The sequence below is a fragment of the Cynocephalus volans genome, chromosome 17, assembly GCF_027409185.1.
Source record: "Cynocephalus volans isolate mCynVol1 chromosome 17, mCynVol1.pri, whole genome shotgun sequence".
Lineage (NCBI taxonomy): Eukaryota > Metazoa > Chordata > Mammalia > Dermoptera > Cynocephalidae > Cynocephalus > Cynocephalus volans.
In genome coordinates, this window is record NC_084476.1 from 32,869,679 (window position 1) to 32,941,767 (window position 72,089).

General features: G+C 34.9%; 1 protein-coding gene across 1 annotated transcript; it reads right to left on the minus strand.

The window, feature by feature from the left end:
• Positions 1-1,719: 1,719 nt before the first annotated feature.
• Positions 1,720-37,829, minus strand: CYLC2 (cylicin 2). The gene is made up of 9 exons (XM_063081676.1): positions 37,745-37,829; positions 26,787-26,854; positions 13,369-13,526; positions 6,515-6,555; positions 5,157-5,278; positions 2,751-3,339; positions 2,330-2,606; positions 2,228-2,261; positions 1,720-1,791 (listed from the first exon to the last, which is right to left on the minus strand). The coding sequence occupies exons 1-9, from the start codon at positions 37,827-37,829 to the stop codon at positions 1,720-1,722; spliced, it is 1,446 nt and encodes a 481-aa protein (XP_062937746.1).
• Positions 37,830-72,089: the final 34,260 nt, after the last annotated feature.

Sequence of the window (72,089 nt, forward strand, 5' to 3'; positions counted from 1 at the left end):
AAATATAGTATTCAGCAGCATAAGAATGGTATATAAAGAAAAATAATATAGACAAAGCAAAAGTAGCCATAGGATAAAAAGACACTGATATCTAATTGTACTGTACGGAGGTTCTTGGACCTTGGTGCATTTCAATAGAATGTAAAGATAGAAGTTCAATTGTTTTATCATTATACACTAAATTTGAATTCAAAACCTGGCTTGGATCACCTGGGGGAAAAAAATCATCTTAAGAGACTTTTTTTTAAAACGAAAAAGAATGTTTTAAAATGTTTCCTAAATCCTCAGAGAGATTCTAACATTTTCAGAAATGTTTAAAAATCTGAACATAGAATTTGACTTTATGTAGAGGGAGAATGAGGAGGTTACTAGAAGGGGTAGAGGAGAACAGAAGGACAAAATTTGACTCTTTTTGCAGTTACAGCTGATCCAGGTTAGCAAAGCAGGATCTCAAGGCAGACCAGGAGTTAAAGTAGCCATTGATCCTTAGTAATTGCGGCAGGAGGAATGGGAGTCAATGCTTAATGACCAGGCAAAACAATGATGTCTTACTGTTCCAAGGAAGCTAGCTCTTGAGAGCATGTGGAATAGGAATCTCCTTTTTTAAGTTCCTTCTTCAAGAAGAAACTTTTTCTTGTATCCAGAGCTTATGTTAGGAAGAATAAAACGAAGAGAAAATCACTTAAGTTCAACAATGTTGAGTTTATATGAGAGAGAAGGTTTCAAATTGTATGAGAATGAGTTACCACTAAAGGGGAGTTTATGAGTGTTGCATTTCGTTTAATATTACTTTTTATTTTCCCTCATAATAAATAGGACTTTTGGATGACAAGAGTTTAATCTAACTATATAAAGTCAATTATTTTCACATCTAAATAATATTATGTAGATATTCTTACTCTGGTGAACTCTGCTAAATTTTGGTTTAGTTTTGTGTACATATTTAGCTCTTTCATATGCCTCATTTAAATTTGTCCTTGTTGGTAATTTAAACAATTTTGACTATCAACCTTCTTTAAATGGGGAGAAGTTGACCACTATTTTCTGTTAAAAATCTTTTGATAATTAATTGCTAAAATTATCGTATAACTTATTGTAATCTCCTCTTCCTCACAGGAAATAATGTTACGTCCCTTAATATTTTTATGGACACTTTTTAAAGCTGCATTTATTTGATGGTCTTGCATGTTCTTCATGTATTTTTTATCATTAGAAAGTCTAAACTTAATAAAATTTTAATAAAAACCTAAAGACAAATTCCAGAGATATTATAAGAATAGTATCAATTCAAACCTTTAGATTCATTCGAGTATTTTTTCAAATTTATTTACTGAAATTGACAAATAAAAGTGTATGCATTTATTATGTGCAACATGACGTTTTGAAGTATATATACAGTGTGGAATGGTTAAGTCTAGCTAATTAACATGCATATCTCACATAGTTATAATTTTTTTGTGGTGAGGACACTTATAGACTCTCAGCATTTTTCAGAAATAAAATATATCATTATTAACTATATTCACCAAGCTTTACAACAGATTTGTTGAACATATTTCTTCTACTTATTGTAATTTTGTTCAATTACTTTCAGTTCAGTTTGGCTTCAAATAAAACAAAAGTAACTTACCAAGTGTATTTTTCTTGGCTTGGAAGTGGAAGATTTAATAACCGTAAACATGGCTGTGGTTGTTTAAACTTCAGGAATGTGGTGTACGTTCACAAGGAAGTAGTGATATCTTCTTTTCTCTGCTTTTCTCTTCTTTTTTTTCTATTTTTCTTTTTTTTTTTTTTTTGAGGAAAGCTATCTTTAATTTGTATTTACTTGCAAGCAGACTTTCTGAAAGTTGTTAGACTTCTTTTTATGAACACTATAGTCCTTTATTTAAATCTATAGATTGTAGCTTAAGATTTTTTTGAATATACATACAACCTTTACCTCCTTTCATTTTTTTTAAAGCCTTCATCGAACTTTTGTTTTTGTATCCAAAATTCAGTGGCATTATCTTCTACAACCTTATCTGAATATTCTTCTTTTACAGCTTTCTAGGGATCTTTCATTGAATCTTTCATAACCTCAAATTTAGCATAAGTATCCTCCAAGTTCTTCACTGAATCGTCTATCAACTCTTCTATAATAACTTTCTTATATTTTTATGAATCTTTCCCAAATCTTTCATTTGTAGTTTTGATTTTTTTAAAAAATTGTTTGATTAATTCTTTGAACCCTTTTCTTTCCTCCTAGATTAAGGTTCAGACTACTAAAATTGTTTTGTGAAATATGCTTTTCAATTATTCTCTCAGTTGAATTATTATCTCCAAGGACTACTTTCCCTTCTTTGCGTCCTTCTTTGCAGCCTTTTTGTCATCTTTCTTTGATTCAGCAGATGATGTGTCAGTATCTTTCTTGGCATCTTTCTTGGCATCTTTCTTAGCATCTTTCTTGGCATCTTTCTTGGCATCTTTTTTGGTATCGTCCTTTGGTTCACTTTCCGTACCACTGGGCTTCTTTTCAGCTTTGTCTTTTTTACTCTCCTTCTTCTTTGCATCTTTCTTGCTGTCCTTTGATTCATCACCTTTCTTTGCGTCCTTATCCTTCTTTCCATCTCCTTTTTCATGTTCTGAGACTTCAGTTGCGTCTTTGCCCTTCTTTGTATCTTTTTTACCCTTTTTGTCATCTTTCTTTGACTCTGGCTTTTCACCTTCAGATCCGGTAGGTGAATCCTTGCCCTTTTTTGTATCTTTTTTACCTTTTTTGTCATCTTTCTTCAGACCTGGTTTTTCATCTTCAGATTCTGTAGGTGAATCCTTGCCCTTTTTTGTATCTTTTTTACCTTTTTTGTCATCTTTCTTCGGACCTGGTTTTTCATCTTCAGATTCTGCAGGTGCATCCTTGCCCTTCTTTGTATCTTTTTTACTCTTTTTATCATCTTTCTTTGAACCTGATTTTTCATCTTCAGATTCTGTACCTGAATCCTTGCCCGTCTTTGACCCTTTTTTGTCTTTTTTTGAATCTGTTTTTCCAGTGTCTTTTTCATCTTTAGTTCCTTTACTTACATCTTTTTCTTTCTTTGAATCTTTCTTAACCTTTTTCACTTCGTCTTCTGAATCTGATGTGTCCTTTACTTTCTTGTCTTCTTTACCTTTCTTGCCTGTTTCTGGAGATAAAGGTTTCTTTAAACCTGCTTCTTTAGAATCCTTTACGGTGGAGAGAGTTGGCTGTCTTGGGGGCTGCCTCCTGGCAGCTAAATAAACAGATGGTCTCTCAGAAATTCTCATTAAAGAACGATGCATCCATAATGGCTGGGTATGACCTCTTAATTTTTCACCATCAATTTTCTGAAATATTGGTTATAATAATGATGAAAACTTGTGGTGAGTTACACAGTTTTTACTAACAGATACCAAATATATATTAAATTCGACTATAAAAAAGATTTTAGATTTTGATAATAAGTGGATCAATTATAGATTTTATACTTTGTTCTGCTTTTTAAATTTATCTTCTTTTACACTAATGAATAAGCATGTCTCACTTGGGACCTACTTTCAATTTAGGGGATCTTCATAACTTTCTCAAGATTTTGTGTTAAAATTGGTAGAAGCCCCTATTAATTCATGCCCTATCAGAACCTCTCTTCATAATCTAGAGAGGTTTTATGTGCCTTATTTTTTTTTTTAAACTGTGCGTTCTTGAGAATTTATTGGGATAACTTGTCTATCCTCCATTTCTAGACTAACTGAGAAACTATTTACTCTTTAATATCTAATACAGGTTGAGTATCCTTTATCCAAAATTCATAGAAGCAAAAGTGTTTCAAATTTCAGACTTTCTTGGAATTTGCAATATTTGCATATAGACAATGAGACATCTTGAGGATAGGACCCAAGTCTAAATACAAAATTTATTTATGTTTTATGTACACCTTGTACACATACTCTGTGGGTAACATTTTACAATATTTTACATAATTTTGTGTATGAATAAAGTTTGTATACATTAAACTATCTGAAAACACAAAAGGCCAGGTGTAAAATTTTCCATTTGTGGCATAATGCTGCTGCTCAAAGACTTTTGAAGTAAGTATGGAGCCTGTTAGAGTTTCGATTTTCGGGTTAGGAATGCTCAAACTGTAGTTTCCGGTTCAGGCACATTTTAGTCTCTATTATCACTTTCAAGGTCTCTGAAAGTTAGAATACTGTCATTAATGGTAAAAGCCTGAAACTTTTCTTTTTCAGCAGGATATAACTTTAGTATCATCAGATAGGTAACTGAAATAATAAAATCTGTAACATTCAGTGCATGTTAATTTGAGAGCAAAGATATATTGTATTTTTAACACCTAACCAAATATTTGCCAAAACTAAGTGGCAAAAATAGTTAATTTTGATAAAAATGTTAACCAAGAAAAAGGGAAAATAGATTCAGTAACAAATAAAAAAGAAGGAGAAAAAAGAACACTGATCACTACTAATGGGATACACTTCCTAAAACAAACAGGAGTTGATGATACATTTATTTTGTGAAAGCTTTTCTTTGGACACTTTCTGATCCCATGGTGACTCCATAAACATTGGGATATATTTATCTTCCAATGCTCAGAATCCTGACTGTGTTACAGGAGCTGAGGAAATATTAAAACTTCATCAATGTATAATGTAACTCCATTATTCTAATGAGGGGGGTTTCACTTTCTATAATATAATGGGGTAACTGAACAAATAGTGAATATAAACTAAGAGGGGCAATTTTATATAATGGAATGCAAATAAAATATATCTACTTTCTCCAAGTAATAGAATTGGAATCATCTTTAACTGTCCTGTCTAATGTGGTATTTAACAGCTGCATGTGAATTTACTTTAACTAAGTTTAATTTAAATGTAAAATTTAATTCCTCAGTTGTACTAGTCTCATTTCAAGTGTTCAATACCACATTGGACTGCAAATATATAAAATATGTTCATCATCTCAGAAATCTTGTTGGTCAGCTGTGATTTATAACATGTATAATGATACATGATTTTACAGGCTTATTAGTAATAAGTTATTGCTTATTATTAATAATTATAATTACCTCATAACTGTAATTACTTACTGTCATTAACACATGACTACTAATTACTAATAAATATATAATCTTTTAAATACTTACAGGAAGTGTATTGTCTCTTAGTTGGGAAGGTCTTGATCTCCTTCTTTTTCCTGGCCGCTGTGGTTTGGGAAATGCCAGGGCAAAGTGTTGCTGATTCCATGATTTTTTGCTTAATTCACTAACTAAAATATAAAAGGTAAATCATACACTTTGGAGTAAATAGTTAGAATTTTATCAGAGCAGCAACAACAGTAAGTGTGATACATCTTATGGAAACAAAAATTCAAATTATGGCTTCATTGCTTTGGTAATATTTAATTTTTTATCAATATGAGAAAATAATAGATTTTTCTATTTTGACCAGTTTTTCAGATAACTATATAAAGTAGTCATTGTGAGTGAAGCTAATACAGTCTATAATATAAATGGAAAGAAAGAGTTTTACTGCTTCCTTTTATATATAAGTATGAATATATATTATATAACATTATATATGTATATACAGATATATGTGTGTATATATATATATATTTATCTCTTACAACCTAGGTTTTTGCTTTATGCTGTGCTGGTTCAAATATAATTCTATTGAGAACAGAACATATGCTAACTACTTCTGCAGTCTTCAAAGTACTTAGCTTGGCTGACATGCACTGTTCAGTAAATAAATGATTTGATCTAAGGGTTAAGGCTTAAGATCCCCTTAGTTAGTAATCATTTTCCAAGCTACATGAATAAGAGGCAACCATAGTTAATGAAGAAACTTGACAAATAAAAATGTACAGAGTAATGAGGAGGGTGAAATTACCTAGAGATTGTAATAGAAATGATTAAGTTTATTTAAATTACCAGTGAAAGATATCACTGTATGTAAATATTTTCATGTTACTGTGTGTAAGAGAAAATAGACTGATTCTGTGACTCTACGAAAACGATATCAGAATCAATAGAAAAAATATACAAATAAAAAACATACTTAAGTTCAATGTATGAGGGGAAACCACGCTATCTTGTAAGTCTTTTAACATCAGATAAATTTGCCTTGTCTGGTAATAAAATATTTTTTCCAATTATAGGCCAAAACAATCTATCAGGAATGTAGTAGAAGAGATTTCTGACATAGGTGTTGTTTTTTATCCAATTTTTACATTGCTTTTCTTTAAACTGCAAGATTATCTCGTTATATGATTTCTAACATGTAAACATATCCAACATTATGCTGCTGAACATATTTGCTTAATCACTTTAAACTTAAAACAAAACAAAGCACATTTAGAAAGTGTTTACTGAGCTCATGAGAAGATTTCTTAAGAAAAAAATGTTGATTATTACTTTTATTTCATGGTAGTTTTTGCTTCATCACTTGCTTCTGCATATAATCATGCATGTTTTACAATAAATATTAAACTCTTTCTTACCTGGAATGTAATTATCATATGTCCCAAAATTTATTTTTTGGCTATTAAAATAAAAAAAAAGGTTTTAATTAATTAATGCAAAATCACTCTATTTAATGATCACTAATATACATAAGCACTTGCCATCAACAACTAGAGAAATATTTTGTATCCTAAGATTTCCATTATCATGTAAGATTACTTTATCCCCAGGATATTAAAGGTGAACAAATGTGGTCAGACTCCAGCAGAACTAAACCATGGTGGAGCTATATATTTAATATATGGTACAGTAGAACCATTGTTGACAATATGTGTGTGTGTAAATAGATTCAACTCATCAACTTGCTGTATCTGAAATATATACTTTTTTTAAAGTCACAAAGCCATGTTTCAGTTATTTTTCTCTACCTCATGCTCCAAATTCTTTTGCAATTAAATTTGAGCCAAAGTATCACTTTGCGAACACTATATTTAAGTAAAAGTGGATTTTCAAAATATTCTTAGAACTGAAGCAAATCTAAGTCATTAAATAATATGTGTGTGTGTGTGTGTGTGTGTGTGTGTGTGTGTGTGTGTGTGTGTGTGTGTGTTCCAGTGCATACTATTAGTATTGTATGGAATTTTATTGTTTTTGTTCTCTATGGAAATCTGAAAAAATAAAAATGTGTTACAAATTATTTTTCATCTTTAAGCTCCCTTTTGTTTTATTACTATATGAATATGTTCGTTCCCATGAAGGGCAATTTTATCATCTAATTTTTATTTATTTGTAATTGAGACCAATATTAAGATCTGTTAGAGATATTCTATATTGTTCCATTATTTTATGGAAATAGAGCCATTTTTGATCATGGGTGAGTTTGAGGCTTACACATACACCCGCACAACCACATAAACACTCACATAGTGTTGGATGGAGTTTGGAGGTATTGCCCTCCCAGAACTCATATGGAAATCTGATCCCCAATGTAGCAGTGTTGGGAGCTGTTTGAGTCATAGGGGCAGATCCCTCATGAATGGATTAATGTTCTCCCTGGGGAGTGGAGGTAGTGGTGAGTTTTCTCTCTATCAGTTCCCATGAAAGCTAGTTGTTTAAATGACCCTAGCACCTCCGCCCTTTCTCCTTGCTTCTTCTCACCATGTGATGTGCTTGTACCCACTGGCTGCCTGCCACGTTCTGCCATGAGTAGAAGCAGCCTGAGACCCTTGCCAGATGCAGCTGTCCCAGAATCGTGAGCCTAATAAACCTCCGTTCTTTATAAATTATCCAGTCTTAGGTATTCTGCTATAGCAACACAAAAATGGACTAATACAGTGTTTCACTTATTTATTTTTCTTATAAATGTAAAAATTAAAAACAAGTACTTAAAAAGTAGTATCTAAATTTTTTGATTAAAGAATGAAGTTTCCAGCCCAAAACTTTGCACATTTGAAGAGTTGCATTACCAAGATTGCAGAGTACAAGATCCCCAGCATCACTCCCACCAATAAGAACACAACTAGCAATGATTAAAGCACAAAATTGTCGTGGTGAATTCACTATAACTAGAGAGAAAAAGTGGAGATGCCCACTGAGACTGAAAGTGAGAAAAGCTGTGATGGACAGGAGGTCCATCCACTTCCCCAAGCCAGTATTGTGTAGCTCACAGAGAAGCTTCCCAGAGCCTGCTGAGGAGAAAACGGCTACAACTTCTGGGGGAAAACAAAGTCCTTTCAGAGTGCTCCTTCCTATCCTCCATGCTGGTGTAATGCTGTTTACAAAGTTCCTCAGCTCTTGCACAAGTGGGAAGGACATTGAATGGTAGGAAAAAAGAATCACTTTGGACCCACTCTATCCTCTTTTCTAGGCTGGTATGTTCACAGAGAATGTCACTAGACCTGCAGTCCCAAAGGTGAGAGGAGTAAGTCAAAGGTGGATGCTTGATTTGCTCACTGATCTGGGAGCCTTCACAGAAGATACATCCAGGGCCTGACCCACAGGAAATATTTGGAGTGCTGGACAGTCTAATCCACTAGGGATACATTGAGGTGCAATTTTAGGAGCTGATCTGCATTTGAATCAGCAAAGTGCCATAAGGAGAAAACTGGTTGGCATCATAGACCTATACTGGACACAATATGTAGAAAAACTCAGTTGTGGGCCAGATTTTTTACACAGCCCAGTTGCTCCTGTGGAGTCTTCCATTGACCCAGCAGTGACTAAAAGGCCAACAATTAAATTCTGATCCATTCAATAAGCCTTTTTCAGACTGGGAAACAATGGAGAGGCAGAGACGGATTTCAGGCCCAGTGTTCTAGTTCTGATTCTTGCAATAAGTCTTCTCCAAACCAGGAAACAATGTCAGGACAGCAGGTTAGTTCTGGGTGCAATGTCTAAGTGGTGGTTCTCAGTATAAATGTTTCCCAGAATGCAAAATGACTGAGGACCAGAGATAAAGTTCTGATATTAAGCAATGCAGGTCTAACACCACAAAAGAACATCTGCGAAAGATGGAGGTGGTAACTATCTTCTCAAATGTGCCGGCATCAATATAAAGACATAAAGATTGTGAAAGAAAAGAAAAACAGCTGTATCAAAAGGAGGTTGGGGATAATTGGGTGGGGGACATGGGCTACAAATGCAATTTGTGGTAATGGATATACTGCCAGTATGAATCTGGCCCTCACGTCATGGGCACGAAGGGTGAAAATTAGCTATGTGTCTCATGAATATTCATAACCAATAAAAAATAAAATACAATAAAATAAAATGATGATTGATTTTTAAAAAAAGTCTCTAGAAATGGAGCCAGAAGAATGGCAAATTTATAAATGTATGACAGAGAATTCAGAATAACCCTCTTACATAAATTTAGGGAGCCACTAAAAAACACTAATAGAAAATTAAATTATATTTGAAATGTAATCCAAGAACTGAGTAAGAAACCAAAGAAATAAAATCAATTTGAAATCAAGTAGAAATTCTGGAAACAAAAAATACACTATCTAAATAGAAAAACTCAATAGAAAACTTCAATATCAGACTTGATTAAAAAAAAGGGAAGAACCAGTGAACTTGACAACAGAACATACGAAATTATACAATCAGAGAAACAAAATGAGAAAAAAAAAAAGAAAAGGAAAAGAAAAAATTAAGAATTAAGTTGGCCTAAGGGAATTTTGGGACAGCATCCAGTAAAATAACCTATCCATAATAGGAGTACCATAAGGAAATAAGGGAGAAAAAATCATAGAAAGCATATTAAGGGAAATAATGGCTGAAAATTTCTCAAGTATGGAGAAAGACAACAACATTCAGATATAGGAAGCTTGAAAGTTACCAATCAAATTTAATCCAAAAAGGAATTCCCCAAGGCGTAGCATAATCAAATTATCCGAATATAAATAAATAAAAATAAATAAATAAATAAACTGAAAGCAGTAAGGTAAAGAAACATAACATTCATTGGAGCCTCAATTTAACTTTGCAGGTTTCTCAGCAGAACTCTACAGGCCAGGAGAGAGTGGGATAATATATTCAAAGTTTTGAAGGAATAAGGCTATTAATCAAGAATACTGTATACAGTAAAACTAACCTTCAAATATGAAGGATGGATAAAAACTTTCCTAGTCAAACAAAAGCTGAGGAAATTTATCAACACTACACCTTCATTAGGAATTTTTCAGTCTGAAAGAGGATATGAAAGTGGATCAAGAAAATATCTGAAGGCATATAACTCAATAACAAAGTGCACAAATTCAGAATACTGTAATACAGATTTGGAATACTATGTGTGATGAGTAAGCCATTTATATCTTTAGTGTACAGACTAAAAGACGAATCTATTAAAGATAAAAATACAATTGTATAAGAGATAGGCAATCCAAAAAGATGTAACTTGAAACCATAAGTTGTCAAAAAGTGGAAAGGAATTATGTCAAAAAGTAGAGTCTGATGTCTTCTCTTTTCTTACCAAAGTTTTATTATTATGAGTTTAAAATAATGTTATAATTACAATGTTTATGTGAGCCTCATGTTAACAATAAAACAAAAACCTATAATAGATATACTAAATATAAATAGTGTGCAATCAGAATATGCTATTAGAGAAAGTTACTTAATCACACAGGAAGGCAGTACGAGAGAAAAAAAGGATCTACAAAACAACCAGAAAGAAATTAACAAAAAGGTAGTAAAGAGTCCTTATCTAATAATAACTATAAATATAACTTAATTACACAATTAAAAGACATAGAGTGGCTGAATGGATTATAAAACAGGACCCAACAATATGGTGCCTAAAAGAAACTCCCTTCAACTTCACTTATAAACACACATATAAATGGAAGGAATGAAGACAGATATGCCATGCAAATGGAAACACAAAGAAAGCAAGGATAGCTATGCTTATATCAGAAAAAGTAGATTTCAAGTCAAGAATAGTAAAAAACAAACAAATAAAAAAATAAGGTCATTAAATAATGATAGAAGTATCTATTTAACAAGAAAACATAATACTAAAAATATATTTATATACCCAATGCAGGAACACTGGATATATAAAGCAAATATTATTAGACCTAATAAGAGAGATAAACTGCAATGCAATAGTAGCTGGAGACTTCAACACCCTACTTTCAGTAATTGACAGATCATTCAGATAGAATATCAACCAAGAAACACCAACATTAATCTCCACTCTAGGCCAAGTGTGACTAAAAGATATTTATGAAATATTCCATCCAACAGCTAAAGAATACACATTTTTCTCAGCAGCACATGGAACATTCTCTAGAATAAACTACATATTAGGTAACAAAACAAGTCTGAACAGATTTTAAAAAATAAAATTATATCAATTATCTTTTCTGACCACAACAGAACAAAATTAGAAATCAATAACAGAAGGAAGATTGGAAACTCTACAACTACATGAGAATTAAACAACATGATCCTAAACAATAAGTGGGTCCAAAAAGAAATTTAAAATGAAATTATAAAATTTCTGAGACATGAAAATGGAAACACAACAAGCCAGAACCTATGAAATATAGCAAAAGCAATTTTAAGATGGAAGTTTACAGTGATTAATGCCTACATCAGAAAAGTAGAAAGACTTTGAGTAACCTAATGTTATACCCCAAGGAACTGGAAAAATAAAGAAAACAGAGAAACAACAAAGCTCAGAGAAGAAATAAATAAATTAAAGATTAAAAATAATACAAAAGATAATAAAACAAAAGTTTGTTTTTGAAAAGATAAGGAAAATCAATGAACCTTTAGCTTGACTAAGACAAAAGGAGAAAAGACTCAAAAAATAAAATGAGAAATAAAGAGGGGACATTACAACTGATATAAAAATATATGCAAAGAATCATAAGAGACTATTTTGAAAAGGTATATGCCAAGAAACTGGAAAACCTAGATGAAATGGATTATTCCTTGACACATACAACTTAGTATGATTGAATCATGAAGAATTAGAAAATCTAATGTATTAGTCTGTTTCCTGTCACTTGTAACAGAATACCTGAAACTGGATAATTTACAAAGAAACACTATTCCTTACAGGTTTGTAGGCTGGGAAGTCCATGGTTCAAGGGGCACATTTGATGAGGACCTTTGTATGGGTGGGAACTCTCTACAGGGTTCTGTAGCAATGCAGACAATCATATGGTAAGAATAGCAAGAGCTCTCTAATGTGTTCACTTTCTGTCTTTATAAAGCCATCAGTGTACTCCTGTGACAATCCACTAGCCTACTAATTAATCCATTCATGAGAGCATGATCCTCATGATCCAATCACCTTTTCAAGGACCCTCCTTTCAGAAACCATAGTCAGATATCCCACCCTCTTAGTAATGTTGCAATAGGGATCAAGCTTCATTGAGTTTTGTGGGGACATTCAATTCACAGCACCTAAACAGACCAATAATGAGTAATAAGATAGAAGCAGTAATAAAAAGCCTTCCATCAAAGAAAGGCCCAGGAACTGAAGGCAACACTGCTGAATTCTATAAAACACTTAAAGAATTAATACCAATTATTCTCAAAATCTTCCAAAAAATTGAAGAGAAAATAGATATGAAAATCCTCAACAAAATACTAAGGATCTGAATTCAACAACACATGAAAAAGATATTCACTGTGATTAAGTGGGATTCATCCAAGGGATGATAGAATGGTTCAACATACAAGAATAAATAAATGTGATACATCACATCAACAAAATAAAGGAAGAAAAACATATGTATCAGTCAGTTTTCTGTTGCTGATAACAGAATACCTGAATCTGGATAATGTATATTAAAAAATTATTTCTTACTGTGTTGGGTGTTGGGAAGTCCATGGTACAGGGGACATATCTGGTGAAAGCCTTCTTGGTGGGAACAGTGCAGTGTACCCCAGCGATAAAGATTACCACATGGCAAGAATGGTAAGAATGTTTTTAGGTGCTCACTTCCTCTCCTTGTAAAGTCACTAGTTTATTCCCCAATAATCCATTAAACCACAGTCCTCATGATTTTATGACCACTTAAAGGCTCTACCTTTCAAATATCATAGTTGGATTAAGTTCCAACGTAAGATTTAGACATACAAATATTGAAACCATAGCACCATATGATCATTTCAACAGATACAGAAAAAGCATTTGATAAAACTCAACATCCCTTCATGATAAACACACTCAGCAAATTAGGTATGGAAAAAATGTACCTAAACACAATAAAGGCCATATACAACAAAAACACTGCTAATATACTAAAGAAAGTGAAGCCACCACTTGATCTGCTGTCAAACAGGGAGCGGGCATGCATGAATGCAAGAAGAACAGCAGCTCTCTGGCATCCTGCTGTGGGAGGTCCAGCCACTGCTGTGTAAGCCATTACACCTGGAGTAGGCATGCATCAGTGCAACAGGGCAGAGAACCTCTGTGGAGGCCTGCTGGACGAAAGAAGAGGCAGTGCCTGATTCACTGTTGCACTCGTGCAACAGGGCCTGGCAGCTCTTTGCAGGGCTGCTAGGTAAGCTGTTAAGCCAGGAGAAAGCCTGCAAGAGTGCAGCAGAGTCCAGCAACTTTTTGAAGGTCTGCTGGGGTGAGGCAGAGCTACCTCTGGACTAGCTGTCAGGCAAGCCTGGGCACTTGTGGGCTCAGCAGGCCAGCAGGTTGTGCAAGGTGGGTACATGCAAATGTGGTTGACTTGCAGCTGATTGACAGCTTTCCTAGGTCTGCCTGTTCTCTTGGGTGGGGGGATTGCCCCTTAGATTCAGATGCTGGTATCTTGGTTACTCTGTATGGCGTAGGTTACTCTGTACAGCGTAGGCCGCAGGCAGCTGGAGTCATGCTCCTGTAGGTGCCCATATGAACATGGTAGAATGACGATGGGTCCTCAGAGAGGGAGGAAGTCAGTTTCTACTGGCCCCAGGCCAGGATGAACTTTATTAGTAGATTTATTTTCACCTATATATTAAAGACAAACAAACTGAAATTGAAGGGCTAAAAAAAGATACTTTATGCAAAATGTAAACCAAAATGAGTGGTAGTAGCCATCCTTATGTAAGATAAAATAGACTTTAAATCAAAAACTGTAAAAAAAGGCAAAGAATGTAGTTATATAATGATAAATGTATCAATTCAACAAGACAATATAACAATTGTAAATATATATACACCCAATAGAGGAGCATTCAGATATATAGAGCAAATATTATTAGACTTAAGGGAAAAGATAGACTTCAATTCAATAATAGAATATTCAGTACCCTACTTTCAACAATGGACAAATCATCTAGACAGAAAATAAACAAACATTTGACTTAAACTGCACCATAGATGAAATGTACCTTATAGACATATACAGAGCATTCTATCCAATAGTTACAGAATAAACATCATTCTCAACTGCACATAGAAACATTCACAAAGTTATGTTAAGACACAAAACAATTCTAGCCCAAAGTTAAAAAGACAGAGATCATATCAAATATCCTTTCTGAACACAATGGTATAAAACTAGAAACTGACAACAAGAAAAACATTGGAAACTTTACAAATATATAGAAATTAAACAACATGCTCCTAAACAGCCAAAGATTCCATGAGAAAATTAAAAGGGAAGTTAACAAATTCTTTGATTTGACAAAAGAAAGTAAAAACACCTCATGCCAAAAACCTATGGGACATGGCAAAAGCAATTCTAAGAGGAAAGTTTATAGGAATAAATGCCTACATCGAAAAAGAGGAAAGATTTATAATAACCAACCAAAGTAGGAAGATCACCTCAGGGGGCAACTAGAATGAAATACTACCATTTGCAACAACATGGATGGACTTAGAGAAAATTATATCAAGTGAAACAAGTCAGGCACAGAAAGAGAAATACCACATGCTCTCACTTATTTGTGAGAGCTAAAAATAAATAAATATACAAACAAATAAGATGTGCAGGGCAGGGGGTGAAGAAGACACAACAATCACAATTCCTTGAACTTGTTAAGACAAGTGAACAGATATGATGTAGTGGGTGGGGAGGGGAGACAGGGAGATGGGAAAGAGGAACGAGTAAATGGACACAAAAAAATCAGCTACAATATATATTGAGAAGTTAAAATTTTTAAAAAATGGTTAAGATAGAAAAATAAATTTAAAAACCCAACCAAACAGTGCATCTCAAGGAACTAGAAAGAGCAAAAAAAAATCTAAAATTGGCAGAATAAGATAAATAACTCAGAACAGAAATAAGTGAAACAGAAACTAAAAACAATTGAAAAGATTGGCAAAACAAAAAGGTTTTATTTTAAAAAGATAATCAAAGTTGACAAACCTTTGACTAGACTACTCAATAGAAAAAGAGAGATGACTCTAATAAACAAAATTAGGAATGATAAAAGAGACATTACAGCTGCTACCACAGAAATACAAAGAATTGTATTCTTTGTATACACCTATGAATTTGATAACAAAGAAGAAATGAATCCAATCCTGGACATAAACAATCTGCAAAAATTAAATTATGCTGAATTAGAAAAGCTGAACAGACCAATAATGAGTGAGAAAATTGAATTAGAAATACACAGTCTTCCGTTAGAAAAATCCCAGGACTTTATAGCTTCATTGCTGAGTTCTACCAAACTTTTAAAGAGGAACTAATACCAATTCTCTTCAGATTATTCCAGAACACTGAGAAGGAGTAAATACTTCCCAGCTCATTTGATGAAACTAGCATTACTGTGATTCCAAAACATGGCATGGACACAAACAAAGTGAATTTATAGTCCAATATCCCCAATGAACATAGATGCAAAAATTCTCAACAAGATACTATCAAACCAAATCCGACAGCACATTAATAAGTTCATTCACTATGATAAACTGGAATTTATCCCAGGGATGCAAGGAGAGCTTAACGTATTCAAATAAATAAACTTTATGCACCACACTTACAGTAAGTAAGACAAAAACCATAGGATCATTTCAAATGACACAGAGAAAGCACTTGACAAACTTCAACATTCCTTCATAATAAACATTCTTAACAAACAAGGTATAAAGTTTTGTACCTCAACATGATAAAGTCCATAAATGACAAACCCACAGTTAATATCATACTGAATGGGGAAAAGTTAAAAGCTTTTCTTCTTAGAACAGGAACAAAACAAGAATGCCCAATTTCATAACTTCTATTCAATATCCTGCTAGAAGTCCTAGTCAGAGCAATTAGACAAGAGAAATAAAAATCATCTAAATTGAAAAGAAGAATCTGTCCCTATTTGCAGATGACATATTCTTATATGTAGTAAACCCTAAAGTCTCCACCAAAAAGCTGTTAGAACTAAAAAAAAAAAAAAAAAAGTATAGTTGCAGGATACAAAATCAACATATGAAAGTCAAAACTGTTTCTATATGCTAATAGTGAACTATCTGAAAAAGAAATTTTAAAAACTTCCTTTTACAATAACTACAAAAAATAAGATACATAGGAATAACTGTAACCAAAGAGTTACTAAAAGACTTCTATATTGAAAACTGTAAAACTTTGAAGAAAGAAATTGAAGAGGACACAAATAAATGGAAAATATCTTCTGTTCATGGCTTGAAAGAATTAGTATTGTTAAAGAGGCCATTCTACCCAAAGCCATCTATAGGTTTAATAAAATCCCTATCAAAACACCAAGGACATTCTTCACAGAAATGGAAAAAACAATCCTAGAATTCTTATGGAACAATGACAACTATGACAACAACAACAACAACAAAACCAAAAAGCTAAAGAAATCCTGAGAAAAATAAACAAAGCTGGAAGCATCACACTACCTGACTTCAAATTATACCATAAAGCTATATTAAACCAAGCTGCCTAGTACTTTCATAAAAACATACACATAGACACGTATAACAGAATACAGAGCCCAGAGGTAAATTCACACACCTACAGCCAACTGATCTTTGACAAAGGTGCCAAGAATAAATATTGGGAAAAGAGATGCTCTCTTCAATAAATTATGCTGGAAAACTGAATATTTACATGCAGAAGAATGAGACTAGATCCCTACCTCTCACTATATGCAAAAGTCAACTCAAAATGGATTAGAGATTTAAATGTAAAACATGAAACTATGAAACTACTAGAAGAAAACATAGGAAAAATCATTCACAGCATGCAGCTGGGCAAAGATTTTTTTTTAAATCAGACTTTAAAAGCACAAGCAATTAAAGCAAAAATAGACAAGTGGAATTACATCAAACTAAAAAGTTTTGCACATCAAAGGTAACTGTTAACAGAATGAAGAGAAAACCTACAAACCTGGAGAAAATATTTATAAATTATATGTCTGACAGAAATTAATATCAAGAATATATAAGGAACTTAGCAACAACAACAAAAATAACCCAACCAGAAATTTGCAAATGATCTTAACCAACATTTCTCTAAAGAAGACTTACCAAGTGGCCAGCAGGTACGTGAAAAAATGCTCAACATCACTAATCATCAAAGAAATACAAAACAAAACAACAATGAGATACCACCTGTCTCCAGTTAGAATAGCTACTGTCAAAAAGACTAAAGAAAATAAGAGTCAACTAGGCTGTGACGAAAAGGGAACAGAATGTAAACTAGTGCAGCCATTGTGGAAAACAGTATGGATGTTCCTCAAAAAATTAAAAATAGAACTATTACATTATCCAGCAATTCTACTACTGGGTATATGCCTGAAGGAAATGAAATCAATATGTTGAAGAGATATCTGCGCTCCCATTTTTATTGCAGTGTTATTTACAATAGCCAAAATATGGAATCAACCTAATTGTCCAACAATGGATAAATGGATAAAAAAGTACATATACTATTAAGCCACAAAAAGAATGAAATCCTGTCATTTGCAGCAACATGGATGGACCTAGAAGACATTATGTTAGTGAAGTAAGCTAATCACAGAAAAACAAATGGCACATGATTCCATTTATATGTGGAATCTAAAAAACAATAACAAAAGATTAATATTATAGAGGAAAAATAGAACAGTGGTTACTAGAGAGTGGGGAGGGGAGAGGGAAAGGAAAAACAGAGAGGCTGGCCTAGTGGGCACAAAATTAAAATTATATAGGAGGAATAAATTCCATTGTTCTGTTACACAGTAGAGTTATTATGGTTAACAGTTAAGCTTTGTATATTACACAATAGCTAGAGGAGAGTCTTTTGAATGTTCTTGTCACAAAGAAATGATAAATGCATGATGCGTTGGATGCACTAACTACCCTGACCTGGTTATTATGCAACATACATATGTATGAAAACATCATTTTGTACCCCATACGTATGTACAATTAAAATGTATCAAATAAAATAAGTTTAGAAAGACAAATTATATAAAAATAAGGTTATTAAAATATTTATAAGACCTGTATAAGAAAACTAACTATTTTCCTCAGGGAAATAAAGAAAAAGAGGAAAAAACAAACAAAAAGAGAAGCCCACAAAAAGACTTAGATAAAATGCTTAGAGCAGTTTTATTCATAATAACCCCCAAACTAAAAAAAACCCAAGTATCCATCAACAAGAGAATGGATAAACTAAGTGTGATATATTCGTGGGATAAAATACTACTCAGCAATTTAAAGGAATGAAGTACTGATATATACAACATGGCAAGATAAACAAAACCAAAAATACTACACTGAAAGAAAAAGGCCAGAAATACAAGAGAACCTACTGTAGAGTTTTGCTGTGTGCATTTCAAGAATAAACAAAACTGTCTATGGTAACTGAACAGCCATTTGTTAGGGAAAGACAGGGTGGAATGACTGAAGTCTGGTACAATGTAATTTTCTGGTATAGTAAAAAATTTCTGTATGTTTCTTAGGGTTGATTAGGTTAGAGTTAGTAACAATTCAATAGATGTTCATCTTTTGCATTCATTTTTTACTAAGAGTTTATAGGACCATAAAATCGCAATTAACAAAATATTTTAGTTCCCACTCACTTTGTAAATTTCCATATCTTATAAACAGTTAAGTTAGTTTAATTTGGGGGGGCTAAATAGCATTTTCTCACTCTTTCTCCCAAGTCTGGTTCTTCTGGTGAGATTATCTCTCCCCTTGCCTCACTGGGGCAGTGAAGAAATTCTCTAGGTCAGGATGCCTTTGGATTCAATTTCTGTCATCTCATAAAAAAAACCCCAACAAACTTCCCTAAAAAACCAGACTGTTAATTTACTTATTATTTTACCATTTTTATTTTATTGTGAAACAATTTTGTCATGTAAATATAAGTGTATTTCCATCATTTTAAATTAAGCATCCCAAGACTAAGATCTAATTTAATGACTTACTGTTAGGAAAAAAAAAAAAAAATGACAATTAGTCAAAAAGGTTTTGTTTTTCCTCAACATGACTAATGCTTGAATTAAGGTCTCTAAACATATATAAAGAAACACAACAATTAATACTTCATATTAACCAAAACGAAAAGGAATATAGAAGCTAGAAATCTGTTTTTAATTCAGACCTATTCATCCAATCATTTCCAATTCATTCTCAGTAACTGTGAGGTTTTTTTTTTTAAGTAAAATAGGTGTCCCTTTGTTAGCGATGTGTAATGTAATGTATTTGCGACTTAGAAAGAGCAACTACATTTCGGTTTTCCTAAATAAAAAGTTGAAATCTTAATGTAGGAAAAATGAGGAACTTTATTTTTGAGGAAAAAATAATTATTTCTAATATTAACACCATAAAAAAGTTTTCGTTTTTTTAAAGGGGTAAGCATTTAACTGACTTTGTATTTCTTTCTTTTTTTCTTTCAGTTCAAAATAATTTCAACTTAAATACAAAATATACTTGCCTTTACCCTTTCCTTTAACTGTATCTCTGCTTGGATGTGTTTTTAAAAATATGTAATCATTTCAAGGTCAAGGGATTTAAACAATGTGATATCTCTCCCAGTTTCACGTGAATTGTCAACAGACCTCCTGTTTGTGTGGATATCCCCAGATATCCTGCCAGCAGGTTTTAGATACTTGGATTCTACATCAGCTGCAGGAAAATAAGGCCATACAGAATTTGGCAGAAAGTTTTCCAGGGATTGACTATGGCCTGAATCATTCATATTTCTTAGAAGGGTCTCTGTGTAAAGATAAGGTTAACTGCTCCATGGTTACTGTCTTGCTGAGGGATGGCTCTATGTGTAATAAAATTTTCGATTGTTCTCTAACATTTTCTGGAGCAGTGTTACTCAGCATGGGTTTATATTGAAACCCTCACCCAGAGGACATTTTGCAATGTCTGAAAACATTTTGGTTATAACGTGTGTGTGTGTGCGTGCGTGTGTGTGTGATGACACTGGCATCTAGTAGGTAGAGAGAGACAAAGAATGCTGCTAAACATCTTACAATGAAAAATATTTTGCTATTCTGCCTCTCCCAACCTTCCATTTCAACAAAGATTTATTCAGCCTAAAATGGTAGTACTGCCAAGATTGAATCCTCAGGCCAGGATAGTAAAGGAGGACAATATTAATGTAGCTCTAGGAGATAAATATATAAAATATACAGTAGATATGAGACCAGAAAGCTAACATTTGAAGTTTAAATGTTCTAATTTCGAGAGACTCTGATGCTATATCCTTGTGAGAACCTTTCCCACTTCCTTCAGAAATCTTGATCTTATTCAACATTAGAAATGAAAGGGCTGGGCCGGCCCCGTGGCGCACTCGGGAGAGTGCAGCGCTTGGGAGCGCGCTCCCGCAGCGGGTTCAGATCCTATATAGGGATGGCCAGTGCGCTCACTGGCTGAGCGCCGTGCAGGCGACACCAAGCCAAGGATTGCGATCCCCTTACCGGTCACAAAAAGGACAAAAAAAAAAAAAGAAATGAAAGGGCTGAGTTGACTTGACACAACCTGAATTGGAAGTCAAGGCAAAAAGAGGTGAAACTATTAAGTGGGGTAGTTGAGGTTTGGAGGGAGAAAAGGTATTAAAGAGGAAGTAGTGGGGAGGTGGAAAACCAAGCTCAAGAGGATAATTTTTCTTATCAGCTACAAGTTTGTAGCGATGTTAGGTCTAAAACTAAAGGCCCTGTCATTCCTAGAATTAAGACAAATAAGGAGAAAATTATTTTCTGAATCTCAAATTTTCTAAGTGAATTGGGAATTGCCGCTTGAACCCAAGAAAATATGCTAATTCGTTATTAAGGATTTTTGTGTGTGCTTCATTGTTAACATGATAAATTGCCAACAGTGAGGAAATTTGATTATCAATTCTACCATGCTTTCCTTCTACAATAACAAGAGCATTTGGGATTACACGAGAATAACACCATAAATAAATACTGATAAGGCCAAAATAGATTTTTATCCATTCTGGTAAAGTTCTCCCAAAGCCATGTAATACTCATGATAACAATAATGTCATTAATATTTTATGCTGCTTAAACACTTTAAAATAATTAAGATATAGTGTCATTCTGGCATGTTAGATTCCAGAAGACAGTTTACTGTGTAATAGTCATCAAGTCACTCAGCTAATAAAGTAATCATGAGAAATATTTTCAAACCTTTACCAGAGAATGCCCTTTAAAGTAATGATTGTGTTATAATAACATAAGCACCAATGCCTATGGAATTCCCATTTTATTTTCAGTATTTATGTTTCATCTTTAACAGTACTGTTAAAACCAAACTCCTCCACACTTTTCTTTATATTTCAAAATTCCACTCTTTACCTTTGTTCCATGCTTTCCATAAAAAAAGATTTACATAATTGAAAGGTGTTATTTTCCTACCTTACTTTAGCACAAATTAAATTAAGCAGAACGAAACTACTGTCATCAAACTTACTTCTCATGTCTGGATAATCTACTTTCACAATACTCAGTGTTTTTCAAGGGGGATGCAATTAGCATTTGGTTGATATTCTACAAAGAATATTATCAAAGTTTGAACACCACCGACTTATGCCCTCTGAAGCTCAGTACCACTCCTCAGTCACTGTGACATTCACAAAAATGTTCCCAGAAATCCCCAAATGACTCCTAGAGAGGTGATGGTCCCTTGACTGGGAACCATGTGTTATTTTATTTCATAGGCCCCACAATAAAATATGATAAGAAATGAAGTAGACTCACAATAGAAAAGACTTATCTGAAGCCATGTATACAACTTGCTGAAGTGTATAAACTAGCTAAGTCTTGGATCAAAACAACCTATGATATTGCTTGAGTATGTATGTCTCTGCTTAAACACATTTTCTCTTGCTTATCAACGGCATAATAAATATATAATAAACACCTTTACACACAGAAGAGAATAAATGGAAAACTAACTAGAGTATTTCAGTTATTTTCAAACATAAAATTGGACAAATTTGACTTACAATCTTGGTACAGACATTTCCCCCACCTACGACTTGCCAGGACTTAAGTACTGAAAGTTCAAATTAGCGATGCTGAAAGGTGACATCATAAAGAGGCCAAGAACACTGGGAATTAAAGGGGAAAAACAAGAGGAGCCACTTTTACTTGCATTTTATGCTCCCTAAAATTCTAAGATTAATATTTACTTTTACTCATTGTTACTGACTAAATTTAGCTGGGAGCTTTAAAAATAACCAATTGATTTTACAAGCAAGTAATAAAATGCTTGTTTTGATTTTTCATGTAGTTTTAATTTATTGCCCACATTTCTTCTCACATGTGTCCCTATGTCTTTAAACCAGCAGTATTTCATTGTGTCTGTCTCGTGGTTTAAATCTCTTACCTTTTTTCTGCCTTTCTTTACTACTACCAACTGAGGAAATCTCTGTCTCCTAAAGGGCTCATGATTATCTAGGCCCACCTAGATAATTTCCTTATTTTAAGGGCAACTGTGCCTCTTAACATAGCATGTCATGGGAATGTTATCTCTTCATATTCACAAGTTCCACCCACACTCAAGAGGAAGGGTTGTTGGGAATCATTCTTAGAATTTTATCTACCACAAAACCAAAATTAGGCTAAAAGCTTACTTTAGTATTTTAGGCTTAACATAAATATATCAGCCTAAAATGTATATGTAATACTTTTGTATCCTAAGATTTTGCCATTATCTATCAAGCATTAACACTATCATCATACCTAAAGATTCTTGTGGTTGCTTTTTAAAAGGCCTTTAGGATTATTAGCCACATCCTCAAACATAAATGCTCTAGCTTTTAAAAATATGTGCATATGTATGTCTTCTTTTGAAAAATGTCTATTCAGCTCCTTTGCCCATTTTTTAATTGGGTTATTTGGTTTTTTTACTGTGTAATTCCTGGAGTTCCTTGTATATTATGGATATTAATCCCGTGTTGGATACATAGTCAGTAAAACTTTTCTACCACTCTGTAGGTTGTCATTTCACTCTGTTGATTTTTTCCTTTGCTGTGCAGAAGCTTTTTAGTTTGATATAGTCCCATTTGTTTATTTTTTCTTTTGTTGCCTGGGCTTTCAGGCTCATGTTCATAAAATGAGTGCCCAGACATAGTTCCTGAAGTGTTTCCCCTATATTTTTCCTTAGCAAATTTACAGTTTCAGGTCTTATACTTAAGTCTTTAATCCATTTTGAGTTGATTTTAGTAAATGGTGAGAGATGTATGTCTAGTTTCATTCTTCTGCATATGGATACCCAATTTTCCCAGCACCACTTATTGAAGAGGCAGTCTTTTCCCCAATATAGGTTTTTGTTGCCTTTGTCAAATATCAGATGGCTGTGAGCCTGAGGGGTGAGTTCTGTGTTCTCTGTTATGCTCCACTGATCGAAGTGTTTATTTTTATGCCAGTACTGTGCTGTTTTGGTTACTATAGCTTTGTAGTATAATTTGACAAAAGGTAGTGTTATGATTCCAGCTTTTTTTTTTTTTTCCTCAGGATTGCTTTGGCTATTCAGGGTCTTAAAAATGCTCAACATCACTAGCCATCAAGGAAATGCAAATTAAAATGACATTGAGATATCACCTCACCCCAGTTAAACTGGCTATAATCAAAATGGCGGAGAATAACAAATGCTGGTGAGGGTGTGGAGAGAAGGGAGCACTGCTACACTGTTGGTGGGACTGTAAATTAGTACAGCCACTATGGAAAACAGTATGGAGTTTTCTCAAATAGATTGATCTTCCATATGATTCAGCAATCCCACTTCTGGGTATATAACCAAAGGAATGGAAATCATCATGTTGAAGGGAGACCTGCACTCCCATATTCATTGCAGCTCTGTTTACAATAGCCAAGATACGGAACCAACATAAATGTCCATCGATGGACAATTGGGTAAGAAAAATGTGGTATATGTATACCATGGAATACTACAGGGCCATAAAAAATAATGAAATTCTCCCATTTGCTATGACATGGATGAACCTGGAGAAACTTAAGTTGAGTGAAATAAGCAAAGCACAGATGGATAAATATCACATGACTCACTCATAAGTGGGAGCTAAGAGAGAAAGAAGGAGGGAAAGAAAGACCACAGTGGTGTGCTAAACTTGAAGAGGGAGTGAGCACACCTAGGGATACAAAGTGAAGTGGGAAAAGGGTAATGGGGAGGGAGGTCAGTGATAATTGGGTGGGGGACAATGGGGTATAATCACAATTTGTGGTAATGGGCATGTTGCCAGTATGGATCTGGCCATCATATCTTGGGCATGAGTGGTGACAATAAGCTTTGAATCTCATGAATATTCTTAACCGATAATATATATAAATATATATGTATACACACACAGATAGTTTATTTAAATGTCTTACAGGTTATAAAGTAATTTGTGTACATTAACTCATTTACTTCTTCTAATAACATGGCAAAAAATTTAGGAGAGTGGTTCATTGATATTCAGAAGAGATTTTTCCTAAGACTTTGTAATATGTTACAAACTAAAAAACATGGCTTAAATTTTCCCCCATAAAATCACTATATATAATTGAAATGGATTCTTTAGGATTGGGATTGTTTCAATTACTCAATAATTCACATGTTTATGTAGATATATACATACATATCTACTTATGTCTGATTTGTATATCTACCTATTTATTTATCTGTTCATGCATGTAAGATCCATTGATTTATCTTACCTCTGTGTTACATAAAATACTTAAGACTAACAGGGCTATACTAATGTAGAAGTAATGCTATTAAGTACATTCCAAGATATTTTACATAGCATAATAATTTGTACCATCATTGTTGCATAAATTAAACATAAAATTGTGCAAATAACAAAAATTTTGTTTTATTATTTTTAAATGTAAGTAAAATTACAAATGGTCAGCACAATGCACTATCAGAAAATGAAAATGCCTTTAAACAAGCACCTGAATAGTCAAATAGATCATTATTAATAATCCTAAAGCACCCTATGATCTTTTAAATTTGTAATTCTTTTTGTTCTCCCTAAAGGTGATCACTATCCTGGCTTATAACAGTATTAATTTATCTTGTCCATTCTAAAATACATAGAAATAAAATCATACAACATATATGTTTTCAATCTGCATTGTTTGATTTTTCATTTATATGGTTACATATATTTGCATTTATTTTATAATTTTACCGCTATATATATATATATATATATACACACATACACACACACACCATAATTACTTGTGGTATTATAAGCATTGTGTATATATATATATATATATATATATACACACACACACACACACATACATACACACACACACACCATGATTTACTTATATATCCTACAATTGATGGTTTTCAGCGTTTTTGGGGTATAATTGACAACAAAAGTTATGTATATTTAAAGTGTGTGATGTGATGTTATGATATATGTATACATTGTGGCAAGAATACTTAAGATCTACTCTTTTGGCAAATTTCAAGTATCCATTATGTTATTATTAACTATGGTCATCATGCTGTACATTAGGTGTCCAGAACTTATTAATCTTATAATTTCAAGTTTGTACACTTTGACCAACATCCTCCCTTTTTTTCAACCCCCAAAACTTGGTAACCATCCTTCCACTCTCTGATTCTGTGATTTTCACTTTTTTATGTTCCATCTCAATTTTTCATGTATTAGTTCCATTATTCTGTTGGGATGTGTCTCTGTGTTCTCTTGCAGCTCAATGAAATTCCTTAAAACAATTGTTTTGATTAGCACAAAAGTTTTCACCTGCTCCATTTCTGACCTCCACTGGTTCACCACTCCTTAGATAACCTGATGGTCCCCCACTCCCAGAAGGTCATCATATTGATGCAGAATTTAGTGTGGACACGCAAACAGCATAGCACACTACAGCCCAGAACTCCTGGGCTCAAGCAATTCTCCCACCTCAGCCTTCTGAGTAGCTAAGACTATAGGTGCATGTGCAAATAAAAATCACAATGAGCTATCATCTCACCCTAGTTAGACTGGCTGCTATCAAAAAGACAAACAAAAACAAATGTGGGTGAGGATGTGGAAAAAGGAGAACTCTCCTACACTGTTGGCGGGAATGTAAATTAGTGCAGCCATTATGAAAAACAATATGGAATTTCCTCAAAAAATTAAAAATAGAACTACCTTGTAATCCAGCAATACTACTACTTGCTCTACTGGGTATATATTCAAAGGAAATGAAATCAGGATATGGAAGAGATATCTGCACTCCCATGTTGAATGCAGCATTATTAACAATAGCCAAAAGATGGAATCAACTTAAGAGTCCATCAATGGATGAATAGATAAAGAAAATGTAGGATATCATCAAGATGGCAGAATAGACAATCCCCAGTGTCCCCCCACAACACACCTGATCAGCTTACAACTATTAAAAAGCAAAACTTACCATCCTGAGATCACTGAAGCTCGAAGAAGAGCAGAAGAGACCCACAGAGTTCATGAAGACATGAGAGGCTGCAGAGAGAAGGAAAAAGGACCACTTCAACAATTACAAGCCCTAGCTGCTTCTGGGCTGCTATGCTATGAGAAGGGGCTGCAGCTTATAGGGCAGCTAAGAGGAGATGGCAAAGCCACAGCAGTGCCCTTTGGGTGAAGCTATTTGGAGTCTACAGGAGAAAAGAGAGCTTCTGAATGCAGCATACCAACTCCCAGGCCAGCAAAACCACTGACAGGTTTCCCATGGTCCTGCATGGGAGCGAGGGGCCACAGCTGACCAGTGGAAGGAGACATCTAAAGGACAGTGGGACATCTTGAGGGAATTCTGCAAGGTCTGCCCCACAGGAAACGTTTGAAGTGTAGGGGGAAGCTGACACACCAGGGGAACATGGAGCACAGCATGGGCAGCTGGTCTGCCTTGTGATAGGCGTGGATGCCACTCAGTGGAGACTGCTGTGGGTGATAGAATTGCACGGGGTGCAGTTTGCAGAAAAGGCTCAGTCCCAGGCCAAAACTTCAATACAGCCCAGTTGTGTCTGTGGTAACCTCAGAAGATCCAGAATTGCTTAAAATGCCAATAATTAAAATCCGATCCACACAAAAAGCCTTCCCCAGTGATGGAGTTGGGATGTGTTTTCCCCTCCAAAACATATGTGGAAATTTGATCTCCAATGTGGCAGTGTTGGAAACTGATTGAGTCATAAGGGCAGATCCCTCATGAATGGATTAATGCTATCCCTGGGGGGAGGGGGTATTAATGAGTGATTTCTTGCTCTATTAGTTCCCGCGAGAGCTCGTTGCTTAAAAAGACACTGGCACCTTCTCTCTCTCTCTCTCTCTTGCTTCCTCTCGCCATGTGATCTGCTTGTACCTGCCGGCTGCCTGCCACTTTCCACCATGAGTAGAAGCAGCCTGAGGCCCACGCCAGATGCAGCTGTCCCAGAATCGTAAGCCAAATAAATCTCTTTCCTTTATAAATTACCCAGTCTCAGGTATTTCTGTTATAGCAACATAAAACGGACTAAAACACCCAGTTTGAGAATCAGCTGCAAAGCAGCAAGTAAGATCAGTCACAGAGCTCAAGCTCTGGTCCCCACAAGAAGTTCCTCCAGTTCAGGAATTAACCAAGCACAAGACATCAAATTTGTTCCAGTGCAGAGTGTAAATGGTAGTGGTAGCTAAAAATCCACCATAAGATGGAAAAAAAACCAAACCAAAACAAACAACAACAACAACAAAACACAGATCAGAGGCAAAGCTCTGATATAAACTAGTAAAAGTCTAATACAAGAAAAGAACACCTATAAAACCTAGAAGATGTAGCACTCTCCACAAATGTCCAGGCATCAACGTAAAGACACAAAGATTGAGAAAGAACAAAGAAATATGACACCACCAAAGGAAGCAAAGCACCAGCAGTGGATTCAGAAGAACAGCAGATTTATAAATTGTTTAACAGAGAATTCAGAGTAACCCTCTTAAGAATGTTCAGAGAATTGCAAGAAGATACAGATAAAAAAGTAAATGACACCTGGAAAACAATTCAGGAGCAGAACAGGAAACTGTACAAAGAAATAGAACCAAGTAAAAAATTCTAGAAATAAAGAATACAGTATGTGAACTGAAAAACTTGATAGAAATCTCCAGCAGCAGACTTGATCAAACAGGGGAAAGAATCAGTGGTCTCCAAGACAGACATATAAAATTATCCAATCAGAGGAGAAAAAAGAAAAAATAAATAAATGAAACAGAAATACAGCAATGTTAGAACACCCTCAAGCAAAAAACCTCTGCATAATTGGCATACAGGAAGGAGATGAAAAAGAATGAGACCTAGAAAGGATATTCAAGAAAATAATGACTGAAAATTTTCCAAGAATGGAGAAACACGACAACATTCAGGTATAGAAATCTCAGAGGTCACCAATCTAATTCAATCCAAAGAGGAACACCCCAAGTACATCATAATCAAATTATTAAAAACCAAGACAAAGAAAGATCACTGAAAGTAGCAAGAGAAAAGAAATATAACATTCAGTGAAGACCCAATACGTCTCTCAGTGGATTTCTCAGTAGAAACCTTATAGCTTAAGAGGGAATGAGATGATATATTCAAACTGATGAAAGGAAAAGACTGTCATCCAAGAATTATGTATCCAGCAAAACTAAACTTTAAATATGAAGGAGAGCTAAAGTCTTTCCCAGAAAAACCAAAGCTAATAGAGTTAATCAATTCTAGACATGCCTTGTGAGAAATGCAAAAGGGAGTTGTTCAATCTGAAAGAAGATGACACTAAAGAGTATCAGGAAAACATTTGAAGGTACATAACCTATTAGTAACATAAATACATAGACAACCTCAAAATACTCCAATGTTATAAAGGTCATGAATAAAACACTTATATTCTTAGTTTGAAGTCTAAAGGACTAACCTAACAAGACAATAATAGGGCGAGCTGGTTAGCTCATTTGGTTAGAGCATAGTACTGATAACACCAAGGTCACGGGTTCAGATCCCCATAGCAGTCAACTGCCAAAAAATAAATGAATAAATAATACAATAATAAATATAACAATCCTATAAAAATAGGCAATCCTAAAAAATGTAACTTGAAACAACAAAATGTCAAAAAAGTAGGAGGAATGATGCGAAAAGTATAGAGTTGGTTTTGGTACTTGTTTGTTCTTGGGCATCAAAGTTAAGTTGTTATTAATCTAAAATAATCTGTTATAACTACAGCATGTTTTTTTGTAAGCTTCATGGTAACCATAACACAAAATCTTATCGGAGACATATTAAAAATAAATAGCAAGAAGTCAAAATATAAAAATATACTGCTAGAAAAAAAACACTCAACCACAAAGGAAGACAGTAAGACTGGAAAAAAGAAAAAAAAAGGATTTACAGAACAACCAGAAAAAGCAACAACGTGGCAGTAATAAGTCCCTAAATATCAATAATTACTCTAAATGTAAATTGATTACATGTTCCAATTAAAAGACACAGAATGGCTGAATGGATTACAAAACAAGAAGCAACTATATGCTGCCCAAAAGAAACTCATTTCACCTATAAAGACACACATTAACTGAAAGTCAAGGAATGGACAAAGATATTTCATGCAAATAGAAACCAAAAAAAATAAATAAATAAAGAGTAGGAGTAAATTTACCTACATCAGATAAAATATACTTCAAGCCAAGGAAAGTAGAAAAAGATAAAGAAGATCATTATATAATGATAAAGAGATCAGTTCAACAAGAGGGTTTAACAGTTCTAAACATATACACACCCAACTCCAGGTCACCCAGTTATATAAAGCAGTTATTACTGGACCTAACAGGAGAGATAGACTCCAATACAATAATAGTTGATGACTATCATCCCACTTTCAGAAAAGGACAGATCATCTAGACATAAAATTAACCAAGAAGCGTCAGAATTAATCTCTACTCTATGCCAATTGGATCTAAAGAACATTTACAGAACATTTTATCCAACAGCTGCAGAATACACATTCTTCTCTTCAGTACATGGAACATTCTGTAGAATAGACCATATATTAGGTCACAGAACAAGTATCAAAAAACTTTAAAAAATTGAAATCATATCTACCTTGTTACCACGATGGAATAAAACTAGAAATCAACAAGAAAATGCACACTAGAAACTGTATGAATACATCAAAATTAAACAACGTGCTCCTAAACAATGAATGGGTCAAAGAAAAAATCAAAAAGGAAATAAAAAATTTTCTAGAGAAAAATGAAAATGAAAGCACAGTATACCAGAACCTTTGGAATACAACAAAAGTAGTTCTAAGAGAGAAGTTTATTAGCAATAAATGCCTACATCAATAAAGAAGACTTCAAATAAACAACATAACATTACACTTCAAGGAACTAGAAAAACAAGAAGCCAAGCCCAAAATTAGCAGAAGGAGAGAAATAACAATGATCAGAGGAGAAATAAATGAATTAGACATTAAAAACAACAACAAAAAGAAACATAACAAATGGGTGAAGATCAACAAAGTAAAGAGACAACCTAAAGAATGGGAGAAAGTGCTTTCAAACTACACATCAAACAAAAGGCTAATGTACAGAATATGTAAGGAACTCAAGCAATTCTACAGCAAAAAAACAAATAACCCAATTAAAAAATGGGTAATGGACCTGAAAAAGCATTTTTCAAAAGAAGACATACAAATGGCCACAGGCACATGAAAAAATGCTCAAAATTACTAATCATCAGGGAAATGCAGATTAAAACCACAATGAGATATTATCTCACTCCAGTTAGAATGGCCATTACCAACAAGACAAAATAAATGCTGGTGAGTATGCAGAGGAAAGAGAACTCTCCCCAATACGATAATATTAAAAGGTGGGGCCTTTCAGAGGTGATTAGGTCATAAATGCAGAGCCTCCATAAATTAAATTAGTACCCTTATAAAAGAAGCTCGAGGGTGTCTGCTTGTTTGCTCCTTCTTGTGTGAGGACAGAAAGAGAAATACTGCATGTCCTCACTCATAAGTGGGAGCTAAATAAAACACAAATAAATTTTAAAAAGAAAAAAGTTATAACAATCACAATAATTTGTTGACCTTTCAAAAGGAGAGAACAGAACTGTGGTTAGTGGTTAGTAGAGGTGGGAAAGGTTGGGGGAGGGTAGCGAGTATTGGTAGAGGGCCACAAAAAAGGATTACACTGTGTAATGCTGAATATACTAATTATCCTGATTTGAGAATCACATATTGCACACAGGTATTGATATTCAATGTTGTACCCCAATAATATGTTCAAACAATTATGTTTAAATTAAAAAAAGAAAAGAAGGCTTTAAAGGACACACTGACTCTCTTGTCAGGGGCTTATGCAACTGGTGACTTTAAGTTGAAACCAATGCTCATTTACCACTCTGAAAATTCCAGGGTCCTTAAGAATTATGCTAAATCTACTCCACCTGTGCTCTATAAATGGAACAACAAAGCCAGAATAACAGCACATCTGTTTATAGCATGGTTTACTGAATATTTTAAGACCACTGTTAAGACCTCCTGCTGAGAAAAAAATATATATTCTTTTCATTGACAATACACTGGTCATCCAAGATTTCTGATGGAGATACACAAAATCAGTGTTGTTTTCATGCCTCCTACTATTAATATCCATTCTGCAGCCCATAGAACAAGGAGTCATTTCAACTTTCAAGTCTTATTCTTCAAGAAATACATTTTGTCAGGTTATAGCTTCCATAGATGGTCATTCCTGTGATGAATCTGGCAAAGTAAATTTAAAACCTTCTGGAAAGAATTCATCATTCTAGATGCTATTAAAAACATTCTTGATTCATGGAGAAGGTAAAAATGTCAACATTAATAGCAGTTTGGAAGAAGTTGATTCCAATGCTCATGGATGACTTTGAGAGGTTCTGGGCTTCAGTAGAGAAATTAACTCAAGATGTGGTGAAAATCGCAAGACAAGTAGTATTAGAAGTGATGCCCGCAGACGTGACTCGATTGCTGCAATCTCACGATACAGCATTAATAGATGAGGAGTTGCTTCTTATGGATGAGCAAAGAAGGTGATTGTTTTTGAGATAAAGTCTACTCTTGGTGAAGATGCTATCAATATTGTTGAAATGAAAACAAAAGATTTAGAATATTAAATAAGCTTATTTGATAAAACAGTGTCAGGGTGATTCCAGTTTTGAAAGAAGTTCCACTGTGGTTAAAATACTATCAAACAGCCACACATGCTACAGAGAAATCTCTCATGAAAAGAGGAGTTAATTGATGTGGCAAACTTCATTTTTATATTTTAGGAAATTGCCATAGCCACCTCAAACTTCAAGCAGCACCACCCTAATCCATCAGCAACCATCAGCACTGAGGCAAAACCCTCCAACCAGCAAAGAGATTATGACTTGCTAAAGGCTCAGACGATGGTTAGCATTTTTTAGCAATTAAGTATTTTAAAATTAAGTTCTGTACATTTTTTAGACATAATGGTATTGCACACTTAATAGATCACAGTATAACAGAAACATAACTTTTATATGCTCTAGGAAACCAAAAAATCCATGTGACTCTCTTTATTGCACTTTATTGTGATATTCACTTTATTATGGTGGTCTGAAACCTAACCCCCAATATAACCAAGGTATGCCTGTAAATAAATGAGGGCACTTGAAAGAGTTCATGGAAAATAGAATTAATAGGTAATGTGAATCTTTTCATGAACTTTTTGAAGACTATATTATTGGTGATGCTAAAACATACAAACATTGATGCCAAAACAAAACATTTTGTTTTTAGAAAACTGATAACATGTTTTTCTTATTCTGCATTAGAATAAAAGAACACATTCAAAATTTACTCATCGTTTTGGAATACTGTTTCATAAGGAGAATCCAGGAAAATAAAACATAGATAAGAATTTTAAATTTATCCTCGATATATTTAATATATTTTATATTTTCATTAAAATCTAAAGAACGTAAACGCTATTGGTTAAACAGTTTATCACTGATGATATGTATCTACAAATCATATAATTTGTCATATAATTTAGGTTGGAAATTCATCTAAACTACATAGCCAGAAGTGTGCTTTTCTTTCCTTGTGCTTAGCTACAGATTTAATTAGCTTCAGTATCTTTTCCCCTTAGAAAGTTACTCAGCTTAAGTGACAATAATTAAACTGTCAGAGAAATGAACTTTTAGAACGCATACAAGAACATAACACATGCAAATTCTGCTATGCCAAGTACAGGAATTCTGTGATATAAATGGCAATGACAGAACAAAATACATCGCCTTAAAGAGAATTGATTTTAGCTAGTGAGTGAAAATATTTTCCAGCTACTCCTTTCAGCTCTAGTATTAATATACACCTATTTTATTTGTTTGGTAATTACTCTTGGAGTGCAAATATCTGTCAAATCCAAGCATCTTTTCTACTGTGATTGACAAAACATTGTATTTCTGAATATGAGCTTCTGCAGAAACCACTTTTGGCTAGGCCATTTATTATAGGATTATACACGCCCAAGTCACTTATTCAATCACACAACATTTTCAGAATTTCTATTGTATAATTTGTGATATACAAACATAGTTATGTTATAAATTTTCTTGAATATGTTAATATAGAAAAACATGAAAGTAAGTAATTCACATTCAATTTGAAGAAAATATAATGATAAAATGAAAATATAAGTAATCAAAGATGTATCTTACATTTTCTCTATTAATTCACAACATGAAATAGTCCTCATTGTTATCCCTATTATTATTCTGATTTCTGAAGAACAACCTTGGATTAAATTGTACTCAGGCAGTTTGAATCTAGAATCAGCCATCTTAACCACTGTACAAAAAGTTCATAATTTTTTTATTTGCAGAACCAATTCTGAGGGGTTTTGTGATTACAGAGAATCAACCTTGCCCAGAGAAATCAGAGAGTGATGTTTTATAAATGATCATATCTAATCTGGTTCTCAAAAGGTGAGAACTATATGAGGAGCAAAGTGGCCAACAGCTATAAAACCATAGAGATAAAAAATCAAAGGATTAAAAAAAGTAAAAGTTGTTTGATATAGAACAACTGAAAAAACTAAGGAGTGTTGAATGATAAGATTGGGATGCAGGTATGAGTAAATTTGATTATACAAAGAATAGTCAAAGAAATGAAGCTTAGATAATGGTAGAGAAGAAAGCAGCTACACCATTTAGAAATATAACAAGAAAAAAATAGTGACATGGAAAGAATGTGTTGACATGAGAGTCAGAAGCTGTAGGTTCTCACCTGATATCTCCATCACACTGCATGAGACATGGATAAGGCACATATACTGATTTCAGTGTTTCCATCTGTGAAAGTACTAAGCTTTCTGTTCTTTTCAGATCTATTTCTACTAGACCAACAGTTTTATTGAGACAAAAAAAAAAAAAATCATGGATTGGTGTGCTTTTCTCTTTAGACCTGGATGTGTGTAAGAGATAAGTGAAACCTGAATAATAAATGTTAAAGTTTCACACACATACATGTGCACACACACAATAGCATCAGATTGGTTAAATTCCTTATACGCTATTCATATTATTAATGACATTAAATAGTATTTTCTTCTTTCATTGTTGGTATTAGTGATGGACAAATTATAACAACCAATGTAACATAGAGATAACAGAAGAGACTTCTTATACATTCATTCTACGACACAACAAGAGTCATGGGAGGAATTTAAGTAGAGAGATGATGCTTTGACTTATGAAATATCATTCTTGCTAAAGGCCAGTATAGGCACAATGAGTATATTCTAAGAAGAGAATGGAAGAAGTAACCATTCAAAAGCTTTCTCCCCATCTGAGTTTATTTAGGTTCAATATTAGACTTACTTAACACTGAGTATGGTAATGCTAACATTGTCGTAATTCAAAAACATAGTTTACAGAATTATATTATGGATTAAATTAAGATTAGGTAGAGCAAGACATACTGTCAAGAACAATATTCATAATAGGATATAAGGATAATAGTTCCCCTACTTTTCAGTTCCAGAACAATAATAGTGAAATAATAGCTCCATGAGGGTAAGTGCTGAGTAAAAGCAATGACTTAGATATGATCCCTGCCAGTTTGATTATAAAATCCAGTATAATGTTACCTTACAAACAACAGAAATATTTTAACTCTTTTTAACTACCCTAAAAACACTGAAGATTACTTCCTGGGTATTAAATTTGTAAAAAGCTGGCTGTAGACTTCTGGCCAAAAAAAAAAAAAAAAAGATTGACATTTATGTTCAATGGAGTATTTCTGAAATCACTTAAAAAACTTTTAATCTGAAACGTTATCTATAAATATATAATTAGATATTAAAAATAATACATTAAATTTTAAATAAAAAATCTAAATTATATTTTCTTATTATAGAAGTTAAGTGTGCCCACTTTAAAAAATAGAGTAATAGAAATAAGAAAACCATGTTTATTAAGAATTAATTAAATGTTAATAATTGTTTCCATGAATTAAACAGCATATACCTGATGTTTTCTCTTTGTTTACTGATTTTTCAAGTATGCCACAAAACATTCACATCCATTTAAAAAGAAAAGGAGTAAAAGTTAATCCAACAACAACAAAAAAATGGCCTACAAGCAGATGATAGTTTACACATTAAAATAAACACACTTGGGGCTGGCCCCGTGGCTCACTCGGGAGAGTGCGGTGCTGGCAGCGCTGAGGCCACAGGTTCGGATCCTATATAGGGATGGCCAGTGTGCTCACTGGCTGAGCATGGTGCAGGCAACACCAAGCCAAGCCAAGGGTTATGATCCCCTTAGTGGTCAGAAAAATAAATAAATAATAAAATAAATAAAAAGTAAATAAATAAACACACTTGCATAGTTTTTAGTATGAGTGTAAATAATGGTATAATTCAGTATATAAAGGTTCATACGGATATGTATTTAGCATGACTTTATTCAGAGATTTAAAAATATAGGGTGAACATGTGTAAATAATAATTTTTTATTTTTGCAAACAAACAATGATTCACTTACATTTTCCTCAAGTGTAAAAGATAGCATTTATTATTCTAAAATTGTCATGGAATTCAGCAAAATGATAAAATAATTACACATGATAAGTTATATATTTATATAAAATATATAAAATCCTGTAGTTAACTCTTTAAAAAAAAGAAATGCAATGAGAAGAAAAAGAATATAATAGATGTCTAATTGTTCAAAAGTTTTGTTTTTTTTTATAGTTCACATTACCAAAATAAATTCATCGTTTTGAAAATACTTGTTTTCCATTCTATTTTAATTTAGTATGTAAATTTAATATAATATGTAAAGAGAATTGTAAATGATGTATTTATGTAGCATGATAATGTTTTCTGAAGATTTGAGAACAAATTTTTAATTTTTTTTAACAGTATCTTTGGAAAACTTATACAATCCTAACTGTAACATTATTTTTTGTTTACAGATCTATACATTAACAGAATATTTGAGAAGTCATATGGAAGGTTAAAATAATTTATAAATGCCTTATTATTTGTAAATTATACATACAATCTTGAGGATATGTGGTATGAAACTTTTTGTTTTTCATTCTTATTTTAGCAAATTTTCTTTTGTATATCTACTTTTTTATATAGATATGGAGTTCCTTTCTGTCAGATTAATAATTAATTACATTGTCTTTTCTTTAAAGTAATACTTAAATTGTCTAAGATTTTCTTTCTTTAAAACCTAACTTTCAGTCTTGCTTGATAAAATAAAACTGCACCAGAGAGATTATTTGAACATGATGCTTAAAAAAAAAGTGTTATTTTGATTTTGTAAGATATTCATTATTTTTATACCTAGCATTAGGTATCTATAAACAAACTCTACTCCAACCTTTTTTTTTTATATTCTTGTTAAAGTTACCAAATTAATATAAACTCCCTCTGGTTCATGGTACTGTTATCATGCAATCCATCTTACTACACTCTGCATGTCTGCTTCATCAGCACTCAACTAAAAATCATCTTCCACATACTTTTTTCCTGAGGCCCACTAGAACACAAGCTCTGGGAAAGAATGGTTATTAGCCTGTTTTATTCATTGCTATATCCGTAGCTCCTATTATGTTCTTGACATATAGTATCAATTCAAGTCACTGACTTCTCACCATCCTCCATTGGACCTTGATATGGTTGAATGTTTGTCCCCTCTAAAACTCATGTTGAAATTTAATGGCCATTGTAACGGTATTAAGTGGGACTTTTAGGAGATGATTAGGCCATGAGGGCTCTACTCTCGTGGGTGGGATTGGTGCCTGTATCACAGGAGCCCTGAATCTGAGAGGACACTCGTGTAGTGTTTGCCAATTCCAAAAGACTCACCTGGTTCAATAAGTAGAGACATCAGTTTATTAGACTTATGGGAATCACTGATGGCAGCTGACCAGCTGGAAATCCGCACCACCATGGGGTACATACAACAGTTATACAGTGAACAGTTCAAAGTAGAGGTGTAAATCATTTGCATGCTTATGCATAGACCTTCACCCATTCACATAACTCAGAGTGTATGGGAGATCTGGCTGAGTAGATAAGTTTATCTACTCACTACTCTCCTGGCACCAGAGTATTTTAACACCAGTGTGCTAATTTATTTAGGGTCTGTGCTTTCTCCAGTCTTGGGACGTTTGTCTTAAAGGGAACATTTGTCTTAAAGGGGATGTGCCTTTCCTTGGGAATACCTTGGCCAAGGGTAGTTTCCCAGGCTGGGAGACAGAACTCTGGTATGCATGGGGAGGGGGAATATATCCAGCATTTACTCTACAGTACCCTTACTAAAGAGTGAGTATGGTCCCCTCTTGCTCTCTCTCTCACCCTCTTTTTTGCCCTTCTGTTCTTCAACCATGTGATGACACCACAGTAAGACTCTTGCCAAGTGCTGGCACCTTAACATTCCCAGCCTCCAGAACTCTGAGCCAATACATTTCTGTTTATAGTAAATTACCTCATCTCAGGTATTTTTAGCAGCACAAAATGGACTAAGACAGAAATTGGTACCTGCGAAGTGGGTTGTTGCTGTAGCAAATACCTGAAAATGTGGAAGTGGCTTTAGAACTGGTTAGCGAGTAGAGGCAAGAAGAATTTGAAGAAGCAAGCTAGAAAAAAAAAAAAAAAACACCTAGATTCACTAATGGAGCATTAGGGTGATTATTGTGAGGCCTCAGAGAAGATAAGAGCTAGAGGGAAAGTCTGCAACTTCTTAGAGATTACTTAAGTGGTCTTGATCAGAATGCTTGCAGAAATATGCACAATAAAGGCTATGCTGATGTAGTCTCAGATGTAAATGAGAAACAAGGTATTGGAAACTGGAGGAAAAGTAATTCTTCTTATAAAGTGACAAAAAACTTGTTTGAATTATGTCTGTTCCCTGGGGCTTTGTGGAAGGCAGAACTAGGATATTTGTCTAAACAAATATCTAAGCAAAATATTGAAGAGGCTGCATGGCTTCTCTTAACTGCACATAGTAAAATGTGACAAAAGAGAAATTATGTAAAGACAAAATTTAAAATACAAAGGGAAGTAAAGCATAGAAATTTAGAAAATCCCCAGCCTGGACATATAAAGAATATAAAGGCATGTTCAGGAGAGAAAATCAAGGGTGTGAGCAAGTTACTGTTTAATAAGGAGATAAGTATGAATGAAAAGAAGTCAGGTGCTATTCCCCAAGACAATGGGAGAATAACCCCAAAGGCATTTTGGAGATCTTTCAGTCTTCCCCACCCATCACATGCTTATAGCACTGGGACCTTAAAGGCAAGGTTTCTAGAAAGGTGCCTGTGAGATCTCAGCATGCTGCCTCATAGCAATTATAAAATCATTTTCTACTGTGCTTTAAATTTTATTTCCAAGTACTGATTTCATGTCATTTCCCTCTATGGGTTATCCATAACTCATAGCTCACAGTTGGACTTGGTAAGTAATGTACTGTGCTTTTCATTAAATCCTGTTTACAGGTTCAGTCAAGTGCTTTTAAGTGACTTGCACTTCGAAAAAACACTGGATAAGATAAGAAAATGTTATCTTAAAAGCCAGCATTGTCACCTAATTGAAATAAACTGGATATATTTCAAAATAGGTTTTATGAGTACGACTTACTTATCCAAGATCATGCCAGAGAGCATAAAGTCTCTATAATAATTATAACCTGAGAGTGAGGTTTCTTCAGTGAACAGCTTTTCACAGCTAACCTCCACTGACTTGGTGCTACCAAGAATTGAGTTAATTTGCCTTTTGGAGTATGATTTCACCTCACTTCTGCCCTTGATGTATTGACATTCATTATTCAAGTAAGTAATTAAGTTAATGCTGTTTGTATCCTCTGCACATAACTAAAAAGGTGAGGTGTTATAATGCAAATATAATTTGATATATTAGCATAGTGAAAAAATTTATGGACCATAGGTCTTTTCTAACCAGAAGAAACATAGCTATCACTTAATTCTATGTATTTCTAACCTGTGTTGGCTCATAATTCACTACTATGGAGTAAATGGAAGATTAAACAAATGAGTTTCTAATATTGTACTGATATTTCAACTTAAGAACTATTTTCTTTTTTTGTATATAATGTGGTTTTTAAAATTAATTAATTAATTTTTTATTGGAACATAGTTGATTGTACGTATCTGTGGGGTACAGAATTGAATATGAATATCTGTGTGCAATATGTGATGTTCAAATCAGGATAATTAGTATATTCAACATTATAAAATGTAATCAATTTATGTGGCTCTTTACCAATTCCTCCCTTACTCCTCTACCACTCAACGTTTTCCACCTCTGGTAACCTCAGTTCTGTTCTCTTCTTTTGAAAGTTCAATGTAATATTGTGATTGTTGTATCTTTCTTTTTTATTTATTTGTTTTTATTTATTTATTTATTTTTAGCTATCAGTTATACATGAGGACGTGTGGTCTTCCTCTTTCTGGGCCTGGCTTACTTCACAACATAATTTTCTCTAAATTCATCCATGTTGCTGTGAATGGAAGTATTTCATTCTTTTTTATGGTACAGTAGTATTCCATTGTGTAAATATACCACATTTTCCTTATCCAGTTGCCTGACAATGGACATTTAGGTGATTCCAACACTTGGCTATTATATATACAGCTGCAGTAAACCTAGGAGTACAGATATTTCTTAAACATGATGATTTCCATTCCTTTGGATATACACCCAACAGTGGGATAACTGGGTCAGATGGTAGATAGATCTATCTGTAGTTGTTTGAGGAACCCCCATACCATCTTCCATAATGGCTGCACTAATTTACAGTCCCACCAATAGTGCAGGTGGGTTCTCCTTTCTCTGCATCGTTGCCAACATTTGTTATTCTCTGTCTTTTTGATAATAGCCAGTTTAACTGGGGTGAGATAATATCTCAAAGTGCTTTTGATTTGCATTTCCCTGTTGCTTAGTGATGTGAGCATTTTTTCATGTGTCTGTTGGCTGTTTGTATATCTTCCTTTGAGAAATGCCTATTCATGTCTTTTGCACATTTTTTAATTAGGTTATTCTTTTTTTCACTGTTAGGTTTTTTGAGTTCCTTGTATGTTCTGGATATTAATCTTTTGTCAGATGGATAGTTTGCAAATATTTTCTCCCTCTCTGTAGGTTGTCTTTTCTCTCTGTTAATTGTTTCTATTGCTGTGCAGAAGCTTTCAGTTTGACATAATCCCATCTGTTTGTTTTTCTTTCTTTTTTTTTTTTTTTTTTTGCCCGTGCTTTTGGGATTGTATTCATAAAGTCTTTGCCTGGTCCTACTGCCTGAAGTGTTTCCCCTGTGTTTTCTTTTAGGAGTTTTATAGTTTCAGGACATATATTTAACTCTTTAATCCATTGAGAGTTGACTTTGGTATATAGCAAGTGGTATGGGTCTAGTTTGATTCTTCTACATATGAATGTCCAGTTTTCCCAGCACCATTTATTGAAGAAGCAGTCTTTTCCCCAATGTATGTTCTTGGAGCCTTTGTCGAAGATCAGTTGGCTATAACGTATTTTAAATTGCTTTTGATCTCTCCTGAAAGTTCAACACATTGTTATGGGATAAAGGGCATAAAGAAATATCATGATTTTTAAGAATGAATATGCTAATAATAAATTTTAAAAATGTAATAAAAGAAGAAGTTTGGAAGTCAGATTTTATAATAAATAAATAAATAAATTGCTTTTGAAGTATTTTCCCATTGTAAAAATGGGAGAGCTGCTAAACACTAAGCTTGATGGTCCCTCCGACAGTAAGCCCTAAACAAAATCTAAACATCTTAACAGTAAGACTGTGTCACCTTCCTCATAAATACACATCTCCTAGATCCCATGCACTATTTCTTCAACTCAGCTACCTTTTTACCACCTCTCAATTTAAGGTGACCTAATTTTATTTCAGATGCAATTTGTTTTAACCCTTCCTTCAGTTTTACAATCACCAATGGTTTTTATCTGACATCTATCTCCTACTTAGGCTTATGTAATGTAAAAAATTCCATCACTAGGAAACTCAAAGATAGGAAAACAATTAGAACACATACAGTGCATTGTTTTTAGACCTGTGTTTCTCAGTTTAAGGGATTAATCCATGGAAGAACTTTAGCAAAATCATAACTTAATCAGTATGGAACATATTGTATATGCATAAATTTCATCTGATTTTCAAAATAATATATGGTTTTACAAAAGCCCAGTGATTTAGTATAGTGATTTAGAAAATTTTGTTTATGAGACACAATAACAAGTATGCTCTTTTTCCTATGACCCAGTACACTTATACATATATATATATATAACTTTTAAAGTTTATTAAAAAATATTTTCCCTTACTACACATGAACAATACTTTCCTATTATATTATAATTTATTTCATTCAATTTCTTTTTATTCCATCCCAATCTATTCTATTGCATACTGTTCTACTTTATATTCTATTCTAATAAATTCAAGCTTTGGTTTTTTTTTTGCAATCCCTAATAAAATAATGGACTTGGAAATGATCACCAATGGGTCCTAAATCTTTTTGGTGAAAGGTTGACAGGGAACTTTAAAACAGGACATATACAGCAACACCTATGAAATATTCTTTGCATATAAAAGTTTTAAAAAATCAAGCCTCTAGATCTTCTCTATCAAATATGGTAACCATATATATTCGAGCTTATTACTTAAATTAAAATACTGGTCACAGATTCATAGGTTATTAAGTAAATTCTGTGAGCTAGAAACAGTTTATATACTGTGGTTTTGAAAACACTGATCTGGCCACCTGCCCCTCAAACTCGCCCCCCCCCCCAATAAATAAATAAATAACAAAATCAGAGAAACATGATCCAAGACATCAGCAAAGTGGCAAAATAGGAGGTCCTAGGCTTCATTATGTTCCTCAGAATGTTCCACTAACAGCTATTCACAAGTAAGAACACTTTGTAAAAGTCCCAAAATGTGGAAATTAGCCCAAGATGCCTGCATGGGTCACAGAACTGAATAAAATCACATTAGAAGGGTTAGAGAAATTATCTCACTTTGACCATGTCACTTTTCCCCTTCCTCCAAGTTGGCAAAACACCACATGGAGAGAATTGCACTGGGCCTCATTGTTCCTACAGTGCGAAAAGAGAACCAGAGGTGGTCATGATGCTACCCTAGCATTCAGAGATACTTTTGAGGAAGCCCACTCCTGTCTCACCTCATGGGGAACACAGGGGTTAACAACACACCTAGATTGCCTGGAGTCATGCAGAAACAAAGTAAAGAGGTGGAACTCACAGTGACCAGCATACATTTCTTAGTAGTATCTCTGTGTACCTGCCAGCAGTAGTACCCTACTAGAGATACCAGCTAAAGGCATAGCCCACCCAAAATGCCAAGCTGGCCTCTCCTAGAAGCAGTGGGAAGCTCTACCTGGCTTGAATTCCTAGATGGCTACCACCATGCCCAGCCTCAGACCCCACCACAGGGCCTCACCCAGGGAGAGAGATACCCACCACAGTGCATTTTTGCAAAGTGCATGAGCTAGAACTGCCCTCCCCAGGAGTTTAAACAGTGCTTAGCTCAGTCTCAAGGCCCAGCCAAAGTCCTGACCTAGGCAGAGTCAAACTTCAACTGTGCACTTCTACCAAATAGAGTAGCTGGTCTTGTCCATCCTGAGCATTAACTTTGCCTAAACTTGTGACCCAGCATACAATCCTGTCCCACTGCATAACTCAAACAGCTGTACCACCTGGCCAGAGAACATACCCTGTAGCCCAGCCTAATAAAAGGTAATTACAGTACCCAGCCTATAGCTCCACCTGATTACAGAGCTTAGCCAGTATTCCTACTAGAAAGTAGAGCCCAGTCAGCAGCCCCATTTAAACTCAGAGCAAAGACAGAGGCCTAGCAATTCAGAGAATCTGAAAGCAAGCTCTGCTTGCCCAGGGTTTTTACCAACTAGAATCAAAGGCCAGACTAAATAGTGAAGGTTTATACTAGAAAAAGGGCATCTATATAAGTTGGAAGTGTTGGCTGTCTCCTCAAATGTGTAGGCATCAACACAGACATAAGGATTAGAAATAATTAGGAAATCATGACATTTCTAAAAGAAAATAATAAAACTTTAATAATGAACCCTAAAGAAGTAGGAATCTAAGAAGACAAAGAACTTGGAATAATTCCCTTAAAGGAGTAGCGAACTACAAGAATATACAGATAAAAAAATACCACGTCCTCAGTTATATGTGGTAGCTAATAATAGACAGATAAATAAATTTTTAAAAAGAAAATAAATAAAATTTGGAAAACAATACATAAACAAAATGACAGGTTTGACAGAGAAACAATAAAAAAAAATAGAAATCCTAGATACAAAAATGCAATGATTGAACTAAAGAATGCAATAGAAATCTTAAGCAACAGGCTAGATCAATCAGAAAGATGCAATGAGCTCTGTGAGCTTGAAGGCAGAACATTTGAAATTATCCAGTAAGAGGAGAAAAAAAAAAAAAAAAAGAAAAAGAAAAAGAAAAGGAAAGCCTACAGGAGGAATCTATAGGAATTATGGGATGCCATAAAGTGACCTAACATCAATCTTCCTGCAGGGAACAGAGTCACATTCAGACTATTCTAGGACTACAATGGTACTGTGTAAAGCAATTTTATCTCTAGTTTGAGGGTTAAAAGACAAAACTATTAAAACAACTACAGCTAAAATAAATTGTCCAGGGATATAAATTACAAAATAATGTAAATTTTGACATCAAAACATAAAAGATGAAGAAGGGGGTTTAAAGTGTAGAGCTGTTGTATACAATCAAAGTTAAGTTGTTAAGAGCTTGAAATAGCCAGTTATAAGTGTGAGAAACTTTATGTAAGCCTCATGGTAACCAAAAAGAAAAAAATCTACAGGAAATGCATAAAACATAAAGAGAAAGAATTCAAAGCATATCACTTCAGAAAATCATCAAAACCCATAGGAAGACATAAATAAAGGAAGAAGGAAACAAAGTATATGCAAAACAATCAGAAAAAAAAATGTCCAAATGCCAGTAGTGAGTCCCTACGTACCAATAATTACATTGACTGTAAATGGATTAAACTCTTCACTCAAAAGACAGATAGGTAGACAAATGGACTTAAAAAAAAAAGCTGTTTGAAAAAAGCTGTATGTTGCCAACAAGAAACCCACCTCAACTCTTTAAGAACACACACAGACTGAAAGGGAAAAAAATAAAAAGAAGATATTCCATGCAAATGTAAACCAAAAGAGAACAGGCGTAGCCATACTTATGTTTTAGTCCATTTGTAGTAGAATAACAAAATGCCCAAGACTGGGTAATTTACAAAAGACATAAATTTATGTTCTCACAGTTCTGGAAACTGGTAAGTCCAAGATCAAGGTGCCAGCAGCTTTCTTGTCTGCCGAGGGCTACTCTCTGTTTCCAAGATTGTCCTTGAGGCTGTACCCTACAGAGGGGTGGAATTCTGTGATTTGACATGGCAGAAGGCAAAAGAGAAATAAGGGATGAGCTCCTTCCATCAAGCTCTTTTATAAGGGCACCTAATCCCATTCAGGAAGTGAAGAGCCATCATGATCTAATCACCTCTTAACCACCAAACCTCCTAATATCATCACATTGGCGATTAAGTTTTAACAAGTAAACTTTGGAAGGAAAACATTGAAACCATAGAAACTTATATCAGATAAAATAAACTTTAAGTCAAAAACTAAAAAGAGTCTAAAAAAGCCATTATATAATGATAAAGGATTCAGTTCATCAGGAGAATATAAGCATTGTTAATATATATATGCACAACATTGGAGCACTTAAGTACATAAAGGAAATATTAAAGGATCCAAAAGAAGAGATAGCTTGCAATACAATTATAGTACTGGACTTTAATATCTCACTTTCAACAATGGAAAGATCATCTAGACAGAAAATTAATAAGAAAACATTGGATGTGAACTATAATTTAGACTGAATGGACCTAAGAGACATACAAGAATATTATATCCAACAGCAACAGAATACACATTCTTCTCAAGTGCAAATGAAGCAATCTCTAAGACAGGTCATATGTTAGGTCACAAAACAAGTATAGACAAATTTTAGAGGATTGAAATCATATTACTATTTTTTCTGATCACAGCAGTATGAAACTGGAAATCAATAACAGGAGATTTCTGGAAGAATTCACAAATATGTGAAAATTAAGCAACATGCTCCTGAACAACCAATGAGTCCAAGAAGAAATCAAAAGGAAAATTAAAATAAATAAATAAATAAATAAATAAGTATATATATGGACAAATGCTAATGGAAATACAACATGCCAAAACTTACAAGATGCAGCAAAAGAAGTTCCAAGAGGAAAATTTATAATAATAAATTCCTATATCAAACAAGAATAAAGATCCCAAATAAACAATCTAATGGTACACCTCAGAGAACTATAGAAAAAAGAACAAATTGTACACATGTTGGAAGAAGAAAGCCAATAATAAAGATTAGATTAGAAATAAATGAAATAGAGAGATGAAATCAATGGAGAAAAATCAATGAGAACAAGAGTCGTTTTTTGAAAAGATAAAACTGGCAAACCCTTAGCTAGAATAAGAAAAAAGAGAGAGAGAGGAGGATCAGATAAAGAAAATCAGAAATGAAAGAGGAGAAATTGCAGCTGATACCACAGAAATACAAAGGACAATAAAGATTTCAATGAATTGTTATATATGCCAAAAAATTGGATAATCTAGAAGTGGATACATTCCTAGACATACAATCTACCAAGACTGAATTGTGAAGGAAGAGAAAATCTGATCAGCCAAGTACTGAGTAAAGAGATTAAATCAGTAGTAAAAACTCTTCCATCAAAGAAAAGCCCAGGGCACGAAGGCTTCACTGGTGAATTCTACCAAGCATTTGAAGAGTTAACACCAATCTTTCTCAAACTCTTCCAAAATATTGAAGAGGAAGGAATACTTTCAAATTCTTCCTACAAGGCCAGCATTATACTGGTACCAAAACCAGACAAGAACACTGCAAGAAAAAAAAAATTACAGGCTAATATTCCTGATAAATATAGATGCAAAAATCCCCAAGAAAATTCTAGCAAATTGAATTCAACTGCACATTAACAGGACCGTTCACCATAACCAAGTAGGATTTATCACAGGGATGTAAGGATGGTTCAATATACATGCAAATCTATAAATGTTATACACACTACTGGAAAAAAACAAAGGAGAAAAACTACACGACATTGGTCTGTGCAATTAGTTTTTGGATTTGACCCCGAAAACTCAGGCAACAAAAGTGATAATTGACAAATGGGATTACATGAAAATAAAAAGCTTCTGCACAGTGAAGAAAACAATTAACAGAGTTAATAAGCAACTTACAGATTGGAGATAATATCTTTAAGCCATACATCTGATAAGGGGTTAATATCCAAAAGATATAAGGAACTAAATGTAATAACAAAAAAACAAATAACCCTATTAAAAAATGGACAAAGAACATGAATAGACATATCTCAAAAGAAAACATACAAATCACCAATAGATATATGATATGTCTCACAAAAAAACATCCAAAAGGCCAACATATTGAAATGGCATGCTTCCCTTCAAGATCATTAATCATTTAGTAAATAGAAATTAAAACTACAGTGAGCTCTCAAATAACACCTGTTAGAACAATAGACTACTACTTTACCATAAAACAGAATGAAATTTTGCCATTTGCGGCAACATAGATGAACTTAGAGAAAAATATTTTAACTGAAATGAACCAGCAACAGAAAGAGAAATACTGCATGCCCTCACTCATAAGTGGAAACTAAAAAAATAAACAAATAAAAAAGAAAGAAAGAAAAATATAGCAGTCCTAGTAATTCATTGAACTTTGAAAAGAAGAGAACAGAACTGAGGCCAACAGAAGTGGGAAATGTGGAGGTGGGGTGGTTAGTGAGAAGCTGGTAGAGGGCCACAAAAAATGATTACAGTGTGTAAGGTTTAATATACTAATTATCCTGATTTGAGCATCAAATATTGCCCACAGGTAATGATATTCAACCCTGTACCCCACAGATACATACAATCAATTATGTTTCAATATATATATTTTTTAATTTGAAAAGATAAGAAAAGTTAGTAAGGATGTAGAAAAAAAGGGAACCCTTGTATGCTGTTGGTAGTAATGTAAATTAGTATAAACATTATGGAAAACTATATGAATCTTCCTCAAAAAGCTAAAAATACAATTAACATACAATCCAAGAATCCCTCCGCTGAGTATATATCTAAAATATTGAGTTAATATGTCAAAAGACATTTGTACTTTCATGTTTATTATAGCATTAAGTTATGGAATCCACCACCTAAGTATTAATCAGTGGATGAATACATAAAAAAAAGTGGTGTGTGTGTGTGTGTGTGTGTGTGTGTGTGTGTGTGTGTGTGTATTGCTATAGATTGAATGCCATCCCACCCCCACAACCTCATTGAGGCTTAATCCCTACTGTAACTGTTGATAATGGGAAATCCTATTATGTTAATTGAAAGTTGGGGCCTTGAAGAAGTGATTAGATTGTAGGACCATGCCTTCGTGAAAGGATTAATAATAGTGGTCAGAGGCACAGTTCTGAGGGCTTTAAAAGGAGACTGCATGAGGAGCTCTTTCTCTCTCTGCTCCACCATTTTCTGCCATGTGAGACCCCTGGGTCACTGTTGCCACTACCAAGGCCTTCACCAGCTGTGTTCCCTGGACTTTGGACTTCTCAGCCTCTGAAACTATAAGCAATCAATTTTGTTATCTTTACAAAATACCCAATTTCATATATTATGTTATAAGCAACAGGAACAAATTAATACAGAAAATAGGTACCAGAGAAGTGGGGTGTTCCTTATAACAAGTACTTGGAACTGGGTTTTAGGCAAATGTTGGAGGAGTTTGGAGGACTCAGAAGAAGAGAAAAAGACAAGGGAAAGTTTGGGATGTTTTAGAGACTGGTTAAATGGTGGCAAGCAGAATGCTGATAGAAATATGGACTGTAAAGACCATTCTAAGGAGGTCTCAGATAGAAATAAGGAGTTTATTGGAGACTGGAGCAAAGATCACCTTTGCTGTGAACTTACAAGGAACTTGGCTGCATTGTGTCCATGCCCTAAGACTTTGTGTAAGTTTGAACTTAGGGGTTGTGAACAAGAGTATCTGGTGGAAAAAAATTTCTAAGCAGCAAAACATTAAGGGAGCTGCATGGCTACTTGTAACAGCCTATGCTGTTATGGTGGCAAAGACACAACATGAAGGCAGAATTTAAAAGGGAAGCAGAGTGTAAAGATTTGGAAAATTTGAAGCCTGGCCATGTGGTAGAGAAACAGAGAGTGTTTTCAAAAGAAAAATTCAATGGTACTAAGAAGATTAGCACGTACGGGATTATCAAGAGAAAGGGGGAAAGGCCCTGAAGGCACTGCAGAAGCCTCTGGGACCAACTTTTCCATTTCAGGCCCCAAGGCCTGGGAGACAGAATGGTCTTGGGGAATAAGCCTGAGGCACTTTCCATGGGCTCACTCCTCAGGGCCACCTTGGAAAGCTGCTTCTAGCACCAGCACTCCAGCTGCTTTTGGCTGCTCCAGCCATGGCTAAATTGGCCCCAGGTGTGGCTGGACCCTCAGCTTTGAAAAATGCAAGTCAGAAGTCTTGGCGGCATCTACATGGTGTTAGGTCTGTAGGCTCACAGAATGCTAGAGCTCTGAAAGCTTGAGATCCTTCACCCCGATTTCAAAAGGTGTATAGAGGGCCGACCCTGTGGCTCACTTGGGAGAGTGCGGCACTGGGAGCACAGCGGTGCTGGGAGCACTGAGGCTGCGGGTTTGGATCCTATATAGGGATGGCCGGTGCGCTCACTGGCTGAGCACAGTGCAGATGACACCTAGCAAGGGTTATGATCCCCTTACCAGTCACAAAAAAAATAAAAAATTTAAAAAAAAAAAAAAAAGGTGTATAGAAAAGCCTGGGAGCCCAGGATGAGTTCTGTTGTAAGGGCGGATTCAATGCATAGATTCTTCACTAGAGCAATGGTGAGTGGAAAGGTGGAGTCAGAGTTGCCGCAGATAAACCCCATCAGTTCCATGCCTAGTGGAGCCGTGAGAGTGGGACTGCCATGGAGACGCCAGACTTGTAGAGCCACCAGTGTGCAACGCCAGACTGTGAGAGCTGAAGCATCATCTGAGACCAGGAAAGCAAGAAGAGCGGAGCTGCTGAGGGCTTGGGGGCCCAGCCCCCACACCATAGTGCAGAGAATGCCAAACATGGAATAAAGGTACATGATTTGCCAGCTTTGAGACTTACTGCCTGCCCTGCTGGGTTTTGGACTTGTTTGGGAGCTGTTACACTTTTCTTATGGCCTATTTCTCCTTTTTTGAATGGGAATATGTACCCTATGCTTGTTTCACCCTTGTATCTTGGAAGTAGATAATTTGTTACGATTTTACAGATGGGACTTTGAACTTTGGACTTTTGAGTTGTAACAAGTTAAGACTCTTGGGATGAAATGAATGTATTTGAATGTGAAAAGGACGTGAGTTTTGGGAGGCCAGGGGTGGAATGTAATGGATTGAATTATGTCCCCTCAAAACTCACTGAAGCTTGAATTGTGTCCCCCAAGTTTTATGTATTAGAAACTTCACCCCCACTTCGACTGTTCGGAGGTAGGAAATCCTATTACAGTAATTGAAAGGTGGATCCTTGAAGAGGTGATTAGATTGTAGGACCATGCCATAGTGAATGGATTAAAAATCGTGGTCAAGGGCATGGTTCTGAGAGCTTTAAAATTGAGAGAAGAGACTCTGTCTCTTGCTCTCTCTGCTCTCTCTGCTTCCACCATCTCGCAGTGTGAGACCCCTGGGTCACTGTTGCCACCACCAGATGGACTTTGGAATTCCTAGCCTCAAAAACTGTAAGCAATAAATTTTGTTTTTCTTTATAAATCACCCAGTTCCATGAATTTCATTATAAGCAACAGAAACAGAATGATACAAGGCTCAAAGGCCTAAGGAGACAGAATGGTCTTGAGGAACAGGCTTGAGGTGCCCTCTACAGGCTCACTACCCTGGACCACTTTGGGAAGCTGTTTGTAGCACCAGCACCTTAGCTGTTTTGACTGTTCCATCTGTGGCTAAATTGGGCCCAAGTGTGACTGGACCCACAGATTTAGAAAATATAAGCCTTAGAAGCCTTGGCAGTGTTGCAGAATGACAGAGCTGTGGAGGCTTGTGAGCGTCCACCCTGATTTCAAAGGATGTGTGGAAAAGTCTGGGGGCCCAGGAAGAGATTTGTTGCAGGGGTGAATTCACCCTGTAGAGCCTTGGCTAGAGCAATGCAGAGCAGAAACGTGGTGTTGGAGTTGCAGCAGAGAAACCCCCTCAGCGCCATGCCTAGTAGATCTGTGCGAGTGGGACCGCCATGGAGACCCCAGAATTGTGGAGCTACCAGCGTGCAACACCAGCCTGTGGGAGCTAAAACATTGCATGAGACCAGGAAAGCCATAGAAGCAGAGCTGCCCAAGGACTTGGGTGCCCAACCCTCACACCAGCATGCAGAAGACATTGAATGTGGAGTCAAGGTACATGATTCGCCATCTTTGAGATGTAATGCCTGCCCTGCTGGATTTTGGACTTGTTTGGGTCCTGTCATACCTTTCTTTTGCCCCATTCCTCCCTTTTTGAATGGGAATTTGTACTCTAAGCTTGTCCAACCATTGTATCTTGGCATTAGATAACTTGTATTGATTTCACAGATGGAACTTTGATCTTGGGACTTTCGAGGTGAAACAAGTTAAGGCTTTGGGGACAAAATGAATGTGATTGTGTGTGAAAAGGATATGAGTTTGAGGGGGTTAGGGGCAGAATGCTGTAGATTGTATGCCCCAAAACCTCACTGAGGCTTAATCCCCACTGTAGCAGTTGAGGGTGGGAAATCGTATTATGGTAATTGAAAGGTGGGCCTTGAAGAAGGGGTTAGGTTGTAGGACCATGCTGTACTGAATGGATTAATAATGGTAGTGTGGGGTGTGGTGCTGAGGGCTTTAAAGGAGAGCACATGAGGAGCTAACTCTCTCTCTCTCTGTTCTGACATTTGTGCCATGTGACACCCTGCATTGCTGTAGAGTCAGCTCAACCAGATGTGTTCCTTGGACTTTGGACTTCCCAGCCTCCAAAACTGTAAGCATTACATTTTATTTTCTTATAAATCACCCAGTTCTGTGTATTTTGTTACAAGCAACAGAAATGAACTGATACATGTACATACAATGAAATACTATTAGGCCTTAAAAACAGGGAAATCTGTCATTTGCAACAATATGCATGAATCTGACAACATTATGCTAAATGAAATAAGCTAGGCAAGAAAGACCAATATTGCATTGCTGTGGATTTAATTCTTTTCCCCAAAGTCCATGTATTAGAAACTTAACTCCTGCTTTGACAATGTTAAGAGGGTGGGAAATCCTATTACGATAATTGAAAGGTGGGGCCTTGAAGAGGTGATTATATTGTGAGGACCATGTCCTAGTAAATGGATTAATAAATTAATGGTTTAATGGTCGTCATGGGCACGGTTCTGAACACTTTAAAAGGAGATTGTGTGAGGAGGTTAATAGCTCTTTTGCTTCTGCCTTTTTTGAATTATGATACTCTGCATTGCTGTAGAATCACCACCAAAGAAGGTCCTCACCAGATGTTTTCCCTGGACTTTGAACTTCCCAGCCTCCTAAACTATAAGCAATAAATATCATTTCTTTACAAATTATCCAGTTCCAAGTATTTTGTTAGAAGCAACAGAAATGGACGAATACATGCATGTTTTTACTTATATATGGAATCTAAAACAAACTTGTAGAAGCAGAGAGCAGACTGTTGGTTACCAGAGGCTGGGGGTGAGGGGAATGGGAAGATGTTGGTCAAAAGATACAATGTTTCAGTTAGAAGGAGAAATAAAAATGGTAAGTATTTGGGGTGATGGATATGTTAATTAGCTGATTCAATCATTCCACATTATATACATATAGCATCACTTTGTACCCCAAGATTTATAATATTTGTTAATTATAATTGAAAAGTATACAATTTTAATCTGCCAATATGATAAAATAAAATAATAAGGAAACTGATCCAGTATAACCTTCTTTTATTTTAAAAATAAGGAAAGACATCCAGATAATTGAATCAGATTGATTAATAATAATGAATTAGCACATTCCTAATCTCAGCTAAAACTATTCTAAAATTCCTTTGTAAGGAAATGATAGTCAGCCTAAAAGAATGATTATTATGATTTAGGTATTTACTTTGTAATAGCTATGAAAAATCATATTGAATAATTCTCATAACAATGTCCAGTGCCATTAACACCTCTCTTGCAAGATTTCTGAATAATAGAAATAAGCTGTCCAACTTTTAAAATTATACATGAACAATTATTTGCATGTATTTATTTGTTTATTTCAAGAAGATGCCCATGAGCCCTTTGTCATTAATTTTTCATATAATTGCTTATAAAATGAAAGATTTCTTTCTCTTTTTGTAGCACTTAAATTATATAAAATGAATAAGTTATGTATAAATTAAATACAAATTTTTGGTAGAGTACATATGGTTATACATCTCTACAGCTGCTATTCTGAGTGTTCTCTAATTCCTGAGGGAATATGTTTAGTACTTATGATGTACCCAAGTGCTGATGTTTGCAGTAGTATTTGTGTTTTATTCTTATATATGTGTGAAAGTATATAGAGCCAGAAATCTGTTTAAAATTGGTTCATATCTGAGAAGTTATCTATATGTTATTTATGTGCAAGTATATAATTTAAAACTTTCTTACACCTATAATCATAACTTTAAATAATTGTTAAATTGTTATAATTATATCCACCACATATGGTTGTTGTGAGAATTAAATACGATTTTATATAAAAAGTACACCTAGTTAGTGCTTGGTATAAACTAAGGTTTCAGTATTATGTATTTATTTCTCTTTTGTTTGGTAGTTTGAAAGTAAAATGTTGAACATAGTAAGAAAATTCATTCCTCAGCTTGTCCAAAGAGAATGGAGAAATAACTAAAAATGCTTATCCCTCTTTTAACTTTTTAGGCATAAACAGAAAGTAAATAATTCCTAGATTGGCTGGAATAATCAATACCAGAAGTAATGTAAAATGATAAAATTATAAAATAATTTAAAATAGCATGCTTGACAGAAACTTATGATATGAAAAGAGGAAGTAAAGGAAAAATAAATTCTGCACACAGATATGAATTTATTCAACCATTATTTATTGACCATGGTTTAAGATTAGTGTCTTACCAGTGTCTACAAAACTCAAGAGTTAGTAAGACATTATCCCTGCACTCCATAGTTTACAGTCTAGGGTGTTGCAATGGCCACGTTTTGTAACATTCGTGTAAAAAGTTTATTGAATGATCTGAACAGGTAAGATACAGTTTGTGTGTGTGTGTTTTTGTTTGTTTGCTTGTATAGTTTTTCCTGTCATCTTTGTCTTCAGATGAGCTATGTCAAATTCCCTTTTCCCAGTTTTTAGGATATCTCAGGTGCATCCAATAATTTAGAATTGTCCAGTTGGGAAGTGAGATGCCACACTTCCCTTCTTACAAGAATTCTACATATCTAGAAACAGTTATTTTGAATACATTATCTCTTGATGGAATATGATGGAGCAATGATAGGCACAATTTAGATAGCCAAAGTCAGTCAAGTATATCAGCAAAAGTGGCTGTGAGAAAATTGGAGCAGCCAGGGGCTGCTCGGCTTTTCTTTCACTTCTCTGGCTCAGGACCTGCACAGTACGGGGTAGAGGGATCTGTGATCCAGCCCGACATTTAGCATAGTTTCATCAGGATGAGCAGGTAAGGGAGCCATGAGCCTAAGTCCACAAGAACACTGCTACCAGGTACCACATGCTCGAGGGTAGCCACATCTCCTCCCCCTCCAGAGGGTGAGCTGGCAGAACGTGTGTCTCCTTTAACGACCTGTTGTGCATCAGAAACAGGCAAACTCCTAGCTGCTTGGCTCCTGCAGTTGTGGGACCTAGGGGTGGATGGCAAATGTACAGTGTGTGTTAGCATTAATGGATACCGACGTAGAATGTAGCCTGATACATGGCAACCCAGATAAGTTTTCAGGGGCCACAGTGAGTGCTGATTGCTATGGAGGACATTCTATTGCAGTCAGAGCTGTGTCTTTGCCGCTGAGCATTGAAAGATTGCCCCCTCGTTTATATTCTCTGTATGTATCCCCTGTAGCTGAATACATCTTGGGTATAGATGTACTTTATGGGTTACACCTGAAAATGATGGTTGGAGAATTCCTGTTGTGGATCCAGACAGTAAAGCCTGTGCTGTGGGGACAAGCTAAGCATGATCCACAGGTGTTACCCAAGCTAAGGTGTGTGGTCAACGTGAAACAATATTGCTTGCCTGGAGGACGTGCAGAGATAAGTGCCACTATATTGGAGTTAGAAAAGGTTGACATCATTGGTCCCACACACAGTCCCTTTAATATCCTGGTATGGACAGTGGAAAAACCTGATGGGATTTGGAGGATGACTGTGGACTATCAGGAACTGAACAAAGTAGTGCCTGCTTTGCACTCGGCCCGTGCCTTCAGTTCACGATTTAATGGCCAGCTGATGACTCAGCTAGGAACTTATCATTATGTACTAGACCTTGCAAATGGTTTTTTCTCTATCCTGATGTCAGCTGATAGCCAAGATCAATTTGCCTTCACCTGGGAGGGAAGGCACTGGAATTTTCAGGGTTTACCCCAAGGCTATCTGCATAGCCCAACCATTTGTCATGGTTTAGTGGCTGGGGGCCTAGACAGGTGGACTAGGCCCAGCATTGTTACAATGTTTCATTACATAGATGACCTCTGATTCTCTTGCAGATTTAATCAAGGCGGCTCCAACACTGCTAGGTCTTTTGGATCAACATGAGTGGACCGTATATAAGGGTCTTACCCTTTGGATACATACTTGGAAAAGTCAGCGGTGGCTGGTAGGTCACCAACCCCTGTGGGGACAAGCCATGTGGCAAGAGTTATGGGAATTAGGACATGGAAAGGAAGTAAGTCTTTTCCATGTCACAGGACATTCCCCCTTAGTCAGTCCAGGCAATGATGAAGCTGATGCATTGGCTAAGGCAAGGTGGTTGGAGAGAACTCCAGCAGCTGATGTAGCTGGGTGGCTGCATTGGAGAATGCAGCATGCTGGCTGCAAGACTGTGTGGTTGATGGCTGGCCAGGTGCCACATAAACACAAGAATGCAGCATGCTGGCTGCAAGACCGTGGGGTCAATGGCCTGCTGGGTGCAGCATAAACCCGAGAAAGAATGCCCCCGATGGCAGATGTATCCTTGATGGCTCACTGGGTGCCACATGCAGATAGGCAGAAAACCCGAAAGGATGCTCCTAACATGGTGGCAGGTGGATCTTATGGGATCATTGCTGAAGTCAGAGAACTACAGATATATCTTCACAGCAATTGATATGTCTACCAGTCTTTTGTTTGTATGGTCTGGTAAGGCCCCAGACCAGGTAAACACTATTAAGGTGTTGAATAGCCTTATGGCCATGTACATTTGACCCCTGGTCACAGAAAGTGATAATAGAACCCACTTTACTGGACATGAAATATAGAAGTGGGCTTCTCAGTTGTCCATTCAGTGGATGTTACATATGCTGTATCATCCCCAGGCAGTGGGAACGATTGAATGGTACAGGGGTCTTCTGAAAAAGGGACTATGGCTATCCACCCAAACTCCATCCCCGAAGAGGTGGACATGGCGGTTATGGCCAACAGTCAGGATCTTAAATGAGAGACTACACAAGGGCAGGCCCTCTCCAGTGGAGTCTCTGTTGCATAGAGCTGCAGCACCTGTTCCTGCAACCATTCTTTCCAGGATGGTAAGCTAGCATGTGTTCTGCTAAAGGGACGAGAACTCCATTGGTGCCAATAACTTTTTGTCTTTTCTCCCATAGTATTGTGGCTGTAGGCACCTGAGACAACTGGAGACATACATACGTTCATGTGGCCAATGTATCAACTTGCTGAATATGCAACTAGTTTCCTACCAGTGTGGCTGCAGGATTCCTGTGGAAAATCACCCCAATGATGACTTCTAACAGGACATGTGTATGGCTGGGGTTTTCATGGCTAACAGTTGAAAGGATAGAGCTATGGGGACAAGCCTCAAGATGTATAGAATGTACAATAGATATGGAGGTTATGTGAATGCAAAGGTCAGTTATCCTCACTAAGGGAACATTGCAGAAGATCATAAACATGTAGATTGTATAGCCAGGGACCCTGAAGGGGTGGAGTGTGAAGAAAGTGGGATTGGTTTGGTCAGGCCCCCTTGCCTAATATCTGGCTGGGTATGGTTCAGCACATCCTTTGTAAATGAGTTACGTAGGAATAGAGTTAGTATGCATGCATGCCCGTGTATTCCTTGGCTCATTGCTGCTACTGTTGTGTACTCTACAGTACGAAAGGCAGAAGCTCTGAACCACTGGTTGGCAGAGCTCACATCTAAAAATAATGCATGTCCACTTTGCCAGCGGCTACTTGGGTTTTCTTTCACTTCACTCACCTGGCTCAGGACCTGCACAGGACAGGGTAGAGAGATCTGTGATCCAGGCCAACTGTGGAAAAATGAATGGAAGTTCTGGTCAAACTTCCTGCATGTTATCCTCAAAACTACAGCAGTAGTTTAGCACTTTTCAAATAATCCGTCTTGATGGGCCACCATAACCTACTTCATTCTCTGTTTGCTCCAGCAAACAGGTGGAAAGAAACAAACTTTTGCTACTTTGGATATATTTTGGTGCTGGGAAAATATAGACGGATTGTCAGAGCCCCTCAGATGTTCAGAATTTTGCTCATGTGCACCCAGGTGTTCCTTGTTATTGTCTAATATGATTGCACATGTGCAGTTCCACCACTGTCATCTGTATGGAAATTGTAGACAGTGGGGCAATTCCAGCGCTGCTCCTTACATTCCTGGGGTTGGATTCTGTGTCCCTGAAGGTGTTTTGGATTGTGGACTTGTGTATAAAGGACTAACGGCTTAGATAAACAAAGCTTCTGAGACGCTCCAGGAAGCCAATAGGTTGGCTGCTCCTAGCTCTGAATAAAGCCTGTTATTTCTTCTCCCAAAGCTCCAAGGACCTTTTCCTATTACCTAGCTTATAAACCTGCATGTGCAGGGTTTGTGACCCAATCCGGACAAGGGGGTCGAGGGGTCTGTGAGATGTAGCCCTAGCTCTACATTTGGCAATATAGGTATATCAGAGGAGTATCAAGTACCAGTGTTTTCTTTCCTGCCAAGGATGGAAAGTCATTGTTTGAATAGTTGAAATAAGGCACTGACCTAGTGACTTGATTTTAGTGAATAGAATACAGAAAGAGTGATCAAATGCCACTTCTAATGTTACACTATAAAAGACTGTGAGTTTTTTCTTATTACTCTTTCTTGTTACTCTGATGAAGCAAGTCCAGACTATGCGTAAAATTGTTCCAAACTGACAAAAAAAAAAAAAGAAGAAAAAAATGCATTATGGGAAAATAGGCCAAGTACAGCATGATCAGTACCAGAAAACCCCCCAAAGAAAATATAATACAAGGTGGGGAGGGGGGAAGCATCAAGTCAAACTGGAATGACATAAATGAGAATTATTTACAAAATGAGGTAAGATTTTATGTCATCAGATTTGCAAAGTGCAGAAAAATCTTTAAAACGGGTCTTTATAAAGATATAGAGAAAAAATGCCACATATTCTGTTGTTGGAGGAGTATAATTGGTAGAATATCTCTGAAGAAGAATTTAACAATACCTGTGTTAATTGCTACAGGTTCAAATTGGTAATCAGACACATGTGACACATAGCCATTTAGCAATCACACTTATAGGTTACTATACTAAATAATTAGTACTAATAACTTCTACTTTATATACTAAACTAACTTTTAAAAATATGCACAACATAACCATGGATAAAATACTATTTATAATAGCAGGGTTTTCAAATGACTTAATTTTCCACTATGAGGAAACAGGAAACTACTTATGATTTATTCACAAGTTAAAATGAATGGTTTACATTTCTCAGTATGGAAAAATATCAAAATCTGCAGGTAGAATGAAAAAATAAAGGTTGGAAAAGAATGTGTACAACGTGATATTTTCAAAACTGGAGAAAAATGGCACAGTATCTTGAGTATCCTTATCTTTAAAATAGGGGAACAATGTAATAGCTCTTGCATAGGAAAGGCATGGCATTTAAATGATTTTATGCATATGAAGCATTTAGTACAATATCTGGCACATGGTAGTAACCAATAAATGCTAGCAATTATTGTGTGTGTGTGTGTGTGTGTGTGTGTGTGTGTGTGTGTGTGTGTGTGTGTGTGTGTGTGTGCGTATAGCATTAACAGTATTAAAATGCAGGGAAATTATATGCATTTCCTTCAGGATGATAGCAACCTCTATGTAAAGAGATACAAAGGTTGATAAATAGGTTAGTACATTAACTGTCATCTAACTTTTAATTTACTTAACAAAAGAAATATTGAGCAAATGTACTCAATAACTGCACATCTTTTAGATTTAAGTGCAAGATAGTCTTTTTTTCTTCTGCTTTTTCATATGCTTATAATAATTCATAAATATGTTAATTAAAAGAAAAGCAGAATAACAATGTTCAAAGTGGGTGAGGTTTTCTTAGTGAGAAAACAACAAGGGGTGGGGAAGAGAAAGAGAAAGAGAGAAAATGTATTATCACTAAGGGAGGATTCAGAAAAAGGGAATTACCCACAACAACATGACATACATGAAATATTACACAATTATTTTACTGGAGAATTACATGATGTGTTGAGTGAGAACAATACTGTACTCACACAGTAAGGTCATTTCCTTACATAAATTAAAAATAAATAAATGAAGAATCAAATGGCTATTAAACATTTTAGACTGAAATATTTTATTAAGAACATGTGCTCTATTTTATCTCTTTAATTTTTGTTAAAATACTTCTACCATGGTATTGAAATTAAAACATCTCAAAAGGTTTTTAAAAATGCACTGTAAGTTAAAGTATCTACAGAAAATATTGGAGTTAAATTGCATTTTTTAGAAGATTGACCTTTTAAAATATTAATGTTAGAACTTCAGAAAATGTTTCAGTTCACAAGATACCATGTGGTCATTCATTTCAGAAATCAGCCTGAAAAATACATGGGCTGAGGCAGAAAGTAAGCCGGAAATTGCATTAGAAAAAATAAATAAATTAAAAACATCAATTTCTTACAGTCTCTGGATACTACTAAATTTCTAAAGGATGTATTTGACTGGGCTCTCTGCAAACTAGTCCACTGAATGCCAATTGCTAGCTTAACCTGTAATCAACTGTATTTTTACACTTACAACATATTGTGTAGCATACCATATAATTATTTTATAAATATGTTCTTTGCCCTGAGAAAGTATATTCTCAACACAAGAATTAGCAATTTTCTTCAATAGGTTCTTCAGAATCATTGGAAAAATATGTGGTGTGAGCTTGATACTTTTCAGAGTAGCCATGTGTTTTGCACTTTGTATTTTAGGTTACAAATTAGTGATGAATTTAAATTAACATATACGTTTAAATATTTTTCTAAATAAGCATTCAATTACTTTGAATATTAAAAATTTGAAAAAGAATGTCAAACACAATGCCTAAATTGCCCCAAAATTCTTCAAGAAGAGTAAGATAATGTTTACAGTTTCATGTAGTGTTTGAATTATTTGAACACACACACACATCCACACATAATTTAAATAGGGAAATTAAATTTTAAAAAAAAACAAACTTTTAAAACCAGAGGAAAGCTTTGTGCCCTCTCCATTTATTCAGTTATTTTAGATCCTTCATTAAAGATTTGTGGTTTTTTTCTTCAATGCCCCACAGTTTTGTTCATTTTATCTTGAAGTATTTTAACATTTGTGTTGTCTCTGAAATTTTTTCCTTTACATGTTCCAACTTTCTATTGTTTGGTTACTATAGTTCTGTAGTATAGTTTGAAGTCAGGTAGCATAATGACTCCAGTTTTATTTTTACTTTTTGCTCAGAACTGCTCTGGCTATTTGGGGTCTTTTATTGTTCCATATGAATTTTAGGATTGCTTTTTCTGTTTCCGTGAAGAATGTCATTGGTATTTTGATGGCGATTGCATTGAATCTGTAGATCACTTTGGGTAGTGTGGACATTTTCACAATGTTAATTGTTCCAATCCAAGAGCATGGAATGCCTTTCCATTTTTTTGTGTCCTCTTTAATTTTGACAGTGATTTGTAGTTCTCGTTGTAGAGAGCCTTCACCTCCTATAGTTAACCTTATTCCTAGGTATTGTGTGTGTGTGTGTGTGTGTGTGTGTGTGTGTGTGACAATTGTAATAGGCTTGTGTTCTTGATTTCTTTTTCTGCTAGTTCACTGTTGGAGTATAAAAATGCTACTTATTTTCGCGTGTTGGTTTTGTATCTTGCAACTTTACTGACGTCATTTATCAATTCTGAGAGTTTCTTTGTAGAATCTTTAGGCTTTTCTGTATACAGGATCATGTCATCTGCAGACAAGGACAATTTGGCTTCATCTTTTCCAATTTGAATGCCCTTCACTTGTGTGATTGCTCTGGCTAGTACTTCCAATACTACACTACGTTGAATAGAAGTGGTGGAAGTGGGCATCCTTGTCTTGTTCCTGTTCTCAAAGGAAAAGCTTTCAGTTTTTCCCCATTCAGGATGATGTTGGCAATGGGTCTGTCATATATGGCTTTTATTGTGTTGAGATACTTCCTTCTATACTTAATTTGTTCAGAGTCTTTATCATGAAGGGATACTGAATTTTGCAAATGCTTTTTCTGTGTCTATTGAGATAATCACATGGTTTTCGTCCTTGCTCCTATTGATATTGTTTGCTTTTGGAAGGTGTAAGTTTTTCAGTGTATAATTTTCATCCAACTGAATTACTTAACTAAATCATTCGTTTTACTACACACGGTTTCTTTTTTTATTTCAAGTGATAATTATATATGTCAATCCTTATCGATCTTCATCTGTAGAATATATGAATACATTTTATTTATGTATCTTAACTTCTTTTAACTGTTTAACAGAACTTTCAAAACAATGGTACTATTATTTTTGGTTGCAGCCTTCCTCATGTTGATCTTGACACACTGTTCACTATTAATTAAGGCTTTCCAATATTTTCAATTTAGTGATTTTTTGAAATCAGGAATGAAGACATTTTATTAAATACATTTTAAGTGCCTACAAGTGTATTAGTCTACTTGGTTTGCCATGACAAAATGCTACTGACTGGGTGGCTTCAAAAAAACAGACATTTATTTCCTAAAGAGTCTGGGGACTGGAAATCTATTATCAAGGTGCCAGAAAATTCAGTTTTGAAGAGGGCTTTCTTCCTGGCTTTTAGATGACTGCCTTCTCACTGTGCCTTTATATCAAGAGAGTAAGGTCTGGCGTCCCTTCCTCTTATAAGTACACCCCGTTTACAGGATTACTACTCTTATGACCTCATTTACTTCCTCCATAAGGGCCCTATCTTCAAGTACAATCACATTGACCATTGTGACTTCAACATATGAATTTTGTAAAGATATATTTTGGTCTATATCAAGATTCAGTGTTTTCTCTATTATTGATATATTATTATATAAAAATACTCATGATTCTGGAATAAGCTTTATTTGTGTATATACATACATAGATATACTTTTAATATATTACTGAAATCAATTTACAGTATTTTAAGTAGGTTTTAAGTGAGCTTGGTCTCTGGGTTATTCTTCTGCATTAGGGTCAGAAACTTGTTGGCTCAATTAAGTGTATTGAAATCTTTTTTATCTTTTTATTTTCTCTGTAAACTTATTTCTTAAAATTTCAAAGAGTTCCCCTCTAAACAGGAATGGCAATTTTTTCTGAAAGAAATTCTTTCATAACTTTTTCAGATTTACCTCCATAACTGTAGGCCAGTTTGGGATTTTAAATTTGTTGTTAGGTAAATTTTTATGATACTGATTATCTGTACTTTGACAGTTAAATCACCATTTTCAAATTAATTTTAAGGGAGTAAATAATATAACTTATTATCTTTAGTCCTCTGTTCAGTGGTTATTATCTCATTTTCATTCCTATTTTTTATATTTTTCCTTTATCTTAAATTGCACTAATTTATCAATTCTCATGGCTTTTTTCAAATGTTCTTCTGATCAATGTGTCATTTTTCACTCCCTCTTATGTTTGCTTATTTTTTATCTTGTTTTTGTTTCTTTGTATTAAATATTATTTGTTTCTTTTGTCCATAGATTTATATGAGGGTACTTCAAAAAGTTCATGGAAGAATAGAATTAAAAGATAATACAAATCTTTCCATGAACTTTTTAAAGACCCTTCATACTGTTCTTTCTCAGGTTTTATGAAATAGAAATTTATATATTATTCATTTTATTGTAATTATTTTGAGAAAGCACAAATATGTATCCACACATTAGCCTCCAAATATAACATTGCTGCATTCTCTATATTTTGTATTTATTATTTTAATTTTTAAATAATCTTATTTCTATTTTATCTAAAATAGAAATAAGGCTTAATTTTTCTCTTTTTAATTTTTTTGTATGAAATTTTTCTTCTTTACCACAAGGAATGATTTGGTTGTTTTCAATTTGTCCATTTGTTGGGCTTTTGTTTGTTTCATTTTATTAATTCCCATATGTGAAGTCCTGATGTACGTGTATGTTACCATATAATATCTGCGTTTTTAGCTTCACTGTCATTATGATTGCTCATATATAAGCAAATAATGTCAAAATATTTTCTGAGAATAACAAGTTATGATTCTCTGCTGCTGTTCGATACAATCTATCCTCAAAGTCAACTTTTGAGTTTAGGATCCATATATTTTATATCGTTTTCTCTTGAACTACCACTAAAAAAAGTAGGTGTGTTATTGCTTCCCCACGTATATGTTTGTACCTGGTCTTATTTTCTTCCTTTTCCTTTTTTATTTCTGTCTCTCCACCCCCTCTAAAACTATTCACTATATTAACCAGTACATAAAGTTCACAAATTAAAATATTGCCTAGGACATACTACGACTCATTTGTTAAAAAAGATGAATAAATAAAGTATACCTTTTATGTACATAAAAAAAATATTTCTGATGTTTTGTGCTAATATTTACTGTTAATATTGTGAGTAGATTTTAACATATCCTTATATTATGCATTTGTACAGTGTATTTTGTCCTACAGATGTGAAACTTCATAATTTCTATTATTTTTATGTTAATATATAGTTGATTCTTTTTAACATTGGTAAATTGGGGCATGCTCACTCTAAGAAAATATAACATTTTATTCTTAGTACTTACATACTTGGTTTAATGTATTATTTTGCATATTCATGTTATATATATAAATAAAAAGACAACTAACCCAATTTTAAAAATTGGTAAAGGAATTCAATAGATGTTTCTATAAAGAAGATATAGAAGTGCTCAATAAACACATGAAAAGATTTTCAACATCATTAGGCATCCACCGAATACAGATCAAATCTACAGTGGGCTATCACTCCATACTCACTAGAGTGGCTATAATTGAAAAGACAGACGACAAAAATTCTAAGCAAGGTTGTTGAGAAACGAAACCCTCATACATTACTCGTAGGATTATAAAATGGTGAAACCACTTTGGAAAACAGTTTAGCAGTGCCTCAAAATGTTAAACATAGAATTACCATGTGATTCAATGCAATTATTCTCCTAGATACATACTCAGGAGAAATGGAAACGTATGTTCACACGAATACTTTATATTCTTAGAAATACTTTTTTCATAATAGCAAAAAAGTAGGAACAACTTAAATCCTCTCAACTTATAAATGAATACATAAAACATTGTATATCCATAAAATGGAGTATTATTAAGCAATAAAATGAGTCAACATAATGAGCCTTGTAAACATCATGCTAAGTGAAAGCAGCTAGTCAAAATGTCTACATATTGTATGATTCCATTTGTCTAAAATTTCCAGAATAGCCGACATTGTAGTGTTATAAAGCAGAAGCTAGCAATAGGGTGATAGGGAGAAGAATGCTAATGAGCATGGGGGTTTATTTGGGGGATAATGAAAATGTTCTAAAACTAGACTGTGGTTATTATTCCACAAATTTGCATGTACTAAAAACCACTAAGTTGTACACTTCAATAAGATGAACATTGTGGTATATGAATTATATGTTAATAAAACTGTTTAAAAATCTAAGGAAAACTTGACTGATGAAACATTTTGATAGGAGATTTGTCTGTATAATTAAAATGTGCAAATCTATTTGACAACTGAGCCATGCTAATTGACTAAGCCTGTTTGTTCCAGTATTTCTAAAAATAAAATGAGCTATTTTCCACAAAAGGATATTGTCCTTTATGCAAAATGGGTTCTTAAAAATTTATACATGGGTACTTCAAAAAATTAGTGGAAAAATTGAATTGAAAGATAATACTAATCTCTGCATGAAGTTTTTGAAATACACTCATACTAGTAGCTCATAAAATATGTATGGTCATTTTATAATCATAAAGTAAACAAAAATTAAGCGCATAAATGTGTGCTTGTCTAGACCAGATATAGCTGTCTGCATTCAAAAATTGGCAAAAATGATTCTGGGATGTATTTTTAAATTGCTTCATATTGTAGAAAATATGCAGTATAGAGGATATGCATTCTAGGGATTTAAAAATGGTCAGATTGCCTCTCTTATTTCTCATAGACGTGGCTAAAAGTTTGTAACCAATACAGTCCCCATAAAGTGAGCCTTCAATTACATGCATAGAATAATAACAATATTTTGCCTGGTGGTTTGCATTAATTTTCAAGAAGGAAAAAGGAAGTAGCAACTATAGAAAGAAGGGCTTTAGTCCCTTACAACCACAGCAGCCCCTGAAACCAGTTTTTAATTTGAGATGCACTGTTCCTTCTTTATTGTGACAGCCCTCTTTTTTACATTTATCCCTGAGATCTCAAAGTCCAATAAGCCAACCTCATAGTCCAGGACTCCTCAGAGGAGAAACAATTGCCCAAACATCAAATTTATACTGGGATTAATTAAAAAGAGCACTAAAAATGTGTCATTATGGACAACCACTCATATATGCAATCTCAGATAACTAGGAGTTACAGTCCAGTAACTCTTGAGTCTCCAGTAGCGTCTACATTACCACACCCATGATGACTGTTTTAGTTTCATGCTTTACAGTGGGTGCTGCATTATGTACATCAGTTCCTACCCCAGGTATTTCAGCTCAGAATCTTGCCCTTAGATAGGTTCCATGGGTCCTGCCAGGACTCAGCATCTTACAGCAAAAAGCAACCTAGTACTTTACTGCGACATTCAGGGCCCATCCATCTACATAGAGTAAGTTTCTTTCTGAAGAACTAGAGCGGACATCTCATTTACATTCTTATTATTTGTAGAAGACTTTGCTGTGAAGAGTATAGCCATGGCACTATTAACCACCCAACTCCATAGGCAGCAGCAGGTGGGGCATTTTTAATTATAGACTCTTCTTCTTGGCTCTGTACTCCCAGAGCTGACTGTTGAGCTGACCCCCACTCTGTTGAGCCAACTCTTTTTTTTTTTTTCTCTGAAAAATATTAGATTTATTTTCCAAATAAACCTGTTGTACAGATGAAGAGCCCAAGTAAGTTGCTTTCCCTAAAGTTGTGCCCTGTTTAGACTTCATGGAATAAAATCATTAAGTTATGAATAGGATCTTCTGTCCTTAATAGACGTCAAAGACCAGTTAATCAAATCATAGTTAGTCTCAGTAATGAAATCTGGAACACTGGTAAACAATCTCACCTTTTAGAGGTTTTCTCCAAGTTGATATTAGGTGCTTAGTTTCCACTGAAGTGTTGTATTGGTAGAGGTATGATAAACTTGCCAGAAACTGTGATCAAGAGAAAGACAACAGAAAGGCTGTCACTGGATATATATCCAGAAGTGGAATTGCTGTATCATGTGGTAGTTCTATTTTTAATCTTTTGAAGAACTTCCATACTGTTTTCCATAATGGCTGTACCAATATACATTCTCACCAACACTGTACGTGGGTTCCCTTTTATCTACATCCTCACCAACACTTATTATTCCTTGTAATTTTTGATAATAGCCATCCTAACAAGTGTTAGGTGATATCTTATTGGGGTTTTTTAAATTGCATTTCCTTAATGATTAGTGATATTCAACACCTTTTTATATACCTGTTCAACATTTGTATGAAATTATTATGGCAAAGAGATATCTGACTCCCATGTTCATTGCAGCATTATTCACAATAGCCAAGAAATGAAAACAAGCTAAGTGTCTGTCCACATATGAATGGACAAAGAAAATTTAACACACACACACACACACACACACACACACACACACACACACACACACACACAGAAGAATATTATTCAGACATAAAAATGAAGGAAATCCTACCATTTTTAATAACATGGATGAATTTGGAGGACATTATGCTAAGTGAAAAAAGCCAGAAACAGAAAGACAAATACAGTATGATTTTACTTACGTGTGGAATCTAGAAAAAGTTGAACTCATAGATGCAGAGAGTAGAATGGTGGTTGGCAGGGGCTGGGGAGCGATGGAGTGATGTTGGTTAAAGGGTATAAACTTTTAGTCGTAAGACGAATAAGTTATGGGAATTTAACGTACAATATAGTGTCTATAGCTAATAATTCTGTGTTGCATACTTGAAATTTGCTAAAAGAATAGAACTTAAGTGTTCTTGCCACACACATACAAAAAGGTAACTATATAAAGTTTTAGGTATGTTAATTAGCTTGATGGTGGTAATCATTTCACAATGTATACATATGAGGGTACTTCAAAATGTTCATGGAAAGATTCACATTATCTTTGAATCTTATTTTTCCACAAACTTTTTGAAGTACCCTCATATGTCAAATTATCATGTGGTATACCTTAAAATATATGCAATTTTTATTTGTCAGTTATACCTCAATACAGCTGGGAGGAAAAAAAAAAGAAAGGCTGTCACTGGAACCCTGCCCTTCCCTGGAGCTGCACTGCCATGAGATTACGGAGAAGGAAGATTCAGAGAGCCAGGGACAGGTGGATCAAGCCTGGCTTTCCAAGCTCTCAGCACATGCCGTTAAGAACCACTGCAGCCACATGGTGATAAAGAGCGCTAGTGTGTCCCGTCACTAATTCTAAGGCCTCTAAACTCACATCCTCATCCCCACTCAGCTGTTATACTAGCCTCCTATATGTACTATTTGCCACATGCCTCCAAATTCATCTTCGAGGTCTGGCCTTGCTGGTGACAAAGGATTTTTTTAACTGCCTACTACCAAACTGTCCCAATAAAATTACAAAGGACTTCGACAGATGTAGCCCGATGCTTCCAAATGCTATATGATGAATCCCTTCAACTAGATATTCAGGGTTGGGGAAACGAACCTTTTATCTTCTTGCTAATCTTTCCATATGCACTACATGGGATAAACCAGAACACAAAGTACCTGTCTGTTGGAAGCTTGGAGGGCCTCACGTAAAGTCGCTTTTACTTGAGTACACTAGTGAACCAGGAAACAAGCAATGCAATGGATATACAAGATAAAGATGAGAAACATGGTCTCAGCACCTTGCTTTGTCCCTGGTCACTCAGATAGTTGCACACTCTGACAACGTAAAGGATAGGTTTCCTTCTTCTGTAATAGTATGAGACATTGTATACATTCTCTCAGTGCTTTGAAATAGGAAAACAAAGAAAATGTTAAATAATAATGCAGTGTGTAAGATACTAAATTCATCCCAGGTAACTTTGTCTATATCCGTCTGCTCCTTCCTGTTGTTACTTACCATTTTAGGACAGCTGAGCCTTTTTTTTTTCCCTTCTTTCTCCCCTCCACAAGAAAAAAGTAATATTAAAAATGCAAGCAATATTTAAATCATGCCAGAACAGCTCTGTGTATATAGAATCAAGTCATTTGTCAAATAACTCAAGGAAGTCTTTGTTTGGAATATATAATAAGGCCACAAAGGTGGAGGTTTAATATGGGCAAAAACATATTGAAAAGTGTCCTTGCTTCTGACAGTATATATGTGGCTACCATGCATTGGTCTCAAGGACTAATTTGTGTCTTAGAAAATGCCAGTGGCAATATGAAGACATAAAATGACTTACTGGTAATATGAATTGTAAATGTGCCAACACTGGATGTGCTAGACAGAAAGTACAAGCAGTTCCAAGCTCTGTCTTAAATGTTTATAAGGCGTGTGTTTTTAAAAGTGTCTGGGCCACTTTGTTGGTGCTAGAAAATTGATGCTACATTAATTTATGTGAATGAAAAAGAAAGAAAATAGATGTTTTTGAGACTGCAAAACCCCAAAGCAGCTTAGAATATTCAAAATGAAATAAAATGTGAAGGAATTTATATTTTTAAATTCTTACTATATTCAGGCACTGTGCTTGCCACTTAACATATTTAGATTCTTTTAGTATCCATAACAACAGGGAAAACAGATACTTATATCTTAATTTGAGGATTGAGATATACAAAAATTCATATAATTTAAGTAAGTGTTTCAGGCATAATAGAGTTCATAAAAAAGAATGATATCTTTTTTTTAAAAAATTTTATTTTGTCGATATACATTTTGGCTGATTATTGCTCCCCATCACCAAAACCTCCCTCCCTTCTCCCTCCCCCCCTCCCCCCCAACAATGTCCTTTCTGTTTGCTTGTCGTATCAACTTCAAGTAATTGTGGTTGTTATATCTTCTTCCCCCCCCACCCCCGTTTTTTTTTGTGTGTGTGTGTGTGTGTGAATTTATATATTAATTTTTAGCTCCCACCAATAAGTGAGAACATGTGGTATTTCTCTTTCTGTGCCTGACTTGTTTCACTTAATATAATTCTCTCGAGGTCCATCCATGTTGTTGCAAATGGCAGTATTTCATTCGTTTTTATAGCTGAGTAGTATTCCATTGTGTAGATGTACCACATTTTCCGTATCCACTCATCTGATGATGGACATTTGGGCTGGTTCCAACTCTTGGCTATTGTAAAGAGTGCTGTGATAAATAAAAAATAAATAAATAAATAAATAAATAAATAAAATTGAATACATATACCTTTCAGTGAACAAGCTTATTTTTGAGAAATTATTGTATGAAAATAAAAGCACCAATGCACGAAAATGTTTGTACACATATATTTATTGAAATATCTAAGGGGGTAAAAAAAAACCTGGAAATAATCTAAATGTTAATCAGTAGGTAAATGGTTGAATAAATTGTGGTACATTCATATAGTGGAATATTCTCTCACCACTAAAAAGAATTTGATTTGTAACCATCGACCTCAAAGAAGTTTGGTGAGAAAAATTACAAAATAAAAGGTATAATATGCAAAAAAAAAAAAAGAATGATATCAATAGTCCGAGAAGAAACAGAGGGGAAACACTTCAGGAATAGGACGGGGCAAAGGCTTTATGAATAAGACCCCAAAAGCAGCAAAAGAAAAAATAAACAAATGGGATCATATCAAACTAAAAAGCTTCTGCACAGCAAAGGAAACAATCAACAGAGTGAAGAGACAAGCTACAGAATGGGAGAAAATATTTGCCAACTATACATCCAACAAGGGATTAATACCCTGAATGTATAAGCAACTCAAACGCCTACACAATATAAAAACAAATAATCCAATTAAGAAATGGGAAAAGGAGCTGAATAGACACTTTTCAAAGGAAGACATACAAATAGCTAACAAGCACATGAAAAAATGTTCAACATCATTTATCATCAATGAAATCAAAACTGCATTGAGACATCGTCTCACCCCAGCTAGACTGGCTATTATCAAAAAGACTGAGAATAAGGAACTGAGGCCACCAGAGGTGGGTAAGGGGGAGGAGGATGGGTGGGATTAGGAAAAAATTGGTAAAAGGCCACAAAAAAAATGTTTACATTGTGTAATGATAAAATTTAAAAAATAAAAATAAAATAAAATAAATTTCAATCCTGCTGTTTAAATAAATAAAAAGACAATAACAAATGCTGCTGAGGCTATGGAAAAAAGGGAACTCTTGTACACTGTTGGTGACACTGTAAATTAGTGCAGCCATTATAGAAAACAGTATAGAAGTTTCTCACACAACTAAAGGTAGAACTACTGTACGATCCAGCAACCCTACTTTTGAGTATATACCCAAAGGAATGGAAACCATCACGTCAAAGGGATACCTGCACTCCCATGTTCATTGCAGCTGTATTTACAGTAGCTAAGATAAGAAACCAGCCTAAACATCCATAGATGGATGACTAGATAAGGAAGAGGTATATATACACAATGGTACTTCTCAGCCATTAAGAAGAATAAAATTCTGCTATTTGTAGCAAAATGGATGAGCTTGAAGAAAATTATATTAACTGAAATAAGCCAGGCACAGAAAGAGAAATATCAGATTTCCTCACTCATAAGTGGGAGCTAAGCAAGAAAGAAAGGAGAAAAAAAAAAAAAAAAGAAAGAAAAATGAAGAAAGAAAGACCACAATAAAACACTAAACTTTCAGAAGGAGAGACAGGCCTATAGTTACTAGAGATGAGATAGTGGGAGGATGAGGGAGGTTAGGGAGGAATTGGGTAAGGGACACAAGGCATAATTGCAATATTTAATGATGAACATGCTAATAGTGTTGATTTAATCCTCACATTCTGTACACAAATGCTAATAGTCAACCTTGTAACCCATAAATAGATCCCGATTAAAAAATAATAAATAAATAAATAAACAAATAAATAAAATAATTTAAAGTGAGAATAGGGGCTGGCCAGTTAGTTCAGTTGATTAGGGCGTGGTATTATACCACCACCAACGTCAAGGGTTCAAATCCTCATACCGGCCAACTGCCGAAAAATAAAGTGAGAGAAAAAAACAGAGAATGGAATCAAGACATAAACATAGGTTGATATGATTCAGTGTTCCAGATGTTTACTACAAGTGTTGTCTCCTT

Bases quoted from the DNA above. Each gene is read 5' to 3' on its own strand.
- CYLC2 (XM_063081676.1), bottom strand. From the start codon at position 37,829: ATGGTGGTGCGGATTTCCAGCTGGTCAGCTGCCATCAGTGATTCCCAT. The intron at 3,340-5,156 runs GTAAGTATTTAA...CCAATATTTCAG, and splicing joins TAAGAGACAATACACTTCCT to AAAATTGATGGTGAAAAATT. The intron at 2,607-2,750 runs GTAAAAAAGATA...ATGAAAAAGGAG, and splicing joins GAAGAAAGATGACAAAAAAG to ATGGAAAGAAGGATAAGGAC.